This window comes from Ovis canadensis, chromosome 14, assembly GCF_042477335.2.
Source record: "Ovis canadensis isolate MfBH-ARS-UI-01 breed Bighorn chromosome 14, ARS-UI_OviCan_v2, whole genome shotgun sequence".
NCBI lineage: Eukaryota > Metazoa > Chordata > Mammalia > Artiodactyla > Bovidae > Ovis > Ovis canadensis.
This window is the reverse complement of record NC_091258.1, coordinates 58600820-58666698: the sequence shown is the minus strand read 5'-3', so window position 1 is coordinate 58666698 and position 65879 is coordinate 58600820. Positions and strand designations below refer to the sequence as shown.

Sequence of the window (65879 nt, the reverse complement as noted above, 5' to 3'; positions counted from 1 at the left end):
GGGGGCATGGGTCCAATCCCTTATCAGGAAACTAAGATCCAGCCTAATAAATGAATAAATTTTATGGTGCAGCCTAATAAATAAATAAATACAGCACTTGCTGAGTGCTTATAGAAAGAAAAGAAAAAGAATCTTAGCATGCTTGTCCTGTCAAAAAAAAAATGTTGGTTTTGTTGTGCTGTGGGTGTTTCTTCACATCACATACTAGACAGATCTTAAAGTGAGAAGACGATGCACGCTTGCTCGCAAAGAGACCAAAGGAGGAGGAACTAGAACGATTTCATTTTGCTCCACCGTCAGGCTTGTGAGGAAGGGAGCCCTCCAAACAGGACAGGTTTAATACGGCTAACTGTTGTTTTTTCTGTTTATGTATCAGGATGATGCATATTTTTTTGCTTTTTTATTTTAAAACACTTTAAAAAGTTTAAAAAGAAAACAGTTAAATTTTAAGCATGGCTAATTTTAATAGGAAAAAACTGGCCTTGCCCCTGCAAAGGTGAGTAAGGGAAGGGCAGTGGTAGGGGAGTTGGCTGCCCAAGCAGGGGAAGCGCGGCTGCTCAAGGGCCAGCCAGCCGTCGCTAACGGGAACCACACACACACACACACACACACACACACACACACATGAGTGGGCTTGCAGATATGCCTATAAGCCTGCTGGGCCCACCTCAACTCTTGCGTATTGAACAAATACTACCTGTTCTCAGAAAAGGGGGTAAAACTTAGTCTGGCTTGAGAAAGTCTGCCCTCAGAACACCTTAAAATGTCCCACTTGGGTGTTGTGCACGTGACAAGCAAATGTACATGGGTATACACAAATTTACATTTTCAATGCCATCTGTCTAAGCTTCCTGGGTCTGCTATAACGCAGTGCCATGAACTTGGTGGCTTACAACAACAGAGACGTATTATCTTGGAGTTCATTTCTTGGGTGCGGAAGCCCTAAGTGTTGGCAAGGCCGAGCTCTCCCCAGAGGCTCCAGGGGAGAATCCCTCCTTGCCTTCTCCAGCTTTCAGGGGCTCCCCGCAGTCCTTGGCTTGGAACTACGTTAACATAGTCTTTGATGCCGTCTTCACATGTGTGTCCATTGTGAGGACATTTATTGGACTTAGGGCCCACCCATATAATCCAAGGGGCTTCCTAAGTAGCTCTAGTGGTAAGGAACCCACCTGCCAATGCAAGAAACTTAAGAGACGTGGGTTCAATCCCTGGGTTGGAGGATTTCCCCTGGAGGAGGGCATGGCAACCCACTCCAGTATTCTTGCCTGGAGAACACCATGGACAGAGGAGCCTGGAGGGCTACAGCCCACAGGATTGAAAAGAGTAGGACACAACTTATGTAGGACACCACTTATGCACGCATGCACATATGATCCAAGATAATCTCATCTTGAGATCCTTAATTATATCTGCAAAGATTCTTTCTCCAAACAAGGTCACACTCACGGGGTCCGGGGGGGTAGGCTGTGGATATATCTTTTGGGGAGACTGCCATTCAACCCACCATATCACCCAAGAAAAAAGACTGCAAATATCCACTAAAAGGCATGTATTGAGTTGGCCAAAAAGTTCATTCAGGTTTTCTCCTAAGATGTTACAGAATACCCGAACAAACTTTTGACCAACCCAGTATAAGAATGACGATGACATCATTTGACATTATTCATAGTAGCCCCAAACCTGAAACCACCCAAATGTCCAACAACAATAGAATGATCAAATAAATTGTGATAGAGTCATGACATGGAATACTATACAAGAATGAAAATGAGCCAACTATAGGTACAAGCATCAGCATGGAGGCATTTCCATGGATATGATGTTCAATAAAATTTGTATCCTACTGTTGTGTGAAAATTGTATAAATCTTAATTATGTTGAATTGGTCCACGGTGACCTTCAGGTCTGCTGTATCTTTCTACTTTTCTATATATTCATTCTATTAATTTTTGAGCATTTGATATTGAAACTCCAACTAAAAATCTTAATTTATCTACTTAGAAAACTAATTGTAATATATGAAAATTGCTCAGTCATGTCCAACTCTTTGCAACCCCATGGACTATACAGTCCATGGAATTCTCCAGGCCAGAATACTGGAGTAGGTAGCCTTTCCATTCTCCAGGGGATCTTCCCAACCCAGGGATCAAACCCAGGTCTCCCACAGTGCAGGCAGATTCTTTATCAACTGAGCCACAAGGGAAGCCCAAGAATACTGGAGTGGGTAGCCTATCCCTCCTCCAGGGGATCTTCCCGACCCAGGAATCAAACCAGGGTCTCCTTAATTGCAGGCAAAGCTAATCCATGGTGCTACAGGTTGGAATAGTGCTGGCTTCTTTGGGGTAATGACTGGGAGGGCACAAGGGCACTCTGAGGTCTTGGAAGCATTCTATATTCTCATATGCATGGTGATGGTATACATGTGAAAAATGACTGATACCATACATATAAGACCTATACACATGAGAGACACAATGAGAAATAAGTTCTTTGTATTCAAGAAACATAGTGAAATCATTATCGTTATTGCTAACACACATTAAGAATTTACTCCATACTTGGTGAACCGTCTATCAAAAATGAGAAGTCATATAAATCAGTGGACATCAGATAAGAGATAAATCAAAACTTCCAGAATGACAAAGCAAACCCTCCACTTGGGGGAGGAGAATGGAGAAGGAAAAACAAAGACAAAATCCCCAGAAACACTCCCAGTGAGGAAAGAGAGGTCAGAAGTTGGATATTGCCACATCCTGAAGCCAGCAATAATTCTTTTTTTTTTTTTTTTCAGTCACACAGAGAGGAATGCAGGACTTTAGTTCCCCTGCCAGGGATTGAACCTGTGTCCCCTGCAGTGGAAGCATGGAGTCTTAACCACTGGACTGCCGTGGAAGTCCCTGGCTATTTGCCACATCCTGGAAATAGCACTTAGAAAATCAGAGAAGTTAGGAAAACAACATCTTTTTCTAATTCTGACTCATCCTACGAATTTCAGCATATCTGTTCAACCCCCTGTCACTCAGTTTTCCACTACTGTTAATCGACTCTAACTTAACACAGATGGGTACTGTGAAAATGAAAGAATGTACATAAAAGTGTACTGGACTGTAAAGTTCTATGTAAACGGGGAAGGAAAAATATTTCAAGAAGTCCGTCCTAAAGGAACTGCCAAGTTCCTTTAACCTCTAGGCAGCTTCTTTCTTGAAGTTGGGCTCACCTGTTTCACCACCAGTACAGAGATCTGCCCAGCTTACCTTAGCAATTGTGGAGGGTGCTTCACTGAGCAAACACTCCGCAGAGGGGAAATGACACACGTGCTGCTCTCAAGAAGTCCCCGGTGGAGACTAGGAGGCACCATCATCAATCAGGGAGCACCCTTCAGAAATATCATCACCAAGCATGGTGGGGGGGTGGGGGGGGTGGTGGGCAGGGGGGTTAGAATTTCTGCCTGAGAAGCCGATGGTTTGACCTGGGTCTCTGAAGCACTTTGAAAACAAGGGCCTCATCCTGGGAGATCCCCAAGGCTGGGTATGTCCTTCTCCAACGTCTACACCCAGGTGAACTACACTGCATGCCCAGGGTTCTTAAGAGTGTGGAATGCACTGCAGCAATTCTCAGCCTTGGCTGTGCATCCTCAGGGAACTTCACCAGTCCAGACCCCAGGACTGTTATAACCCGAATTCCTGGGGTGGGGGGAGGGTGGTGGTACCTCTCTATCAAAGGGTTTTTAAAGCTTCTGGGGGATTTCAACATGCAGCTGAGGTTGAGAAGCACTGAACTGGAGTGCCTCTCAAACTTCAGTGTGAACACAATTTGCCTGGCAGAATGCAGATTTTGATTTCAGTTCAGTTCAGTTCAGTCGCTCAGTCGTGTCCAACTCTCTGCGACCCCATGAATCGCAGCACGCCAGACCTCCCTGTCCATCATCAACTCCCGGAGTTCACTCAGACTCATGTCCATCGAGTCAGTGATGCCATCCAGCCATCTCATCCTCTGTCGTCCCCTTTTCCTCCTCCCCCCAATCCCTCCCACCATCAGAGTCTTTTCCTATGAGTCAACTCTTCACATGAGGTGGCCAAAGTACTGGAGTTTCAGCTTCAGCATCATTCCCTCCAAAGAAATCCCAGGGCTGATCTCCTTTAGAATGGACTGGTTGGATCTCCTTGCAATCCAAGGGACTCTCAAGAGTCTTCTCCAACACCACAGTTCAAAAGCATCAATTCTTCGGCGCTCAGCCTTCTTCACAGTTCAACTCTCACATCCATACATGATGACTGGGAAAAACCATAGCCTTGACTAGACGGACCTTTGTTGGCAAAATAATGTCTCTGCTTTTGAATATGCTATCTAGGTTGGTCATAACTTTTCTTTCAAGGAGTAAGTGTCTTTTAATTTCATGGCTGCAATCACCATCTGCAGTGATTTTGATTTAGTGGGTCTGAATTTGGGGCCTGAGCTGCTGACTTTCTATCAAGTTCTCAGATGCTGCTGGAAACTGTATCAAGCAGGCAGAAAGGAGCCTATCCAGGCGGCAGAAAGGAGCCGGAAAGCAGGCCCCCGCCTTCCCCAGTACCCCTTTCCATTCCCCAGGAACTGTGGTTCTTGCGCCATCTGGTGGTCAGAACTCCCCTAGCAGCACCTAGCAAGAGATTTGGAAACCTGCCTGCTGCTGCTGCTGCTACTGCGAAGTCGCTTCAATCGTGCCCGACTCTGTGCGACCCCACAGACGGCAGCCCATCAAGCTCCCCGGTCCCTGGGATTCTCCAGGCAAGAATACTGGAGTGGGTTGCCATTTCCTTCTCCAGTGCATGGAAGTGAAAAGTGAAAGTGAAGTCGCTCAGTCATGTCCGACTCTGCGACCCCATGGACTGCAGCCTACCAGGCTCCTCTGCCCATGGGATTTTTCCAACCTAACAGATAAAATTTCTGGAGTTCTGCAGATTCTTTCCTGGAGCCCAGCCACTGACATTTTCATTTCAGCCTTGAATACAAACCTGCCTAGACTACTCACCCTGGACTCCCGGCTTACAAAACTGAAGCAATAAACTGTTATTGTTTAAGCTGCTAAATTTGTGGTAATATGTTAACCGCAATACAAAAGTAATACAGAGAATTTTATAGGCTTTACAATAACAGGCCAAATGAGAAACCCAACCCCACAATTATGCACAATGCCTATTTTCTATTCCAGGCCAATGGATACGCTCTTTTCTTCTTTTTTTTAAATTTTATTTATTTATTTGGCTGCTCTGGGTCTTAGTTGTAGCATGTGGGATCTAGCTCCCTGACCAGGGATCAAACCTGCACTGGGAGCTCAGAGTCTTAGCCCCTGGACCACCAGGGAAGTCCCGAAATGCTCGTTTCTTTCTTTTTAAAATTTATTTTGTTTTTTATTTGTGAAAGAGTCACAAAGAGTCACACATGACTTGGCTACTGAACAACAATTTATCCGGAGGCACAGGGTCATAGTTGCAACATGTGGGATGTTTTACTTGGGACATACAGGATCTTTAGTTGTGGCATATGGGATCAGTTCCATGACCAGGGATTGAACCTGGGCCCCCTGCACTGGGAGCTCAGAGTCTTAGCCGCTGGACCATCAGGGAAGTTCCCAGATGGACTCGTTTTTAACCTCCAATACAATGCAGAAGAGGCAGAAAGGATTGTACTTCTCATTTATCATGGTTATACTTGCTGTCTTCTTTCTCCACGACTGCACACTTCTTTCCACCTTATGATGTGTATTGTCACTGACGCTCATGAAACTCTAGGATGGCCCAGGGGGCTAGTTTGCTCTCTGTGACAGATTGCATTTTTCCAAAGATGAATTCCATCCTAAGTGCACTTCTTATGATAAGATCTTGAGGCTCCTCCATCATGATATAGGATCTAAGCTCCCTCCCCCTGAAGCTAGCAGACTTGACTAGGGTGGGAGTGGTGCTAGGTGACTTTCGAGGCTAAGTCATAAAAGGTGATGTACCCGCCTGGCTTGTTCTCTGAGCATGCTCATCTTTGGAGCCCAGGCACCATGCTGTGAGGAAGCCCAAGCAGCCACCTGGAAGGGCCCCCTCTAGGTGTCCTGGCCACTGCCCCAGCTGACAGCCAGCACCAGTTGCAGATATGTCAGTAAGAGAGCCTTCAGAAGACTCCAGCTCCCCCGTGTTTTTTTTTTTGGCCATCACCAATGGCTTCCCAGGTGGTGCTAGTGGTAAAGAACCCGCCTACCAATGCAGGAGACTTAAGAGACTAGGGTTCGATCCCTGGGTCAGGAGGATCGCCTGGGGGAGGGCATGGCAACCCACTCCAATATTCTTGCCTGGAGAATCCCATGGGCAGAGGAGCCTGGCGGGCTACAGTCCATGGGGTTGCAAAGAGTCAGACACGACTGAAGCAACTTGGCGTGCACGCGTGGCAGTGAAAGCACAGAGTCCTACCCACTGGACCGCCAGGACTCCCTTCAGCTCCCTCTCTTCAAGTCACTCCAGACATGAACTGCTCCCACTGAGACCTGGGAGCAAAATTAGTGTTGCTTTAAATGACTGAACTTTAGCCTATTGTTACTGGGCAATAGGTAACTGAAACGCCCTCAGACTCTCACTCGAGGACAATATGCTGAATTTGACTGAATGTCAGGTTGGGGATGAGGACCCTTTGGCTTTGATTAACCATAGGTAAGTTACCTATTTTCCACTAGTTACTATTTTAATCGTGTTTAATTTTTAAAATATTTTTGTTTATTTGGCTGCACTGGGTCTTTGTTGTGGTGCTCAGGCCTCTCTCGTTGCAGTGCCTGGGGGCTTCTGTCTAGTCCCATTGTTCAGGCTTCTCTTGTTGCGGAGCATGGGCTCCAGAGCACGAGGGCCACCCCGCAGCATGTTGGGATCTTAGTTTCCCAACCAGGGGTAGAACCTGTGTCCCCTGCACTGGAAGGTGGATTCTTAACCACTAGACCACCAGATAAGTCCCTGAAGGGAAAGTCGCTGAGTCGTGTCCAACTCTTTGCCACCCCATGGACTATACGGTCCATGGAATTCTCTAGGCCAGAATACTGGAGGGGGTTTCCATTCTCCAGGGGATCTTCCCAACTCAGGGTTCGAACCCAGGTCTCCTGCACTGCAGGTGGATTCTTTACCAGCTGAGCCACAAAGGAAGTCCAAGAATACTGGAGTGGGTAGCCTATCCCTTCTCCAGGGGATCTTCCCAACCCAGGAATTGAACTGGGGTCTCCTGCATTGCAGGTGGATTCTTAACCAACTAAGCTATCAGGGAAGCTGTCAGAGAAGTCCCTGTTAGTTACTATTTTTAAAAGGCAGTCTCATGATAAATTAAGTTCAGTGCTTATAAACTATTAGGAAATCAGCCGTAAATTTTTTTCAGAGAAGTTGGCTTTTTTTTTTGAACTTACCTCTCTGCTATTTAATTCATTTAAAATGCTGTGGCCTCGTGTCGCTTTTCGGCACGTGGAGGGACAAATGGTCCCTCCACAGACCATAGCCAGGGCCAGCATTAGCCCAGGTGTGGACTCTCCTGGGGACTCACAGACCTGAACCTGAATCTGGAGCTGAGGGGAGCTGAGGAGGGGGCTGCTCTGATACCTCACCTCTTGGTCGCCACCCAGAGAGGAACCTGACACCTCCCTAGCCTCCCCCCAGTTCATCTTGTCTTAGCTTGGAATCAGGTCGGGTGCAAGCAAGAAGCCCTGCCTGGTTGGCCAGCCCCCACCCACCCCCAACCCCCGACCGCACGCTGCGGCGACGGTTCTCCGCGCCCCAGGGCTCAGCCAGCCTGGGGCATCTTTCCTGGCTGCGTTTTACAAATGATACTGCAATGATCTTTCAAAATGAAAAGTAGCAAATTAAAGTGATTTTATTGTTTCCTTAAAAAAAAAATAAAAAGCTGTGTTCTTAAATATTCCTCAAGAATAGTCTAGACCCCGAGGGAAGCATAGTTTTAGATATGTTTCTGCAGGTATTTCCCCACTTTTGGGAGGCAGGCTTTCTTCAAGGGCCTCCAATGACCCCCACCTCCTGTTACTGGTGCATTTGTATAATCTCCTTCTTTGAGTGTGGGCCTGATGTCATGACTTGCTTACCAAGAGAATATGGCAAAGCTGACGGAATGATTAGGTTACAAAAAACTGTGACTTCTTTCTTACTAGCAGACTCTCCAATGGCCCCCTTGGCTTGCGTACCCTGATGACGCATGCTGCTGGGGTGGGGAAGAGGAGGACCTGGGGGCAGCCTCTGGTCAACCCCTGTGAGGAAAGACATGAACTTGCAAGTGTCTCCTTCCCGGTTGTGCCAGCCACCTGGTGCCTCACCTTGACTGCAGCCTTGAGAGGGACCCTGAGGAGGGGCCCCAGCTAAGCCCTTGCCTGGAGGCCTGACCCACAGAAACTGGGAGATAATAGGTGTGTGTTGCTCTAAGCTGCTAAGTTGAGGGATAACTTGTTATGCAGCCACTGGTTACAAATAGCCGCTCACATGTCATTTCTTTATCGGGATCCCCAGTCACGTGCAAGCTGCACGTGTGCCTGTGCTGCCTCGCCTCCCCCCGCGAAACACACACAACAGGGTTCTCAGCCCAGTGTGCCAGCCTGTGTTCAAGTGAAGGCAGTATTTCTGTCCCACACTGGCTTCTGGCCTCTTTCTTGGTACCGGTATCTGTGTTTGCTGAGCCTCAGTTCAGTTTAGCCCAATCACTCAGTGGTGTCTGACTCTTTGCGACCTCATGGACTGCAGCATGCCAGGTTTCCCTGTCCATCACCAACTGCTGGAGCTTGCTCAAACTCATGTCTATCGAGTCGGTGTTGCCATCCAATCATCTCATCGTCTTTCGTCCCCTTCTTCTCCTGACTTGAATATTTCCCAGCATCAAGGTCTTTTCTAATGAGTCAGTTCTTTGCATCAGGTGGCCAAAGTATTGGAGTTTCAGCTTCAGCATCAGTCCTTCCAATGAACATTCAGGACTGATTTCCTTTAGGATTGATTGGTTTGATCTCTGGTTTGCTGAGCCTAACTTGGAGCAACTGACTGGGTGCACCACCCCTCCAAATCTCCTCCCCGGGGCCTGGGTCAGATTCTGTCTCAAACGGGTAAGGCCTCAGACACAGGCTCCACCCTGAATACTGCAAACCAAGTCGTCTCCCTCTGGACCAGGAAGAGCTCAGGCTCTGCAAAGCCTGTGGTTTCCTCAGGATACGCTGACTCTTCCTGTGGCAGGAAGAACCACTTCCTCTGAGTCATGAACTTTCTCTCTTTTGAGTTCCTGCCTCTTCTTCTCTGGCAGTTCTGAACTGGGGTCCTCAGGCCAGATGTCACTTTTGCTTCTCAATGTTGCTATCTGAGGAGAGGTCTTACCCAGTACAATTGATAGAGGAATTGATGTAGGAGATAGATGAGCTCCAGGTTAGACATTTACAATTGGCCTCCTATTTACATTTCATGGGGCACCAGGAAGTGGGCTTCGGGCTGGATACTTAACAACTGTTTGCATTTCTTGAGCCAAGAGATAGGTGGGCTCCAGTTAAGGCATTTACAATTAGCCTCCTGTTTGCCCTCTGAAATGGAAGTAACAACAGAAACAGAGTAAATAACCAGTGTTTGTCTCTTGTAAACACCTTAAGGGAATAGTCATGGCAATAGACAAGATAACAGTCATGGCAGGACAAAGAGGGGCAAAACGCTGTTTGAGTAAAGGATTAAGGGATCTCTGCTCCCCCCTCTTTTGGGAAAAGGGAGACACTACACATGCACGGAAAGGCTACTTGTGGGTCAAACATCAGGGAACAATTCCAGGCCATAATGAGTCTTGTTCCTCCCAGAAGCCTTCACTTCGAGATCCATGTTGGCTGAGGGGTGTGTGCCCACTCCAGGGACACGTCAGTTGTGGAAAGTAATTGCCCTGAAGGAGGAAGCACTGTCCTATATAAATGACGTAACCACCTCTTTACAGAGCTCCACCTCACTAGGGGGGACTCCCTCACTCTCTCTCTCTGGGTGTGTATCTCGGCCTTGCTTCTATGTCAGCTAAACAAACTGCTTCTCTATGTGCTCTCCTACTTGTTGTTTTGCTATATATCTAATAATAACCTTTGCATTTACAGGGCTGCCCCGGTGGCTCAGCTGTAAAGAATATGCCTGCAATACAGGAGTCACAGGAGACACTGATTTCTGGGTTGGGAAGATCCCCTGGAGGAGAGCACGGCCACCCACTCCAGTATTCTTGCCTAGAGAATCCCATGGACACAGGAGCCTGGAGGGCTACAGTTTATATTGTCACAAAGAGCTGGACACGACTGAAATGACTGGGCACACATGCACGCATCAGCATTTACCGTTTCTGCCTCCATTATAAATGTATTTTTCACTAGGGGCAAAGGTCTAGGGCATAATAGCTTCTAGCCTCTAGCCCTTGCAGGTCTGGTGGCTAAGATTCCTGGTTCTCATTCAGGCTACCCAGGTTCGATTCCCGGGCAGGGAATTAAGATCTTGCTTCATGCCACTGCTCACTGTTGGCTCGCCAAGATCACAGCTCTTTTATCTTTTTTAATTCAATTTTAATTTTATATTGGAGTATGTTGTTGCTGTTCAGTCACTAAGTCATGTCCAACTCTTTGGGACCCCAAGGACTACAGCACGCTAGGCTTCTCTGTCCTTCACTATCTCCTTGAGTTTGCTCAAACTCGTGTCCACTGAGTCAATGATGCCATCCAACCATCTCACCCTCTCTTGCCCCCTTCTTCTGCTCTCAGTGTTTCCCAGCATCAGTGTCTCTTCCCATCAGGTGGCCAAAGTATTGGAGCTTCAGCATCTGTCCTTCTGATGAAAATTCAGGGTCGAGTTCCTTTAGAACTGACTAGTCCCTTGCTGTCCAAGGGACTCTCAAGAGTCTTCTCTATGCTACAATTCAAAAGTATCAATTCTTCAGTGCTCAGCCTTCTTCATGGTCCAACTCTCACATCTGTACATGATTACTGGAAAAACCATAACTTTGGCTATTGGAGTATATTATAGATGATTTACAATGTTGTATTAGTTTCAGCTGCACAGCAAAGTGATTCAGATATGCATATAACCATTCTGTTTCAGATTCTTTTCCATATAGGTTATTATAGAATATTGAGTAGAGTTCCGAGCTATACAGTAGGTTCTTGTTGATTATCTATTTTATATATAGTCATGTGTATGTGTTAATCCCAATATCCTAATTTATTCCTTCTTTGACTGAAGACTTTTTTGGCCCTGCCCGTGGCATGTGGGATCTTAGTTCCCCAATAAGGGATGGAAACCATGCCCTCTGCAGTGGAAGAGCATGGAGTCTTAGTCTCTGTACGGCCAGGGAATTCCCTGACTGAGGAATAGTTGGAGCAGGCCAGAGGGCAGGAGGAGCAGAAGTGGGTTTCTGCGCTGAGTTTTACTGGGAAAAGAACAACTTGCAGCAAAGCATGCAGCTGGGGCCACTGGAGTATTTCTGCCTGATTGCCCCTCGCCCTCTCTCTGGGCCTACATCTATGTGCTTGTAGTGTGTGACAACACAAGTGGTTTTCCCTACCTTCATACCCCCGATCTTTCCTTTTGTCATCACACATCACATTTTCCATTTGGATTCTGTAAACCAGAATCAAGCACTGCAGACCCAGAAACACAGATTTGCTTTGGTTCTCAACTACTAGAGGAAAGAATAACTTCCCAGGACTTTTGGGTTCACATGTGTGATGGTTTTAAGAATCAGACATAGAAAGTGTTTTCTGTATTCTGGAGCTAGGCATACTTTAGTTACCAACTAGTTACCATCCCACATTATGAAAAAGGATTCAGCAAGACTAGGTAGGTAACCACACTGACACAGTATTGCAGACAGTTGCAGTCAGAGCTGGGGTGTCTTCCCTGCTAGAGGCTCTTACCTGAAGAGAGAGGATGCCAGCAGCTTGCTCATCTTCTGAGAAGTTTCAGTGCTTGTTGCTCCACAGGGAAATACTCTGAGCTTCCCTGTGAGAAATAAGAGAAAAGGGAGGCATGCAGTACATAGGTCTTTGAGAGGCAATAAAGCATCACAGGCAATGGAAAATAATGGTTTCAGGGGAGGACATGTTGAAGGACCTGAGTGCTCATTTTTTTCACCCATTCAACAAATATTTATTGAGTATTACTATGTTTCAGACACTGTCTGAGGCAGTGGAGCTACAGAGGAGGAGAAGACATACAGAGCCCTCATCACAAATCAGGATCCATTCCAGATGCCACAAAGACCTAACCATAAGGCACAGAAACCATAAGATACCATAAGTATGGACGAGCATTTTTAAAAATTAATCTCAGCTTTGGGGTAGTCTTTGTATGATGTCATAAAAATTTTAAATGTTCATGTTTTCAAAAAGAGTGAAATAATGCTATCTGAAGCAACATGGATGGGCCTAGAGATGATCACACTAAGTGAAGCAAGTCAGATAAGAAAGACAAATACCATATAATATCACTTAAATGTGGAATCTAAAATATCATACAAATGAACGTGTCTATGAAACAGGAAGAGATTCACAGATACAGAGATCAGATGCGTAGTTGCCCAGGGGGCAGGTGGGGGGAGGGATAGAGTGGGAGTTTGGGGTTAGCAGATGCAGGCAGATATAGAGGATGGATAAACAACAAGGTCCTACTGTATAGCACAGGGAACTATATTCAATATCCTGTGATATATGATAATGGAAAAGAATATAGGTATAGACTTATCTGAATCACTTTCCAGTACAGTAGAAATTAGCACATTATAAATCAACTGTACTTCAATAAAAATTTTAAAAAGTCTCCCAGTTCAAAGCTCCTAAGATTAAAAACCTAAGTGAAACACCTGGATGTTCTATTCACTCTGATAAGCTTTGGAGCCACCCAGATGGCCATTTGGTGTCTCCTCAATCCCTTGCCTGAAATTTAGTCTATGGCTTTGGCAAAATGAGAAAGAAAAACCAGATCAGTTCCTCAACTGGCATCAGTGAGAAATTTTTACTCCTTCCCTGCAACAAATGGTATCCATTTGCCTCACCTGCCAAAAACAGGTGGTAAAGGTGCGCATGGAAGAGAGTCACATTGGGCAGGACTTCTTTCTCCACTGGCAATTTGATTTTATTAACCCCCTTATCTTATGTTTATAAATATGTCTTTATCATTATGCACAGGTCTCTCATTGGATCAAAGCTTTCCCATGTAAAAGGACCACCATTACTTCTATTGATAAATTTTTGTTAGAATGGTATTTCCCCACCTGGGAATTTCTCCTGCCCTGTCTGTTGAGTGTGCAGGTAGACTATTAAATCTAAAATTGAATAAGAAAAAAAATTTTAATTGAAGAAAATAAAAAGCTGCAAAACTCTTAGAGGAACCTGCCTTCCATAGCCCAACATGTTTCCTGGCTTTGATAACTGATCCTCACCAACAAGGCCACATCAACCCTTGCTCTGAGATGATTACTGGAAGATCCATGAGCATTCTGTACACATACCACTTTGGTCAGTTCAGACTTTCCTAACTATTAAAATGAACTCATTAAGTTATCCATTTACTGATACATGTCACCAAATTAATGATGCTTTTCCACCTGTCCTCCCATCTAAACTAGCCCACACATAGAAAGATTTGATTCTCTGGAAACGGCACTATCAAAGATTAACCTTGAGGAACTTCTCTTGGTGGTCCAGTGGCTAAGACTCTGTGCTCCAGATGCAGGGGAGCCAGATTCAATCCCTGGTCAAGGAACTATTACTAGATCCCACGTGCTGCAACTAAGACCCAGCACAGCCAAATAAAAAATACTTAAAAAAACAACAAAAACCCAAAGGTTATTCTTAAATGTCATTGAAAGGGTTCATATCTGCGTTTTAATTCCCCTACTTGCAAACAACAGCACTGTAAATCAGACACTTTACCCCTACAGTTTTCTTGGAATATCCTCTGTCCACAGTCACTCTTGTAAACTCCAAGAGAGCTCAGATTTATTTGTAATTAATAATAGGCTTTATGTTTTTTAGAATAGTTTTAGATTTACGGGAAAAAATGAGCAGGTAGTACAGGAGATTTCTCTATACTTCTTCCCTGCACACATAACATCTTACATTATATGGTATGCTTGTTACAGTGAATGAGCCATTATTGATACGCTATTACTAACTGAAGCCCATGGTTTATTCAGATTTCCTGTTTCTAATCCAATGCACTTTTTGTGTCTCAGACTCCTATCCAGAATACCATATTACATTTAGCGGTCATGTCTCCCTAGGCTCTTCTTAGCCGTGACAATAACTCACTTCTGTTGTTTTTGATGACCTTAACAGTTTTGAGTAGTACTGGTCAAGTGTAGTGTAGGGTGTGCCTCTGTGAGAATTGATCTTGTGATTTTCTCATGATTAGACTGAGTTGATGGGATTTGGGGAAGAAGAACATAGAGGTAAAGGGTCATTTTCCCCACATCATACCAAAGGTACTGTGGTATTATATAATAAGAAATACATTTGGTCTTGTCTCTGGTTCCTGTAAAAAGCTTCCAGAGCCCTCGGAATTTCCTGAGTAATGGAATTATCTTTGTTATTCATCAGTTCACTTCAGTCCAGTTGCTCAGTCATGTTTGACTCTTTGTGACCCTATGGACTGCAGCACGCCAGGCCTCCCTGTCCATCACCAACTCCTGGAGTTTGCTCAAACTCATGTCCATTTAGTCGGTGATGCCATCCAACTATCTCATCCTCTGTCGTCCCCTTCTCCTTCCACCTTCAGTCTTTCCCAGCATCAGGGTCTTTCCAAATGAGTCAGCCCTTAGCATCAGGTGGCCAAAGTATTGGAGTTTCAGCTTCAGCATCAGTCCTTCCAATGAATATTCAGGACTAATTTCCTTTAGAATGGACTGGTTAGATCTCCTTGCTGTCCAAGGGATTCTCAAGAGTCTTCTCCAACACCACAGTTCAAAAGCATCAATTCTTCGGCACTCAGCTTTCTTTATAGTCCAACTCTCACATCCATACATGACTACTGGAAAAACCATAGCCTTGACTAGGCAGACTTTTGTTGGCAAAGTAGTGTCTCTGCTTTTTAATATGCCGTCTAGGTTGGTCATAACTTTCCTTCCAAGGAGTAAGCGTCTTTTAATTTCATGGCTGCAGTCACCATCTGCAGTGATTTTGGAGCTAAGGAGACACTTTTGAGCACACCTGAGTTTCTGCTAACAAGGTGACTTAAGGTAAGTTCCCTACAAAGGCTTAGGATGGTACTGATCACCAGAAAGATAAGTGGTTTAAGGCTGGAAATTTCAGCTTCATCCATCAACCTCTGGGAAGGAAAAATGAGGGGAAATTGTGGTGGCTTGGAGAGTACAGAATAAATTCTGTAAAAACTCTTGAACAACAATATTTGATGAAATTCCAGGTTGGTGAACTCATCCACATGCCAGGAAGGTGTCACATTCCAATTTCATAGGAACAGAAGCTCCTGCACTTGGGACACTTCCAGACCTCTGTGTATCTCTTCATCTGACTGTTCATCTGTAGCCTTTCTAATAGCCTTTGTAATAAACTGGGACATGTAAGTAAGTTTCCCAGGTGCCACTAGTGGTAAAGAACCCACCTGTTAATGCAGGACACATGAGAAATGTGGGTTCAATCCCTGGTTCAGGAAGATCCCCTGGAGGAGGGCATGGCAACCTACTCTAGTATTCTTGCCTGAAGAATCCCATGGACAGAGGAGACTGGCGGTCTACAGTCTATGCGTCCAAAGAGTCAGACACAACTGAAGCAACTTGGGACACATCAGTAAATGTGTGAGTTCCATGAGCCATTCTAACAGACGCTCAAATCCAAGTAGGGAGTTGTAACTTCTGATTTATACTCAGCTGGTTAGAAGCACAGGGGATAATTTGGACACACAAATTGGTGTCTGAAGTGGGGGCATTCTTGTGAGTCTGAACACTTAACCTGTGGGATTTGATGCTATCTCCAGGTAGACAGTGTCAGAATTGAGCTAAATGTGTAGAGCACCCAATCAGTCTGTTGAGAACTGGGAAATGGCTTGGTGGTGTTGGAAAACACACATCAGAACTCAAAGTGCATGCTATCAACTATCCCGGCTTTGCCCAACCTCGGCAACTTGTAAGACTGATAATGAAATAAATCATGATAAACCTAAAAAACAAATTCATGAGTAGAATACACATTCTTTTCAAGCTTCCAAACAACCAAGATAGATCACATCCTGGGCCATAAAAGAGAGCTTAAAAATTTTAAAGACTCAAATTTAAAAAGAAATCATGCAATGTATGCCCTCAGACCACAACAGAATTTAACTAGAAGTCATCAACAGAAACATAGTTGGAAAATCCTGAAATAATTAGAGATTAAACAATGCAATTTTAAATAACATGCAGATAAGAAAGTATATCTCGAGAAACTAAAATGTATTTTGAACTAAATGAAAATAGAAATATATCAAAATTTGTGGGATGCATTGAAGGCAGTGCTTAAAATTTTATAACATTTAATTTATACATTAGAAAAAAACAAATACTTAAAAGTCAGTTTAGCTTTCACTCTAGGGGTAAAAAAAAAAAAACAAACAAAACAAATCAAAAGCAAAGAAAGCAGAAGAATGGGACCTCCCTGGTGGTCCAGTGGTTAAGAATCTATCTACCAATGCAGGGGATACAGGTTTGATCCCTGGTTCAGGAAGATCCCACACACCATGTAGCAGCTCAACTTGTGTACCACAACTATGGAGCCCACGGGTCTGCATGCCTGGAGCCTGTGCTCCACAACAAGAGACATCTGCACTCCACAATGAAGACCCAGTGAAGCCAAATAAACAAATTGAATAATTTTTTTTTAATAGGAAGGAAGTTCAAGAAGGGGAGGATATGGGTATACCTATGGCTGATTAATGTTGTATGGCAGAAAGCAACACAACATTGTAAAGCGATTATCTTCCAATTAAATATATTTTTAAAAAAAGAAATGACTGTGTCTGGCTTTAAAAAAAAAGCAAAGTAAGCAGAAAAAAACAAAAACAAAAACAAAAAAATCACCAGAGCAGAAATCAGTGAAATTGAAAGCAAAATTAATAGACAAAATCGACAAAACTAAAAGCTGACTCTTTTGAAAAGATTGACAAAATTGATAGCCAGGCAAACTTTATTAGTCTGCTCATGTTGCCATACCAAAATAACACAGAGTGAGTGACTGTACCAAAATAACAACAGAGTGAGTGACTGTACCAAAATAACACAGAGTGAGTGACCTAAAGAACAGAAATTTATTTTCTCAGTTCAGAACAGAGTTTGTTTTCTCAGAACTAAGAGAAAGTTATTTTCTTTTAGTTTTGGAGGCTAAAAGTCCAAGATCAAGGTGCCATCAGAGTTGGTTTCTGGTGAGACTTCCTTTCCTGACTTGTACATGGCTTCCTCCTTGCTGTTTTCTCACATGGTATTTCTTCCATGTGCTTGTGGAAAGAAAGTTATCTCTGGTGTCTCTTTCTCTTCTAATAAGAACACTGATCCTATCAGGCTAGTGCTCCACCTATATGACCTCATTTAATCTTAATTATCTCCCTAACAGCCCTATCTCTCAATACAGTCACTTTGGGGTCTAGAGCTTCAACATATAAATTTTGGGTGCAGGGGGACACCATTCTGTTCATCAAAATAAACAAACTAAAAAAAAAAAAAAGACACAGATTACTAATTCAGAAATGAAGGAGAGACTATTCACTACGGATCCCATGGTCATTACAAGGATCATAAGGTAATATTATGAACAACTCTGTGCCCATGAAAATTTGACAACCTATATGAAAGGGACCAGTTGCTTGAAAGACATAATCTTTTAAAACTTTCAAAACTCACACAATGGGCTGTGTAACTTAGATAACTCAATTAGATCTACATCTATTAAAGAAATTGAATCAAGAATTAATAACCTTTCAGACTTCCATAGTAGTCCAGTGGTTAGGAACCTGCCTGCCAGTGCAAGAGACACAGGTTTGATCCCTGGTCTGGGAAGATTCCACATGCCTTGGAGCGACTAAGCCCATGCTCCACAACATAAGAAGCCATTGCAATGAGAAGCCCTTGCACCACAATTAGAGAGTAGCACTCCTCCTCACTGCAACTAGAGAAAGCCTGAGCCACAACAAAGACTCAGCACAATCAAAAATATATACACTAAATAAATTTTTTTAAAGTAATAATCTTTCAAATCAGACAACAACAAAAATAAAAAGCAAATCTAGATGCACTCACTGCTGAATTCTACCAAACATTTAAGGAAGAAATTATACCAGTTCTCTAAAATTTCTTCCATTAGATAGAGGTAGAGGGAATATCTCTTAACTCATCCTAAGGGTTAGCTTTCCCTTAATGTCGAAACCAGACAAAGACATTACAAAACCAATTATAGACCAATACTATGAAAACAGATATAAAACTTCTCAAAAAATTATCAAATGGGATGCAACAATATATAAAAAGAATTATATGCATGGTCAAGTGGTCATACACTGCTGGTTCACTACTGGAAAATTAATATAATCAATCTCATCAACAGGTTAAAGGAGAAAAATCACATGATCATATCAATAGATGCAAAAAATGCATTTGATAAAAATATAACACCCATTCAGGATTTTTAAAAAAATCTCAGCATCTAGGAACAGAGAGGAATTTCCTTAATTTGATAAATAACATCTTAAACATTGCTTTATCTTAATGTCAAAACTTATAGCTAGGGCTTCCCTGGTGGTCCAGCGATTAAGAATCTGCCTTGCAATGCAGATGTCAGCAGGCATTGGTTCGATCCCTGGTCCAGGCAGATCCCACATGCTACAGGGCACCTAAGCCTGTGTGCCACAACTCCTGAAACCCACGTGCCCTAGAGTCTGTGCTCTGCAACAAGAGAAGCCACCACAATGAGGGCATATGCACCACAATTAGAAAGTAGCCTCCACTCTCCAAAACTGGAGAAAGCCCTTGTGCAGCAATGAAAACCCAGCACAGCCAAAAATAAATAAATGAAAAAAAAAATTTTTTTTAACTTAGCAAACAACACCCCCCCCCCCCAAACCCTATAGCTAACAACTTACTTAATGTTGAGAAAATAGATTCCTTCCCACTAAGACAGGAATAAGGCAAGGATATCCCCTCACATCAATCCTAGCAAGGCACATGGTTAATACACAAAACATACAAAAATAAATTGCTTTCCTATAAACTTCATGGGGTTGCAAAGAGTCAGACACGACTGAGCAACTGAACTGAACTGAAACTAGAAATGAACAATTGGAATTTTAAATGAAAATGAATACCATTTTTATTAGCACCAAGAAAAATGAAATAGATATCAATCTAGCAAAATATGTACAAGATCTACATGAGGAAAACTGCAGAACTCTGATGAAAGAAATCAAAGAAGAAATAAACAAATGTAGGGCCATGCCATGTTCATGGCTAGGAAGACTCAATTTTGTCAAGATGTCAGTTCTTCCCAACTTGATATATAGATTTAAAATTGCACATCTCAGATTGGGACATTAACTCACTGTCTTTTAATTGATATCACACACCTCAGCTCAGGACTTAATGAAACTCAGGTTCTGTATATCTCATCCTAGAAAGAATTCAGTGAGAGACAAAGTGATAGGTAAAAAGTGGATTTATTTAGAGAGATACACATTCCAAAGACAGAATGCAGTCATCTCAAAAGGTGAGAATGGCTTTGGGAGGAACACAGTCCATAGACAGAGCGTGAGCCATCTCAGAAAGCAAGAGGCCCTCAAATGTGGGGTGATTAGTTAGTGCATAAAGGCTGGGTAATTTCATAGGCTAATGAGAGGAAATGAGTTGACATGACCGACCAATGGACATGAGTTTGAGAAAGCTCCAGAAGTTGGTGATGAACAGTGAAGCCTGGTGTGCTGCAGTCCAAGGGGTCGCAAAGAGTTGGACATGACAGAGCGACTGAATTGAATGAGTGAGAGGATTATTCCACCTCTCTGGAAATAATCCTTTCTGGGAGAAGGGGTAAAGATTTCCAGGATTTGGGCCACCACCCACTTTTTGATCTTTTACAGTCAGTCTTGGAACTGTCACAATGTTGTTGCTCAGTCGCCAAGTCATGTTTGACACTTTGTGACCCCACGGACTGCAGCATTCCAGGATTCCCTGTTCTTCACTATCTCCACAAGTTTGCTAAAACTCACGTCCATTGAGTTGGTGATGCCATCCAACCATCTCATCTTCTGTCACCCCCTTTTCCTCCTGCCCTCAATCTTTCCCAGCATCAGGGTCTTTTCTAATGAGTTGGCTCTTCACATCAGGTGGCCAAAGTATTGAAGCTTCAGCTTCAGCATCAGTCCTTCCAATAAATATTCAGGGACTTCCCTTAGGATTGACTGATTTGATCTTGTTGTCCAAGGGACTCTCAGCAATCTTCTCCACACCACAATTCAAAAGTATTAGTTCTTCAGTGCTCAGCCTTCTTTATGGTCCAACTCTCATATCCGTACATGACTACTGGAAAAACAAAGCTTCAACTCCATGGACCTTTGTTGGCAAAGTGATGTCTCTGTTTTTTAATACGCTGTCTAGGTTTGGTATAGCTTTTCTTCCAAGGAGCAAGCGTCTTTTAATTTCAAGGCTGCAGTCACCATTTGCAGTGATTTTGGAGCCCAAGAGTATAAAATCTGTCACTGTTTCCACTTTCCCCCCATCTATTTGCTGTGAAGTGATAGGACCAGATGCCATAATCTTAGTTTTTTGAATGTTGAGTTTTAAGCCAGGTTTTCAGTCTCCTCTTTTACCCTCATCAAGAGACTCTTTAGTTCCTCTTTATTTTCTGCCATTAGGGTTGCATCATCTGCATATCCGAGATTATTGATATTTCTCCTGGCAATCTTGATTCCAGGTTGGGATTCATCCAGCCTGGCATTTTGCATGATGTACTCTGAATATAAGTTAAATAAGAAGGGTGATAATGTACAGCCTTGATGAACTCCTTTCTCAATATTGGCTCAGTCCATTGTTCCATGTCCAGTTCCAACTGTTGTTTCTTGACCTGCATGCCGGTTTCTCAGGTTTCTAATTTCTTTAAAAATGTTCTAGTTTGTTGGGATCCACATAAAGGTTTTAGCATAGTCAATGAAGCAGAATTAGATGTTTTCTGGCATTCCCTTGCTTTTTCCATGATGTAGTGGGTGTTGGCATTTTGATCTCTTGTTCCTCTGCCTTTTCTAAATCCAGCTTGGACATCTGGAAGTTCTCGCTTCATGTACTGCTGAAGCCTAGTTTGAAAGATTTTTAGTATACCTTTGCTAACATGTGCAATGAGTGCAGTTATATGGTTTGGACATTCTTTGGCATTGCCTTTCTATGGGATGGAAATGAAAACTGACTTTTCCAGTATTGTGGCCACTGCTGAGTTTTTAAAATTTGCTGACTTAGTGAGTGCAGCACTTTGATAGCATCATCTTTTAGGATCTGAAACAGCTCACTGGAATTCTATCACCTCTATTAGCTTTGTCTGCAGTCATGCTTTCTAAGGCCCACTTGACTTCACACTCTAGGATGTCTGGCTCTGTGTTGAGTGACCACACCGTCATGGTTATCCAGGTAATTAAGATTTTTTTTTTGTATATTTCTCTGTGTATTCTCGCTACCTCTTCTTAATCTCTTCTCAGTTGTGGATGTGTCTGGTGGTGAAAGTAAAGTCCAATGCTGTAAAGAACAATATTGCATAGGAACCTGGAATGTTAAGTCCAGGAATCCAGGTAAATTGAGCATGGTCAAGCAGGAGGTTGCAAGAGTGAACATTGGCATTTTAGGAATCAGTGAACTAAAATGGATGGAAATGGATGGAAATGGATGAATTTAATTCAGATGACCATATATCGACTACTCAGGGCAAGAATCCCTTAAAAGAAATGGAGCAGCCTTCATAATCAACCAGAGTCTAAAATGCAGTACCTGGGTGCAATCTCAAAAATGACAGAATGATCTTGGTTCGTTTCCAAGGCAAACCATTCAACATCATAGTAATCCAAGTCTATGCCCCACAATTAATGCCAAAGAAGCTGAAGTTGAATGGTTCTATGAAGACCTACAACACCTTCTAGAATTAACACCAAAAAAAGACGTCCTTTTCATGATAGTGGATTGGAATGCAAATGTAGGAAGTCTAGAGACACCTGGAATAACAAGCAAGTTTCACTTTGGGGTACAAAATGAAGGAAGGCAAAGTCTAACAGAATTTTGCCAAGAGAACACACTGATCATAGCAAACACCCTCTTCTAATATCACAAGAGATGACTTTACACATGGACATCACCAGATGGTCAATACCAAAATCAGATTGATTATATTCTTTGCAGCCAAAGATGGAGAAGCTCTATATAGTCAGCAAAAACAATACCTGGAACTGACTGTGGCTCAGATTATCAGCTCCTTATTGCAAAATTCAGGCTTAAATGGAAGGATTTAAGGCCATTCACGTATGACCTAGATCAAGTCCCTTATGATTATATAATGGAGGTGACAGGCATATTCAAGGGATTAGATCTGGTAGATAGAGTGCCTGAAGAAATATGGAGAGGTTCATAACATTGTACAGGACATGGCAACCAAAACCATCCCCAAGAAAAAGAAATGCAACGAGGCAAAATGGTTGTCTAAGGGGACTTTACAAATAGCTGAGAAAAGAAAGAGAAAGGAAAGGCAATACAGAAAGGGAAAGACATATCCAACTGAATGCAGAGTTCCAGAGAATGGCAAGGAGAGATTAGAAAGCCTTCTTTAGTGAACAATGCAAAAAAATACAGGAAAACAATAGAATGGGAAAGACTAGAAATCAAGGTATAGTTTGCTGACCAAGAACTTGAGTTTTTAACGAATTCCTAGGTGATACTGACATTACCATTTTGAGAAGCACTGAATCGAAGCAACTTTAAATATTAATGTTGTAGGAAGGGGGACCCCTTCCAGGGCCCGAAACTGGGCTCTTGTCTAACACTCGGAAATGAACTGTCCGAGGAGACACATGTGCTGACAAAGCAAGAGATTTTACTGGGACAGGGCACCAGGGTGGACAGCAGTAGGGTAAGAGAACCCAGGAGAACTGCTCAGCCACGTGGCTCAGTCTCGGGTTTTATGGTGATGGGATTAGTTTCCGGGTGGTCTTTGGCCAATCATTCTAATTCAGTCTTTCCTGGTGGCACACGCATTGTTCAGCCAAGATGGATGCTAGCGAGAGGGATTCTGGGAAGTGGATGGACACGTGGTGTCTCCTTTAGACCTTTCCTGAACTCTGCCGGTTGGTGGTGGCTTATTAGTTCCATATTCCTTATCAGGATCTCTTGTCATAAAACAACTCATGCAAATAGTTACTATGGTGCCTGGCCAGGGTGGGTGGTTTCAGTCAGTGTGCTTCCCCTAACAACTCCCCTCTGAGAGACTTCATACTCAAGATACTTCTTGGGAATTGGGGCAGAGGTCTGTTTCTTCTATAACTTCTTCTGTGCATGGGCGTAGGCCTGCCTAGCAGAGCAGAAGTCTCTCTCTACCTGATCTAAGTCAAGGCATTTTTTTTTTTTTTTGCCTGAAACCAGCATTCACCCTTGTAATAACAGCAGTTTAGTTTGAAACTGTTGGCCCCTCTCAGAGATGAAATAGATAGGGGCCAAACAGGAGACCTAACAGGATGGTCATCTCTGGTCTCCAGAAACAGAAGGCAATATTTGGGTTGAGGGTTGCAGGGTTTGTGACCCTTTATGATTGGTTGGTGGTGAGGCAACAGAGCTGTGCTTCAGGAATCTTGTGTTAGTCTGAAGTTACCATCCTCCACCTGGGTGGGGCCTCAAAGACATTGTTATTCATATTTCTTTGAGTAGGAACCAGGACTCTGTCTGGAGGCCGTACCAACCTTTGATTGTTTCTCCTGCTTCTGTATCCCCTCCCTTCCCTGGTTAGCAATTGTTTGAATCCACACTTTGGAACTCCAGGAAGGTCAGGGAGGCTGAATGAAGCCTATATCCTACAGACAAGAAATGGAGAACACAGAACAGATCTCTACTCCAGAGCCCCATAGAGTTCTACTCAGTTTTAATTTAGGGAACTAGGCAACCATGACTGTGATAACTTCCTGTCAAAATGGAGCATAGGACTGCCTCAGCTTGGAGTATAGACACTGAATTGGAAGTATTTCTGAGTTCCAAGTTCTAGATCTGAGTCTTGTATGATTAAAATCTCAATCCCTTGGTCTGCCATTTTGGTGTAACAGACCCAACTAGAAGTAGCTGGAGGAGTGATAACTGGTATTTAGTAGACAAAATAAATCTCATTTCTTTTTAGGAGAATAGGCCTGAAACCCAGTCTGGACCTGGCACTTGAGGGAGACTTGTAGCCAGGTAGCCAGTTGTTGCCTAGTTTCATAAAAAGCAAGGTTACTAGCTTCCAGCAGACATTGTTTTGAGAATGGTGGCATCCAAGCCTGATACAACTCAGAAAACTCAAGTGTTTAGCAATACAAGGTCTAATCTGAAAGTACACCCATAGCATCACCTAGTTATTTCCCAGGATATCTGAACCATAGCTACTCTATTTTGACTTTTAATTGTAAACTTTTCCTTAATAGTCAAAGCAGATTTCACCGTTAATGACGTCAGTGTTTCTCTAGGTATGAGAAGATACAAGAATTGGGACTCATAAAGTCTTCTCCTGAAAAGATATAACTATCTGGTCTGTTATGCCAGTTTTTCCCAGAGCACAGAGTGCCTTATTCTTGATTTTCACCCTGAAGTCCTTTCAGGGGCGTTGAAAGTCAGCAGTTGCAGCGGCCATGAGTTAATCTTTGTAGATGCAGATGGCGAGCGTCAGTCTTCAGTTGGCAGGGCTCCTTTTTACTCATAAACTTGACCATGATTTTGAGGGGGGCCTTTCATGACCATTTTATCCCATGGTTCTGAGAGTGTCCATTCTCAGGTTTGACAAAGATTTTGTTGACAGGCCACTCAATGTGCTGTTACTGGACTAGGCCATAAAACAGTATCCAAAAATTCTCTGGACCACCTGTCTTACTAGCCTCTTGGTCCAGGAAAATATTCCCTCTTGTTGCTTCTTCCCATATCTAGAGTTACACTGTTACCATCATCATCTCATATGGGACTATATATTATTCTATTAGAGGCCTCACACACACATTTGATGGTGTAAGAAACAGTAATTTTGTAAAGCAGGTGAAATACAAATAACATAGCCAGCAGTATTAGTAAAGTCACAAGAAAGACTTAAGTTAGGAAATTATATATTGGCATCGTCTATAATGCACATAGCCCCGTTTTCTTGTGTTACTAGACTGATTGTCCTTAGTATGATTTAATTGTTTCCAAACACAAGCTGGAATCAAGATTGCCGGGAGAAAAATCAATAACCTCAGATATGCAGATGACACCACCCTTATGGCAGAAAGTGAAGAGGAACTAAAAAGCCTCTTGATGAAAGTAAAAGAGGAGAGTGAAAAAGTTGGCTTAAAGCTCAACATTCAGAAAATGAAGATCATGGCATCTGGTCCCATCACTCCACAGGAAATAGATGGAGAAACAGTGGAAACAGTGTCAGACTTTATTTCTGGGGGCTCCAAAATCACTGCAGATGGTGACTGCAGCCATAAAATTAAAAGACGCTTACTCCTTGGAAGAAAAGTTATGGCCAACCTAGATAGCATATTCAAAAGCAGAGACATTACTTTGCCGACTAAGGTCCGTCTAGTCAAGGCTATGGTTCCTCCAGTAGTCATGTATGGATATGAGAGTTGGACTATGAAGAAAGCTGAGCGCCGAAGAATTGATGCTTTTGAACTGTGGTGCTGGAGAAGACTCTTGAGAGTCCCTTGGACTGCAAGGAGATCCAACCAGTCCATCCTGAAAGAGATCAACCCTGGGATTTCTTTTTAAGGAATAATGCTAAAGCTGAAACTCCAGTACTTTGGCCACCTCATGTGAAGAGTTGACTCATTGGAAAATACTTTGATGCTGGGAGGGATTGGGGGCAGGAGAAGGGGACAACCGAGGATGGGATGGCTGGATGGCATCACTGACTTGATGGATGTGAGTCTGAGTGAACTCCGGGAGTTGGTGATGGACAGGGATGCCTGGCGTGCTGCGATTCATGGGGTCGCAAAGAGTCAGACACGACTGAGTGACTGAACTGAACAGAACTGAACTGAACACAGAGGAGACTTTAAACCTAAATTACCATAGCCTGGTGTTATCCATATAAATCCATCCCATAACTGTGGGAGATGTTTTCCTCCTTTGGTGAAACTTTTCTTGTTGCTCTGATTGAGCTTGAGTAATAGAAAAAAGCTCAAATTTATGGCCAGAGTCAGAGCAGGCATTATTAATTGGCCCAGTGAAGGGATCTCATCTAGCAATATCACAGTAATCTGAATATGACTATAATTTTTTTTTAAGTAAAATTTCTCAGGGCCAACCAGTTAGAGTCTTGTAGTAGAGAAATTTAACAAGGTAACTCAGAACTAGACACAGGTAATTGGCCAGAAACCCAACAATTGAATTGATTTCTAAAACTAGCATAGAATCAGGCCTATGATAGAAAAGCATTTGATTTATATGCAAAGGTCTAAGAAGTCAAGAAAACATAAAAGATCATACGAATCAGGTCCAGCATCTTGGGCAAGCTGTCTACCTCTGATGTCGTTGTCTTATCCTGGTGTAATGTAGTTTCTCCTGCTTGAGCATCATTTTAAGGTGAGATCAGGTCAGCTGTCTTCTCTATAGACCAATCCAGTGTAGGGGCCTTTGGAAGTGGAATTAATCTAAGAGTTAATTTCCCTTCAGTTTTATTGTGCATGAGCTAGTTAAGAGTACCTGGTAAAAAAATCCTTCCATTCAGGTTGGAGACAGTCCCTTAAATTATGTCTTTTTCCAGTCCTGGTTGCAGGTCATGAGGCATCTGCTCTTCATCCAAAGAGAGATTACTGAGATAAGCTTCAGAAACAAACTTAGGGTGTTCTTTAAGAATTCAATTAAATTTTACATTAATATCACATAACAGCAAAGAACTATCTAAGAGATGAGTCTTACTAGATGCAGACCTCCATTAACAAACTGGGATTTAACATTTTTTGAAATATCTTTTTCCCCCTAGAGTTACCCTCATTTTTATCAAATATAACCAAATTAAGGCTAGTTTGTTTGCAAAACAGGTCTGTTCTCACTAATTTTGGTCTGATGATTTATATAACCATAATTGATTATAGACTTTTTATTTTGCTGAAACATTTATAGAGTCTCAGACTGACCTTTTAAAATAAAACAGGGCTGGGAAACTCACACCAAAGGCTTATCACAGATTTTGCCTAACAAATCTAGGTGAATTCTTCCCTTTTTAAGGTCTCAAAAACTTCTTGAGATTTTTGAACCCATGGAGATAACCTTCCTAACTCATCTGATAAACTTACTGGAAACCTAAGAATTTCCAATTTTTAGAGGAGCCAGAGAGAGAATATAATTGTTTTGTTTATAACATTTAATTTTACCAAAGTATTGTCATAATTAGTTTGAGAGGAAGGTTTTCCCTACTCCCTGAAAACATAAGATTCAAACCCATAATTTTTCAGATAGAAACCATAAAAGTTATAAGCATATTCACTGGTTCATTCAGTCCTTCTCTTAACTTTTGTGTAGTCATCAGGTTTTCCATTAGAATACTAGGACATATCAGAATGTTAAGAACTCCATATAATTTCTAGGATATCTGTATTAGTAATTTTACCATACACTATAACATGAGTGGATTTATTACTCATTTGATAATCTTTTTCATGTAATTTAACCAACCAAATAAACAAAGTTTAATATCTCTCTTTGGGATGTTTCAGGGGCCCTCTGAAGCACCCTAAAGTTAGCTAGAGGTCAAAGGAACTTCAAAAGAATTCGATTTAGGAAGTTTTATCAGAAAGATCCATTAAAGGCGTTTAGAACATTTGGTCAGATTTAGTCAATGTTGATGGTGTATCATTTAGCTCATGGATATGTCACAATGGATGTAAATACCAAGGCTCAAGGTCTAGCGAAAGTCAGCTCCACCATCTTGGACTTAATTGGCTCTAACCAGTTTTCTTATGGCTGTGTCATTCCTAACAAAATCAATTTTGTAATCCATTTTAGAAAATCCTGATCATGCATAACTCTTTTTGGTATTTTTCATACCTTTTTTTTTTTTTTTTTACTGCAAACACACTTCCTACTTTCCTTTAGCAACTAAGAACTACTTTTATATTAGCATTTTATAGATTGGTGAGCATAAATACCAGTGATAATTTCTAAAACCCTTGCTTTCTTAGAACATTTTAGGATGGCACCAAACATTATTCATTTATAGTCCCAAATCTCTTTAGTTTCTCTGTAAAAGGAAATCAGTGTTTAGTAGTAAATGTTTCAAAATCTTATTTTATTTGGAAATGACCTAACTATTCAATAGACTTCCAACACTTAGCACACCCCTTAGAAATTTAAGTTATGCCAATCTGGAGAGACTATTTTAGACAGATATTTCTAAAGAATAATTATTAATAGAGTTTATATAAAAGCTCATATCTCATTTACATTTTATAGAAGTTTCTTCACTCGAGGTAATTTCCTTGTTGACAAACCTGTAACAGATATAATATTTAACTTATATTAAACCTAGTACAATGAAAATATCTACTTAATGTTAATTACTCTAAGATAATGTCTATATTAGATAGGTCAACAAACAAACATTAATATCAGGTATTTAATACTGAATATTTCCCAGTTCACATGAACCTCGAATTTATTGTTTAATTTAGAATTATTGATTTGTAAGCGCTTACCTTTTCTTAAGCCAAATAGAGCTCATTTACAAATTAACCTCAAAAATATTACCCAGAGACAAAGACATACCAAGACATATTTAGATAGAAACAGTGCAGGATCTAGCTTCACTTTCTATGTTTAGTCATGAATTAGATATTACAATATAAAATTTACTAGTTTATAAAAAGTTTGAAATAAATAAAAAATTTAAAGTCTTTTCCCCCTTTTCCTGTCTCAGGAGTTAGAGATGGTCTAAATAAGTGTTCCTGAGAGCCCTGGTTTAATCAAGTTCTAACAAAGCAGGTCTAAACCAAATGGTGACCAGACAAAGCAAAATGGCCATCAAAAATCACAACACAGAACAGAGTTAAAACATACACATATAAACCTGGCAGTCCTCATCAGACACTCCCTTAAATACAAGAATACAGTCTCTCAGAAAATCTCCTATAGAGACACAGAACTTCAGATCCAAGTACTAACAGCAAAGATTTCAAAGGGAGGAAAGGAAGCCAGGTTGAAAAGAAGGGGGAGGAGGCAGGAGAGGGTGAAAGGGGTGGCCTTACAGATGTCTCCTGCCACCTACAGATACCCAGGCATTATGGGACTTTACCTTGGGCCTCCAGAGAAGGGAGGACTAGAACTCGGCCCTACCAGAAATCAGACCAGACCAGAACTAGAATTCGAGTTCTCTGCCAAGAGGAGGTGATCAGTCTCCAATCCTCAGCTCAGGCTGAGGGCCCTTCCTGCTTCCAGGACCGGGGGACTAGAAAGGATAGGAAGGGTTAAGGAGAGGAAAGAGAGAGGGAAGGGGAGAGAGGTCAATTAAGTCTCTTGTTCCTTACCCGGTCGGGGCACTCTGGCCAGTTGTCCACGTCAGGAGGAGACCAGGGACAAAAGTTGCAGCCACTGGGTCTGGTCCATTGGCAGGCAAGCTGGCCCCTGAGTACCCCGAGTGGTCAGGATGTCAGTCGCAAATCCCACCTGAGTCGCTGTTTGTTGTAGGAAGGGGGACCCCTTCCAGGGCCCGAAACTGGGCTCTTGTCTAACACTCAGAAATGAATTGTCCGAGGAGACACATGTGCTGACAAAGCAAGAGATTTTATTGGGACAGGGGACCCAAGTGGACAGCAGTAGAGTAAGGGAACCCAGGAGAACTGCTCAGCCGCGTGGCTCGCAGTCTCGGGTGTTATGGTGATGGGATTAGTTTCCGGGTGGTCTTTGGCCAATCATTCTAATTCAGTCTTTCCCGGTGGCGCACGCATAGCTCAGCCAAGATGGATGCTAGCTGAGAGGGATTCTGGGAAGTGGACGGACTCACGGTGTCTCCTTTAGACCTTTCCTGACTCTTCCGGTTGGTGGTGGCTTATTAGTTCCGTATTCCTTATCAGGATCTCCTGTCATAAAACAACTCATGCAAATAGTTACTATGGTGCCTGGCCAGAGTGGGCGGTTTCAATCGGTGTGCTTCCCCTAACATTAGTACACAAAGAACCCGTATATTAGATATTATCTTCGTTATTTAAAGTGAATCTAGGTCCCAGGGATCCTGCGGGATCAAGAGACCGGCCTACACCCACACAGGCACGTGTGGGTCTCATATTACAGACTTCTGAGGGCAGGCTGCACTTGGTCCCAGACAGTTCCAGAGGTCTGGAGACGGCCCCTTCAGGAGGAAAAGCTCGCGGTGTCTCCCGGCCAAAGTCAACGACTAGCCGCAAGGTCCGCTCTCGGCCCCAGCCCGCCTCCCTCCCGCTCCTCCCTGCGGCCCCTGACCCGCCCTGCCGGATGCAGGGAAACACTGTCCAGGAGGCTATGCCGTGCGTCACCGGCTGGCGCTGGGCCAATGGCAGCCCGGAAGAGTGTCCTTTCTTCCGGTCGGGGAGGTGGGGGCCGGAATTTCCTGCGTTTCTGCCCAGCTAGTCATTTCACCGGGCTGGGTCGGTGCGCCCCAAGGCCTGGGTCCGGGGCTGGGGGTGGGGCTGGGCGGGTACCGCTTCCCAGGCGGTTTTCGGAACGAAAGTGGGAAGGACTGGGAGGCCAGGACCCTTCTCTGCGCCTTTGAACTATTAGTGACCCCCAGGAACGCGGTGTCCGTCAGGGTCCTGCCGCGCCGCGCGCTCTCCACGGCACCCGGCCCCGGGCGTACTTGACCCCGAGGAGACTGAAGTCCCACCTCGCCCGGGGCCAGGGGCCGTGGCGCTACGCTGAGCCCGCGACACCCGCCTCGGTGACCCGTCTCTGAGGGCTCCTGCGTCCAGGGGCTGCAATGGCTGCGGCGGCGCTGATGGACACGGCGCAGGTTAGTGGATGGGCTTCAGGCCCGCAGCCGCTCAGCCCTTCATCCTCACGTACTCGCAGTCGGGGGATCAAAGATGGGCATTGCTTTACGACTTGACGTCTTTTTCATCGCTCTGCTTTTGAGTCTGGGGTCCTGAGGGTTTGAGAGGGAGCGAGTGGTCACTTCCAGCCTCGGGTCCTGAATCCAGGGCAGGGATCATAGAGAGCGGGTCCCATATCTGAACTCTAGTGGATGAGGTGGAAACGGTTTCCTAGGCAATAGGAACCAGCGGTGTGCAAGTACAGAATGGAGCTGGGAGTGTTCAGAGAGCAGGTGGGCAGAAGTCAGCCTGGAATGAACGGCTGAGAAGCCTGGCGTCTATTCTGAGAGTGTTCGGAGCCACAGAAGCCACAGAGCAGAGGAGGAAGGTGATGTAACTTACATCCTAACAGGGTCACCTGGATGCCAAGTGGAAAACTGACTGTGGGCTGAGGGTGAAGGTGGGGAGAGCAATCAGTAGCTGCTGCAATACTGCTGGCCAGGTGAGGAGGGCAGGCAATTGCAGGTAGAAGCGATTGGATTCTAGGTAGGTCTTCTAAGTGAGGCTGACCAGATTTTCTGAGGTGGAAACTGAGAAAGAAAAGCAGCGACTCGATGGATTTGGATTTTAGCAGCTGGAAGGATAGATGAACCATCAACTGAGAAGGGAACTTGTTTGTAGGAGGAGTTTTCACTGGAAATAGCAGAAGTTACATTTGGGCCATGTTCTGATGTTCCAGGGACCCCTGAGTGGAGTTGACCCCTGAAGCTTGAGCAGCTAGACACAGAGTTATGGTGTTTGGGGGAGGCTTAGTTTAGGTTAAGAGACACTGAATATATAAAGGGACATTGGCAGACTATGCATAAAATAGAACTCTGACCCACCTGCAACAACCTGGCCAGGAAACAAACCCCCTTATCATACAATAAACAACCCAGGAAGCCATTTTGCTGTAAGTTAGACTTGCAGGAACCCAGATTGCTATCTCTAGTGACAATCCAGGAAGTTAAACAATAATGTCTATAACAGTTGGCCTCAAATAACCAGGACTTAATAACTGACAACTGCTCTCGTTTTTGTTCCAACTTAAGACCAACCAGAAATAGCCAAATATGCACCTCTAACTGATCACCTAGAATGCTCTGCTTTTAGTTAGTTTGCCTACAGCTTTCCCAGGCCAACAGGGCATACCTGAAGCCTTCCATTATTTTTTCCACTTATAAAGCTTTCCCATTCCTCTGCCTGCCTTTGAGTCTCTGCCAACATAGGTGGTTGGGAGATGGGGACTGACACATATGCACTATTGATACTATGTATAAAATTGATAACTAATGAGAATCTACTGTATAGCACTGGAAACTCTACTCAGTGCTCTGTAGTGACCTAAATGGAAAGGAAATCCAAATAAGAGGGGATATATGTATACATATAGCTGATTTACTTTGTTGTATGGTAGAAACTAAACATTGAAAAGCAACTGTATGCCAATAAAATTATTTTTAATAAAAATATTTAAAAATAAAGGGAACACACATGAATTTAAAAAAAAATCAAAACTTTAAGTCGCTAACTTCCTTTCTATAACAAACTCAGAATAAATAGCCTTTTGCTTTTCTTGTTTGGTTGGTCTTTATTTTCACAATGAGAAACACCAGGGACTTCCCTGGCAGTTCAGTGGTTAGGATTCCAGGCTTTCACTGCAGGGGGCATGGATTTGATTCCTGGTCCGGGAACTAAGATCCCACAAGCTGCACTGAGTGGTTAGTTGCTCAGTCATGTCTGATTCTTTTGCGACCCCCATGAACCGTAGCCCGCCAGACTCCTCTGTCCCGGGGATTTTTTTCCAGACAAGAATACTGGAGTGGGTTGCCATTTCCTCCTCCAGGGGCTCTTCCCAACCCAGAGATTGAGCCCATGTCTCCTGTGTCTCCTGCATTGTAGGCTAATTCTTTACTGCTGAGCCATTGGCAAAACCCCTGTGGAAAAAAAAAAAAGAAACATCCAAAATGTGGCATCTGGTGTATGGACAAGGGTGTAACTGTGTGTCTGATTTAGGAGGGTGGCAGTGACCTTAGGGGGAAGGAGGAAGGAAAGTGGAGCCTGAGAACTGGGCATCTTGCTTCGGTACTTTGGCTGGCTTGTTTGGCATCATAGAGGGAGAGTTAGTGTTTGTGGTAGTAGCTGGGTGGGGAGAGGGGGTCTGTATGTAAGGAAAAGTGTATCTGGCAGCTGGCCAAATTTTCCTGGGGGCGTAGATATGAAAGGAAGTCTGAGGCTTGATGATGATGGAAGTAGTTTTTCAGTGAGGCCTGGGCTGGTGCTCATATGGCCATCTGCATTTTCACCAGGCCTTTGTGGACCCTTGAGGGAGCCATGGGATTTTCAGTCAGGCTGGAGAACCAAGGGGCAAATGGGGCAAGCTGGGAGAGCTGTTGGCAAGAGGACCAGAGAGGTTGGCTTTGAATAAGTGATTGGTGAAGGGACAGAATGTGCCATACAGAGAAGCGAGGGGGTCTGCTGTAGTCCCGGGTAGCTTGGATTGAAGCCAGGATCATGGCCAGGTCAGGAGGCCTTCACCTCAAGGGTGGATGTTGTCCTTGGCATTGGGAATCATAGAAGGTCTGGGGCAGGTTGGGATTGTGGTTGTATTTGCCTAGAATTCTCTGGATGTTGTCAGGGAGGGTGAAATTTCTCCCTCTTCCTCTTGTTTGAGTTCTCGTGGCTGCACTAATAAAAATAATTAGCATAAGGCACATTAACAGGAGAAAAATACATTTTAATGTAAGTGAAGTCAGAAATGGGACCTAAAAAGTGGCCAACGTCAGCATCTTTTACTTATTAGACAAACAATACCTTTGTGAGTAATCAACTGGACAAAGGAACTTAGATTTTGGGTGCCCAATTATGAAGAATCTCAACAAAGTTTGGGCTTCAGGTAGTAAATTAAAGAAGTAACAAGGTTTATTTACATAGGTTTCTTGGTCCAAATTCTCTCCCTTTGGCAATAAAGGTGTGCTTTACCTCTAGATACAGGGGGTGCACTTTTAAATAGTTTTCTTTCTTTCTTTTTTAAAAAAATATCTTGGCCCAGTTTATTCTATGTATTTATTTATTTTTTTAACTTTTTGGCCATGCGTGACATGTGGGATCTTAGTTCCCTGACCAGGGGTCGAACCTGCGCCCCCTGTAGTGGAAGTGCAGAGTCTTAACTGTTGGACCTCCAGGGAGTGCACTTTTTACATAGAAATTAATTTTCTGTTTTCAGGGAGACAGAAATGTGGGTCACAGTGTCCCTCTTGTGTTGGCTATTTCTTCAGTAACTTTAATTCAAAATAATCAATGGGCCATTGAGGCACATTTTGGGGAGGCTTACGCTAGACCCTTGGAGGAGGCAATGGCACCCCATTCCAGTACTCTTGCCTGGAAAATCCCATGGACAGAGGAGCCTGGTAGGCTGCAGTCCATGGGGTAGTAAAGAGTCGGACATGACTGGGCGACTTCACTTTCACTTTTCATTTCATGCATTGGAAAAGGAAATGGCAACCCACTCCAGTGTTCTTGCCTGGAGAATCCCAGGGACAGCGGAGTCTGGCGGGCTGCCGTCGATGGGGTCGCACAAAGTCGGACACGACTGAAGTGACTTAACAGCTTAGCAGCAGCATGCTAGACCCCAGTAGTTCCCTCCTCTGGATCTTCCTGTGTGGAAACAGAACAGGTAAGAGGAGTCCTCCAGCTTATTGAGGGCTTCCCATGTGATGCTAATGTTAAAGAATCCGCCTGCCAATGTAGGAGACATAAGAGAGGTGGGTTCAGTTGCTGGATGGGGAGGAGCCACTGGAGTAGAAAATGGCACTCCACACCAGTATTCTTGCCTTGAGAATTCCATGGACAGAGGAGACTGGCAGCCCATGGGATCACAAAGAGCTGGACACGACTGTCTGAGCACTGGTTCATTGAAGCAGATTTTTAGTTCTGAGAAGAGATCAGTTCAGGAAAACAATTATACCTCATTTCAGGAGGCAGTGATGCAGATGAGCTCCAGAAGCTAGGCCTATGGTACAAGCGATCAGGTAGTTAATGAGACATTTCTAGGAAAACAAAAGAAAACAAAAGGTTAATGTTTGGAGTCAATTATAAACCAGTTTCTGACGTCAGGATGCAGTCAAGAAGATTTCTAGCTGTCAGGGTCGAAGCATCTTTTGCAGTTTGAAATGTCTCTGATGTCACCAGGTGTTCTTTCTAAGTGGCTCATACAGCAGCAAGCATGAGGATTGTTTAAATATGAGCTGTTGTGGCAGTTTCTCTGAAATTTCTATCAAGTCGTCTAGCTTCAATTTTCAAGGCATCAGGAAAAGGGCAATTTTAGTTCTCAGTGATTCCAAGTCAAAAGGGTGGGAGAAAATTGGAAACATTAAAGAGTTGTAGCCAGATATTGGATGGAATTAGAACACTTCAGGATCTAGTCCAGATTTCAGGTAAACAACAAAACCTCAATGAAACTAACAGTACTAAAATCATACATACAAGGGTTCAATTTAGAACCAGGGTTTAATCCCTGGTCAGGGAATTAAGATCCTGTAAACTAATGGTGCAGCTAAAAAGAAAAATAATGAAATAAAGTCAAGTTCTTTCAAACTGTTTGGTTGTATTTGAGTCTGTGTGTATTTCTCAAATATGACTTTCCAGTCAAAGGCCTTGATAAGATAACCAATATTTCTAATTGTGTTCTATTTTAAGGAGAACAGAGTCTTATTGAACTTTTCCAAATGTAACTATATTTTGAAAAAAATGAGAATACTCATGAGAGTTTCTGAATTCTGGAGCAATCAGGTGGGGAGAAAAAAATGTTTCATTTTTGCTTACAAAGGTATGCTGTGCCATGTTTAGTCACTTAGTCATGTCTGACTCTTTGCGACCTGGACTGTAGCCAGCCAGGCTCCTCTTTCTGTGGGTATTCTCCTGGCAAAAATACTGGAGTGGGTTGCCATTTCCTTCTCCAGGGGATCTTCCCAACCCAGGGAGGAACCCAGGTCTCCCACATTGCAGGAGGATTCTTTACCATCTGAGCCACTAGGGAAGCCCAAGAATACTGGAGTGGGTAGCCTATCCCTTCTCCAGGGGAAATTTCTGACCCAGGAATAGAACCAGGATCTTCTGCACTGCAGGTGGATTCTTTACCAGCTGAGCTACCAAGAAGTCCAATTCACCAAACTGCTGTAAATCTTTTTAAAAGAATTCCTTGCATTTGGAAAATAAAATATTAAAAAATCAATAATATTGTATTTTAAACAGTCATAAAAAAATTATAATCATATCCATCAGTGTGTAATTAATTCTTGTTCCGCTTTGTGTCTAGTTCTTCCATTAGTTCTGTTGACTTTGCCTGATGATTAAATGTGAGGGTAACAGTGATATTCCAAGGAGTTTGTGAGAATTTTGTTAAGGCTTGAATGATTTGCCCAGTGAGGTGGGTGCCTTGATCACTGGAGATTATGTAATGTGTACCCCAAAAAGAAAATACACTATAAAAAATTGTTTCTTTGCCCCTGTGATGTCATTAGTCTTGTAGCAAGGGAAGGCTTCAACCCATCTGGAAAGCATACGTGTAATAATAACATTCTGATAAACCATACTTAGTGGCTGTTGAATGATGTCCAGCTGCAAGTGCTCAAAGGGTCCAGAGAGAAGAGGTCTGAGGCATCTGGGGCAAAAATAGTTTTTCCCAGGGTTATGGACCTGAAAGGTCAGACATCACTGATAGGCTGGTTTTTTGTTTTATAGAATTCTCCCTGCCAATGTCTATTTAAGTGCACCTTAAATGCATGATGGTGAGTGAAGGAGTACAGGGGGAGAAATGAGATTTGCCAGGGAGCTGGGGAGAACTAAGTAGCCATCTTGGTTTGCCCATAGCCCTGACTGTTTGTTTAGTTTGCAACTGTTGTTTACCTATTTTAATTTCTCTTATTCGGTAGCATACTGTTGCCTTGGTACAAGGATATCAGGATGGCAAAAGTCTGGCAAGAAGGGGTCAGGATTTTTGCAGAAGCAGAATGGATTTTGTTCACATGTGTCATAGTCTTTAAAAATTCTGTTGCTACTGCCTTCACTTGAAGGTCAGTTTGGGCATTTCTCTGATACTTGGGTTCAATTCCTTTAGTCTGAGCCTCCATCTTGATGACAGATAACATTTTATGCCAGGACATATATGACTTCAGGAATTTCACCTAATTTCTGGAACACTTAGAACACATACCTATATAGACACAACATAAAGAAGATGATAACAGTTTCCACATAATTTAATGTATCAAATATAGCTGATTAGTTTAGTATCTTTTTATAAGGAGAAAGAATAAATCTTTGAGGTATTTTTGAGGGCCCCCAAGCTATCTCACCTCTCAAAGTCCTAAATCAAAAAGATTTCATTTACAATTTGATTTGAGGGAAGTTTGTCAAAAATATTTTTTTAAATTAGACTTTGTCAAATAGATCTTCATAGCAATGCTTCGTTATCCATTCAGTGAAACTAATAATTAAAACCTTTGGCAAATATAGATGGTTATGTAGTTCTGAGCAAAATTTAGCTCTTTTAATAGCAGTAGGACTAGATTTACTCAATGAATCAAAGAACTGATAAAGACAACAGAAAGTAAGTAATTATTTTGACAAGACAGAGGATCTTTGGTGTTTTCCTAAGTATATTATTTAAAGGTAAAGAAAAGCCTTTCATAATCTCTTATTATCAAAAACAGACCAACAGGAAAACAAAAACTTTGTTCTTTTAATAGAAAACCAAATTCCAATTTTTACTGCTTTACTTGGATATTAAAACTTACTTGCTTAACTAAATCAATTCCAATCTTATTCAATCATGACCACATACAAAATTCCTTTCTAAAGACTCCTTTATGCACAATCCTACAGAATTTAATTTTAGTTTATCCCTTGTTTTCTTTCCCATTTAGAACAAACAAGCTTTAGGACAAAATTACTTTCATTTTCCTTAACAAAAACATCTCCACACCTTATTTTTTCTCTTCCCAAAACACATTCTGTTTCTATTATTGTATCTGGCAGCTTTAACCACATATTTAATTGGAATCCTCAATCCTTTGAAATCTTATTTTTTTAGTGAAAATAAAGAAGTAAACAGTTGTAAACTTTATTAACATTTTGTGGCTTGGCAAATTTATAAGTACATTGTATAATTTCTAGAAACATGTTATTTCATAGTACAGTCTTTCAATAAAGCGCAAGATATATTCACCAGAGCCAAAAATACTTAATCTCTCTGTAATGAGAGGCCAAAAGTACATATAAACTTAGACATTAGCAATTAATGTTTCAGTACTTTATCTTACTTGGAAATGATCTAGGCATCCAACAAATTCCCATCACTTAATTTAACATAGCAAAACATAGGATATAACTTACCAAATGGATTTATGGAGTTATTTAAGTGGACATACTGTAACACAATTATTGTTTAAAAATCTACCTAAAAACTGATCACATTTACATCTATTTTATGTATTTATTTTTATTTATTTTTCCTGCCAAGTTGCATGGTTTACAGGATCTTAGTTCCCTGATCAAGGATCAGCCTGGGCCATGGCAACAAATCCTAATGATGGGGCCGCCAGGGAATTCCCTAATTTATTTGTTTTTAACAATCATACTTAGATTACTCATAAAAATTTCATGAGACTTTAATCATTATCCTAAGTTTGTTTGTTTCTTTGGTGACAAACTTTGCAACAGAGACAATGAGCCCATTTGACTAATAAACCCAGGTAGAAAAAAAGTTGTTTATCTACATTACATTTAATGTTAAATCTGAGATATTAATTTAATCAACAAGTTTAAAAGTAGCTCTTATTTACTAAAGATTATCCTAAGTATATGAACTCGAAAGATTTTTTTATTATGTATTTGAGAATTTTTATATAAGTGCTTATTTTTATAAGCCAATTAAATAAAGGTCTTTTACAAATTAATCTTGGCAGTGCCATCAGAGGTGGCATACACATATGGACTTACAGACAGACACAGCCAGGGAACTCGTAGCTCTCATTTTAAAACTTTAATCATGAATCAAGTACAACATAAAACTTAAGCATGTGTGCTCAGCCTATCAGTCATGTCTGACTCTGCAACTCCACGTACTGGGGCCTGCCAGGTTCCTCTGTCCATGGAATTTTCCAGGCAAGAATACTGAAAAGGGTTACCATTTCTTACTCCAGGGGATCTTCTCAATCCAGGGATCAAACCCAAGAGACTCTTGAGTCTCCTGCATTGGCAGGTGAATTCTTTACCACTGCACCACTGGGGAAGCATATAAAATTTGCTAGTTTATAAGTAACAGTTGGAATAAGTTAGATTATTTGCTCGGATTTTGTCCTTCGAGGAGAAGACAAATAAGATATGTATTTGCCCTTGGCAAACAATTTTAAGGAGGCTGTGACTTAGAGTTTCAACAAGAGAGGCTTTTTAGCAGTTGGTGTTTTAAAAAGTCTCTCTCTTTTCAATTTCAAGTTTTACTGATTGAGCTAATCCAGGCTCAGGCTCAGTGGGCTGTGTTTACATTCAAAAGACATGATAAGGTTTATAACTTGAAGAGACAGAAAAAGAAAATATGCTTTCTCCTAGGAGTTTTGGAGTATCTTTGTCTATTATCATATGCCTTAGGGTAATTATTAGGGGCCCTGCATTTCAGACCCAGAGCTCAACTGATATCTCTCTGCCTACCTGCCTGTGGGCATTGCTGTGGGCTGACACAGCAGTCATAGAAGTGTCTGAGATCTCCTCTGTGTTGGGGAGCTGGGGAGGAGGGTGAACAGTGAACAGAGAGGGAGTCCTGAGGAAAAAAGCTGATCATGGAATGAACTGTCCCCATCATCATGGCAGGGCTATGTGACCTTTGAGGACGTGACCATTTACTTCTCCCCAGAGGAGTGGGGACTCCTTGATGAGGCTCAGAGACTCCTGTACTGTGATGTGATGCTGGAGAACTTTGCACTGATCGCCTCCCTTGGTAAGGCTTTTACACCCACCCAGGTGTCCTGAGCTCATCTCTGCCCATTCCCTTTTCCCAAGAGGTGGTTCTTTCCTTCCCACAGCTGGGCTGTGGGCACTGCTTCCTCCCCTCCCCCTGCCTTTGTTTTTTGGGCTATGCTGGGTCTTCGTTGAAATGTGCAGGCTTCTCTAGTTGCAGTGAGTGGATTTCTCTAGTTGTGGTGTGCAGTATGTGGGTTCTTAGTTCCCCGACTAAGAATTGAACCCAAGTCCCCTGCATTGGGAAGTAGATTCTTAACCACTGGATCACCAGGGAAGTCCCCCCACCTCTTCAGGTATATGTGCTATGGGTCCAGGGCTGAGCTGTGTGCAGGGTCCCATGCTCTCCTCAAGCAGCCTCAACACCTACTGTCTCGAAGCCTGGTGGGGAAGGGTCCTAGAAGGAGGAGTCTTGCAGTCAGCCCAGCAGATCCCATCTGACTCAGCCACTGATCTCATGGGTGATTGTTCAGATCTCTGACAGTTCTGTTTGGCTCCTTTGCTCTAGCTAACATTGCCTAAGGCCTGACTGCCAGGAATTCTAGGCACTGATGTGGTCACTGTTTGCCATGACCACTGGGATGTTCCTGCCAGATCTCCCTTGTGTGTTCCTTTTGTAATTATGTTTCTTTTCCTGTGTTCTATTGTGGGATAATTCACCTGGGCCATTACCTGCCCCATCTTCCCCCTAGGACTTGCATCTTTCAGGTCTCACATAGTTGCCCAGCTGGAGATGGGGGCAGAGCCCTGGGTGCCTGACCGAGTGGATATGACTTCAGCCATGGCAAGAGGGATGTATAGAGGGCTTGGCTCAGGTAAGTGTGGGTGGGGGAGCATGTGACATCACTACTGTCTTCAAATCATACCTGCTGCTTGTGTTCATCATTCTTTTGGTGCCAAGCCAATGGGCTTATATCTCTTCTACCTTGCCTTTCTTATTTCTGGTATGTTGACCACTGGTCATTTCTTCTCTGATTGGAGCCTCTGTCTGTGCCCCTCACTGTTTCCACAGCTCCCTCTGCAGCACTCTTCAGCATGGGTCTGCATTTCATATGTCATGAGACGTGCACATTCCTCTGATAGTTCTTGAACACTAGTCAGCCAGTTGCAATCAGGATTTCCCAGAACTGGACATACCCTTCTGCACAGCCCTCACAGGTTATCAGTAGCTGGAGCCCCCAAGAAAAGCCTTTGTTAAGAACAGAGCTGAAGACCTGCCTTTCCATCTGACACTGTGCCCATCTTTGTGTCCTGGCTCCTGGTATCAGTTCAGTTCAGTTCAGTCACTCAGTCGTGTCCGACTCTTTGCGACCCCATGAATTGCAGCATGCCACGCCTCCCTGTCCATCACCAACTCCCGGAGTTCACTCAAACCCACGTCCATCAAGTCGGTGATGCCATCCAGCCATCTCATCCTCTGTTGTCCCCTTCTCCTCCTGTCCCCAATCCCTCCCAGCATCAGAGTCTTTTCCAATGAGTCAACTCTTCTCATGAGGTGGCCAAAGTACTGGAGTTTCAGCTTCAGCATCATTCCTTCCAAAGAACACCCAGGGCTGATCTCCTTCAGAAAGGACTGGTTGGATCTTCTTGCATTCCAAGGGACTCTCAAGAGTCTTCTCCAACACCACAGTTCAAAAGCATCAATTCTTTGGTGCTCAGCTTTCTTCACAGTCCAACTCTCACATCCATACATAACCACTGGAAAAACCATAGCCTTGACTAAACTGACCTTTGTTGACAAAGTAATGTCTCTGCTTTTGAATATGCTATCTAGGTTGGCCATAACTTTTCTTCCAAGGAGTAAGCGTCTTTTAATTTCATGGCTGCAGTCACCATCTGCAGTGATTTTGGAGCCCCCCAAAATAAAGTCTGACACTGTTTCCACTGTTTCCCCATCTATTTCCCATGAAGTGATGGGACTAGTGCCATGATCTTTGTTTTCTGAATGTTGAGCTTTAAGCCAACTTTTTCACTCTCCTCTTTCAATTTCATCAAGAGGCTTTTTAGCTTCTCTTCACTTTCTGCCATAAGGGTGGTGTCATCTGCATATCTGAGTTTATTGATATTTCTCCTGGCAATCTTGATTCCAGCTTGTGCTTCTCCCAGCCCAGCGTTTCTCATGATGTACTCTGCATAGAAGTTAAATAAGCAGGGTGACAATATACAGCTTTGACGTACTCCTTTTCCTACTTGGAACCAGTCTGTTGTTCCATGTCCAGTTCTAACTGTTGCTTCCTGACCTGCATACAGGTGTCTCAAGAGGCAGGTCAGGTGGTCTGGTATTCCCATCTCTCTCAATATTTTCCACAGTTTATTGTGACCCACACAGTCAAAGGCTTTGGCATTGTCAATAAAGCAGAAATAGATGTTTTTCTGGAACTCTCTTGCTTTTTCCATGATCCAGCGGATGTTGGCAATTTGATCTCTGGTTCCTCTGCCTTTTCTAAAACCAGCTTGAACATCTGGAAGTTCACAGTTCATGTACTGTTGAAGCCTGGCTTGGAGAATATTCAGCATTACCTTACTAGCGTGTGAGATGAGTGCATTTGTGCAGTAGTTTGAGCATTCTTTGGCATTGCCTTTCTTTGGGATTGGAATGAAAATTGACCTTTTCCAGTCCTGTGGCCACTGCTGAGTTTTCCAAATTTGCTGGCATATTGAGTGCAGCACTTTCACAGCATCATCCAGGATTTGAAATAGCTCAACTGGAATTCCATCACCTCCACTGGCTTTGTTCATAGTGATGCTTTCTAAGGCCCACTTGACTTCACATTCCAGGATGTCTGGCTCTAGGTGAGTGATCTCACCATCGTGATTATCTTGGTCGTGAAGACTTTTTTGTACAGTTCTTCTGTGTATTCTTGCCAACTCTTCTTAATATCTTGTGCTTCTGTTAGGTCCATATAATTTCTGTCCTTTATCAAGCCCATCTTTGCATGAAATGTTCCCTTGGTATCTCGAATTTTCTTGAAGAGATCTCTAGTCTTTCCCATTCTGTTGTTTTCCTCTATTTCTTTGCATTGATCACTGAGGAAGGCTTTCTTATCTCTTCTTGCTATTCTTTGGAACTCTGAATTCAGATGCTTATATCTTTCCTTTTCTCCTTTGCTTTTTGCTTCTCTTCTTTTCACAGCTATTCGTAAGGCCTCCCCAGACAGCCATTTTGCTTTTTTGTGTTTCTTTTCCATGGGGATGGTCTTGATCCCTGTCTCCTGTACAGTGTCGCTAACCTCCGTCCATAGTTCATCAGGCACTCTATCTATCAGATCTAGTCCCTTAACTCTATTTCTCACTTCTACTGTATAATCATAAGGGATTTGATTTAGGTCATACCTGAATGGTCTAGTGGTTTTCTCTACTTTCTACAATTCAAGTCTGAATTTGGCAATAAGGAGTTTATGATCTAAGCCACAGTCAGCTCCCAGTCTTGTTTTTGCTGACTGTATAAAGCTTCTCCATTTTTGGCTACAAAGAATATAATCAGTCTGATTTTGGTATTGATCATCTGGTGATATCCATGTGTAGAGTCTTCTCTTGTGTTGTTGGAAGAGGATGTTTGCTATGACCAATGTGTTCTCTTGGCAAAACTCTATTAGCCTTTGCCCTGCATCATTCTGTATTCCAAGGCCAAATCTGCCAGTTACTCCAGGTGTTTCTTGACTTCCTACTTTTGCATTCCAGTCTCCTATAATGAAAAGGACATCTTTTTTGAGTGCTAGTTCTAAAAGGTCTCATAGGTCTTCATAGAACCGTTCAACTTCAGCTTCTTCAGTGTTACTGGTTGGGGCATAGACTTGGATTACTGTGATATTGAATGGTTTGCCTTGGAGATGAACAGAGATCATTCTGTCGTTTTTGAGATTGCATCCAAGTACTGCATTTCGGACTCTTTTGTTGACCATGATGGCTACTCCATTTCTTCTAAGGGATTCCTGCCCACAGTAGTAGATATAATGGTCATCTGAATTAAATTCACCCATTCCGGTCCGTTTTAGTTTGCTGATTCCTAGAATGTCAACGTTCACTCTTGCCATCTCCTATTTGACCACTTCCAATTTGCCTTGATTCATGGACCTGACATTCCAGGTTCCTATGCAATATTCCTCTTTATAGCATTGGACTTTGCTTCTATCACCAGTCACATCCACAACTGGGCATTGTTTTTGCTTTGGCTCCATCCCTTCATTCTTTCTGGAGTTAATTTCTCCACTGATGTCCAGTATCATATTGGGCACCTACTGACCTGGGAAGTTCCTCTTTCAGTATCCTATTATTTTGCCTTTTCATCCTGTTCATGGGGTTCTCAAGGCAAGAATACTGAAGTGGTTTGCCATTCCCTTCTCCAGTGGACCACATTCTGTCAGACCTATCCACCATGACCCACCCGTCTTGGGTGGCCCCATGGCGCATGGCTCTTTTTCATTGAGTTAAACAAGGCTGTGGTACTAGTGTGATTAGATTGACTAGTTTTTCTGTAATTATGGTTTCAGTGTGTCTGCCTTCTGATGCCCTCTTGCAACACCTACTGTTTTAGTTGGGTTTCTCTTACCTTGGACGTGGGGTATCTCTTCATGGCTGCTCCAGCAAAGCGCAGCCACTGCTCCTTATCTTGGATGAGGGGTATCTCCTCACCACTGCCCGTCCTGACCTTGAATGTGGAGTAGCTCCTCTAGGCACTCCTGCACCCACGCAGCCACCGCTCCTTGGATGTGGGGTTGCTCCTCTCAGCCGCCGCCCTTGACCTTGGGCTTCTGGTATGGCCTCCCTTATTTCATGAGCTTACCAGGCACAGTACTGCTGGGAAGACCATTCCTTATCTTGACCTTAGGCCTCTAATCTTGCCAACAGTCCCATTGACTCATTCCTGTGTCAGACTTGCATTTGTAATTGGATTGTTTCCTTCCATGAAAATTAACATGAATATCACCAGCATTTCTCTACTTTCAGATTTTTACTTTGGAACAGAGGGTGAGAAATCACCTGCTGAGCTCAGTGTTTCTGTAGAAGTGTCACAGAACATGAAATCCAAGGCAGTTCCATCCACCCCGAAGGGCTACCCCTGTAACCTGTGTGGCCTACACTTGAAAGACATTCTATATCTGGCTGAACATCAGGCAACACATTCCAAGAAGAAACCACACATGCGTGAGGCACATAGGAAAGAGCTCAAGTTCAATGCTGACTTTCACCAGCCACAGATGCAGCAGAATGTGGACAAGTCTGTTGGAAGGAATGAAGGCAGGGCCTTGCTTGTGAAGAGCTTCAGATATGACACATCAAAGAAATCTTTCACATTCAAGGAGGATGGGAAGGCCTCTGTGGCCAGATGTGGTTTTCGGCAGCATCAGGTCACTACCAGTGTGGGGGAGCCAGAGCAGAGCTCTGAAAGTGTGGCGGATTTTCCTACTGTGCAACTCCATAAGAAGTACAGTAAATCTGAGAATGCTCTCAGTGACAAACTTTCGCTTGTTCAGCAGAGAACCCACACTGGAGAAAGGTCTTATGAGTGCAACAAATGTGGGATATTCTTCAGCTATGCTGCTGGCCTCTTTCAACACCAGAGAGATCATAATCGAGGAAAGCCTTATGAGTGTGACGAATGTGGGAAATTCTTCAGCCAGCACTCCAGTCTCATCAAACATCAGAGAGTTCACACTGGTGAAAGTCCTCACATGTGCAGCGAGTGTGGCAAATTCTTTAGTCGAAGTTCTAATCTTATTCAACATAAGAGGGTTCACACTGGAGAAAAGCCTTATGAGTGCAGTGAGTGTGGGAAGTTCTTCAGGCAACGCTCGAACCTTATTCATCATAAGAGGGTTCATACTGGTAAAAGTGCTCATGAGTGCAGTGAGTGTGGAAAATCCTTCAACTGCAACTCCAGCCTAATTAAACACTGGAGAGTTCACACTGGAGAAAAACCTTACAAGTGCAATGAATGTGGGAAATTCTTCAGCCGCTTTGATGGACTTGTTCAACATCAGATAGTTCATTCAGGTGAACGACCGTACAGATGCAACGTATGTGGGAAAGCCTTCCGCCGGAGCTCTGACCTCATGAATCATCAGCGAGTCCACACTGGTGAAAGGCCTTATGAGTGCGGTGAATGTGGGAAAACCTTCAGACGAAGTTCTAATCTGAGGCAGCACCGGAAAGTTCATAAACCAGATAAGCCATATAAATGCAATGAATGTGGAAAAGCCTTCAGCCAAAGGTCTACTCTCATCCAGCATCAGAAAATTCACGCTAGAGAAAAGAGTACAGAGGATGTTCTCCCTCCTTCTTCAGCACAACAGCACCTCCTAGAGATGAACTCTGAGAGTGGTCTATATGAAGGAGCTGTCAGCCAGAAGTTAAACCTTGTTCATCCAAATATCTACACTGGAGCGATTCCCAATGGATGCTAAACAAATTGGAGGCTTTCTGGAGAAAGGCTACATTTTCTGATCCCAAATTTTGTCAGAGTTTTTGTCACTGCTAGTGTCTGTGGTAAAAGTCATCTCAGCTCTACCCACTGGCAGGCCTCCAGAGTGTGTGCCAGCCACTTCCTGTTCTCAGGGAAGACAGGCCTCTGTTTCCTCTTTCAAGAGGGAATTGTGAGTAGCCTGAGGCCATAGGAAGATGTTTTCCCTTCCGCTGTGACTGCTTTAGCTGTGATTATGACCCATCTTTGCCATGAAGACCTGATCTGGGTCCTATTGGCAGCTTACAGAGGTTTCCCTTTTCCAAAGACATTGTTGATCTTATATGATGCTCATGATGGATTCATCCAGTTTCTACATTATCCATCCTTGACTTTACATTGCTCTTGTTTGGGTGATAGGGGCCTTATTGATAAAATCACCTTTAATCTTCTGTATTCTGATAACTGTGTGGAGTGGGTTGAGAACAGAATGAAGGTCTTCCAAACCGAACAAGTCTCCAAATTTATTGCCTCAGTGAAGAGTGGGATGACAGAGTACAGTTCTCAGTCCAGAGTTGGCCTCATTTGTGTTGTTACCTGAGGTCTCCTAGGGAAGATTGTAGGTCTTGGTGGGCCTAATGTTGTGACCTGAAGGGCATGAATTTTTTTAGATCAGAGATTACCTTGAGGAAGGGGAGGTTGAGCAATTGCCAGTGCATCTGGAAACAGCCTGATTTAGGCCCCCTTTTCCCCAAGGATGCCTCCTATTCCTTAGCACTGTCTAGTAGACGTTGTTTACCTGGCATCTGCCAAGGAGTCATATGCCTTTGATGTCTAAAATCCAGTATAAGTCACCTACTGTAAGACTTACTGGGTCCAATTGGCAGATTAGAGGGAATGTATCTGTTATAAAAGTACATCCACAAATGTTCCCTTAAATGTAACAATGCAGGATTCAGGACTTTCAGAAATTCTCAGGACCTCCAAACCTCTGTCCTATGACTAAGGCCACTGGTAGAGGAAATCAGCTAAAGGTTTTGTGGATTATTGCAGGCTGTCTGCATTATTCATGTCAAAACCAGTGTTGTGTTGGCAGAGAAATGGGGACTAAGAGAAGGTATATCTTGTAAGCCAGGGAGGAGGCATTTGCGACCTAGCCAACCATTTTTGGTGTCAACACATGAGGAGAGAGGGAGTAGAGTCAAATTTAAGAGTCAAATCTTAAATTTTCTAAAATGAGTGGGAGAGTGTCGGGAGCCGCATTAGGCATTATGACAAAATGGAGGCATGGCCCTAAACTCCCTCCCTTTTTTCTGTAGGCACGGACCTGGAATGAAGGAGTTAGGCTTTGTGATTCTGACTTGTTTTTTCCTTTTCTTGGCTGAGCGGACTAAAGAGAATCTTAAGATGTTTATTGTTTTTGAGAGGAGCATGAGAAGGCATAAAGCCTTCTGCAGCTGTGCTCAAAGAATAATTCATAAAGTTAACCACTGACATTTGTTCAAGGACTTTTACAAAAGACTGTTCCAGGGTGAGCACACAGGCCACAGCTTGAGGCCATGGGAGGGATTGCTATCTGAAGCCCATTTGTGAGGAAAGTGTTTATGGCAAAGGAGTTTGCTGAATTTAGGGCTTAGGAATAATAAAAATAGAAGCTAAAGATTTAAGGATCAATGTAACGTTAGCATATTTTACCATAGCTTATTGAAATTAGGGACTTTAGAGATATTTATAGCTAGAAGCCCTTTCAAAGAAATAGTGAGCTTAGGATACTAGGGGCAAACAGGACTTAGAAAGATAAGAAATAAACCAAGGAATGTGGTATGCAGCCTAGACATTAGCATGAGTTACAGTGTATTCACAAGGACACATGAGAAAAAGTAGATAAGAGAATCGCTGAGGAAGGAACTCCTTTTGAGGAGCAACAATGATTTTTGGAGAAAAATAAATCTGGGTCAATGAGAACTAAAAATATCAAACCTCTGACCTAATGCTTTTGTAAAAGTATAAAAGAGAATCATAAGCTTGAAATAAACAGGCAGTCCAAGAAAACAGAGGCTGCCTCGGTTTCTCGCCAACACTGCTCACCCCTTCAGGTTGAATTTCTGGCTGCTAGAGCTGGACTCCGGAGCCCGAAGAGGGACACTGAAAGGTAAGTAATTTGAGATTGTAACGTGGGGCAGTTAGGATTGTACCTGTGGGTGGCCGGCACCCCTCTGCAGTTTAGGCAGGGTGAGGAGGGTACAGAATGAATAAGAATATTCTCTAGGAGAATGGGTTTCTCTACATCTAAGAATAGACAAATGTTTATTGAAATATTACTTCACATGCTAGCCCATAGAGAGAGGCATTAAAGAAAGCACAGGAAGACTGTCTAAATTTCTACATTTATACTTTGCATGGGCCAGAAAGGGTTCCTGTATATGTTTTTGCTCTGTGGAATATGATTAGAAATGTCTTGGACCCCCGTCATGAGGCTGTTAGACAACCTATGGGGGAGGCTATAGTGGTTGGTGGTGGGTCTCCTTCTGCGCAGATCATATTTTCTGCCATTGATGAATAAAAGGAGGGAGACTGTGCTCTACCTCCTGAGGAAGGAGAGGGCTTACAGGACGCTGTGGCCGGGTGCCCTGGCGAGCCCTCTCCCACTCTACACAAACCTTTAAAAACTTATCCACTACTTTCTGATTTAAGGCAATCTCCGTTTACGCCTCCCAGGCCCAGGAGTTCCCCACTTTGTCTCGAAAGCCTCCCAAAGCGTTGCCTAAGGCTGAGGAAGATAAAACATTTTTTGAACAAAGGAGCTTTTAAAGCAGATGCGTGCAAAAACCCCCGCAGGGGGGCCTCACCCAGGCTAGGAAAGAAGCAGACCGATAAGGGGACTTGGCAACAATATTAACCCCTTGTGCCCATTACTCTGATTCCAATACCTGAGGTCATTGTAGGACTTGTGCTGGGGTATAGCTCGCTTTGTTTTCAAGGAATTTCGGTGATATCTGGTGTAGTAGATTCTGATTATATTGGGGAAATTAAAGTTTTGATCTCACCGCCTACCAAAACTGTGCAAATTAATAAAGGTCAAAGAGTAACACAGCTTTTGCTTTTACCTTATTATCAGACAGGAAAAAACTTGACTTCTCAAGCTAGGGTCCCCAAAGGATTTGGATCTAATGATCCAGCCTTTTGGGTGCAGGAAACTACAGCTTCAAGGCCTTTGAAAGATCTTTTAATTCAAGGGAATAAAATGTCAGGGCTGTTAGATTCTGGAGCAGACATCTCTTGCATTGCTGGAAAAGATTGGCCCTCGTCCTGGCCGACACACTTGACCAGTGCCGGCCTAGTAGGAATAGGGTCAGTGCCCTCAGTTGCTAAGAGCTCACAAATTTTAACTTGGTCATATGAGAAGGGGGCACAAGGCACCTTTTGTCTATATGTGATTCCTTCACTACCTTTTTCTTTATGGGGGAGAGATCTATTACCTCAGATGGGACTGCTTTTATATAGCCCAGATAAAAAGGTTACTAGTCAAATGCTGCAAATGAGGTATAATCTCCATTAGAGATGATTCCTAACAAAAATACAGAAGGTCTAGGATATTCAAATTTATCTTCGAGGCTGTTGCTCTTGCTGCCGACCCTATTACCTGGAAATCTGATGATCTGGTATGGGTGGAACAATGGCCCTTAACAGCTAAAAAGCTACAGGCAGCTGAGGATTTAGTTGTGGAACAACTGGCAGCTGGCCATACAGAGCCTTCTAATAGCCCCTGGAATACTCCTATTTTTGTTAAGAAGAAATCAAGAAAATGGAGAATTGTTACAAGATTTGAGAGCTATAAACATAACTATGGAAGACATGGGTGCCCTCCAGCCGGGCCTCCCTTCCCCAGTGGCTATGCCTTTCAGTATAAAGTAATAGTTCTACGGGATTGTTTCTTTACCATTCCCCTGGCTGATCAAGATTGTAAGCGGTTTGCCTTCAGTCTCCCTTCAGCTAATTTTAAACAGCCCTATAGAAGGTTTCAATGGAAGGTTTTGCCTCAGGGAATGAAAAATAGCCCCACCTTGTGTCAGAAATTTGTAGACCAAGCTGTGCAAAATGTTAGAAGAAAGTATAAGGATCTATATTTGATACATTATATGGATGATATTTTGGCAGCTCATAAAGACAGAGCCTTGTAGCAACAAATCTTATCTACATTGAGGCCTTGGAAAACTGGAGTTTGAAGATAGCTCCAGATAGTTCAGTTCAATTCAGTCACTCAGTCGTGTCCGACTCTTTGTGACCCCATGAATCACAGCACGCCAGGCCTCCTTGTCCATCACCAACTCCCAGAGTTCACTCAGACTCACATCCATCGAGTCAGTGATGCCATCCAGCCATCTTATCCTCTGTCGTCCCCTTCTTCTGCCCCCAATCTCTCCCAGCATCTCTCATTTCCAATGAGTCAGCTTTTCACATGAAGTGGCCAAAGTACTGGAGTTTCGGCTTTAGCATCGTTCCTTCTAAAGAAATCCCAGGGCTGATCTTCAGAATGGACTGGTTGGATCTCCTTGCAGTCCAAGGGGCTCTCAAGAGTCTTATCCAACACCACAGTTCAAAAGCATCAATTCTTTGGCGCTCTGCCTTCTTCACAGTCCAACTCACATCCATACATGACCACAGGAAAAACCACAGCCTTGACTAGACGGACCTTAGTTGGCAAAGTAATGTCTCTGCTTTTGAATATGCTATCTAGGTTGGTCATAACTTTCCTTCCAAGGAGTAAGCGTCTTAATTTCTCCAGATAAGATACAAGTAAATCCTCCTTTTTCTTATTTAGGGAGGGTATTAAATACCCACACCGTGAGTCATGCCCCTTTGCAGCTGCAGAGAGATCGTTTACTAACTTTAAATGATTTCCAAAAATTATTAGGAGGTATTGATTGGTACGCCCACATTCAAGACTGGCTACTGCAGATTTAAAGCCTTTGTTTAATTGCTTAAGGGGCGGTCATAATCCCAGTTCTAAGAAAGAATTGACTAGTGAGGCAGAGTCGGCTTTTGTTAAAGCTTATGAGGCTTTAAATGATCAGTTAATTAGGGTTAATATTACCAGAGGATGGGATTTAATTATTCTCACCACAGAACATACGCCCACAGGATGCTTCTGGCAAGAAGGCCCATTGGAATGGCTCCATCTACCAGTGACCAACCCCCCCCCCGCCCCCCCGGAAATAGTTTTGTCTTATCCCAGCTTGGTGGCACAATTAATTATGAAAGGTAGAAAAGGAAGTTTGGAACTTTTTGGAAAAGAAGTATGGAACTTTTTGGAAAAGAAGTAGCAAATATAGTGATTCCATTCAATAAGGATCAACTGCAGTTTCTTTTACAAAACAGTGATGATTGACAAGTTGCCCTGTTAGATTTCAGGGGTCAAATTTTTTTTCATTTGCCCTCAAGCCCCCTTTTTACATTTTTTGAAAACACATCCAGTGATTTTTCTGAAGAAATTTTGTATTCAACCTTTGGAAGGGGGAATTTTAGTTTTCACAGATGGTTCCTCTAATGGTAAAGGAAACCATTAATAGGAAATCCCATGTTCAGGTTAACTGAAGAGACATCTGCCCAGAGGGCTGAGTTACAAACAGTTATTTGGGCTTTTCAACATTTAAGAGACCACACCTTCAATCTTTTGACTGACTCCCCATATATTGTAGGGTTGTTTCCTCATATTGAGATTGCTAATATTCCGGAAAATAAAACTACCATCTTCTCCTTGTTATCTGATTTACAGAAAGAGATTAAATACAGAGTTAAGAAATATTTTGTGGGACATATTAGAGCCCATTCTGGCTTGCCCAGCCCTTTGCATGAAGGCAATGCTTTGGCAGATGCATTAACTAAAGTAATTGCTTTAAACTTACATGAAAAGCTTGACAAGGCCAAAAATTCTCACAAAATTCACCATCAAAATGCAGCTGGGTTAAGGTATGAATTTCATATCCCTAGGGAAACAGCTAGACAAATAGTTAAATTATGTCCAAATTGCCCACTATTTAATCCGTCTCCACCATTAGGAGTAAATCCCCGAGGCCTTAGGCCTAATGCTCTCTGGCAAATGGACATAACTCATATCCCAGCCTTTGGAAAACTGTCCTTTGTACATGTTACATGGATACCTTTTCTCATGTTATTATAGCCTCTACTAGATCAAGTGAAGCAGCAAAAGATGTAATTCAACGCTTGTTTCAGTGCTTTTCCCAAATAAGACTCCCTGAACAGATAAAAACAGATAATGCCCCAGCTTATACTTCTGCTGCTTTTAAGAGATTTGTCAACAATTTTCCATAGTACATTCAACAGGAATACCTTATAATCCCCAAGGCCAAGCCATAGTGGAAAGGGCACACCAGACTTTAAAAAATCAGATAGCTAAATTAAAACAGGGAGAATTTACGTATTCCTCTCCACATCATGTTTTACACCATGCTTTGTAATTAATCATTTAAATGTGGACACACAGCGGCAGACTGCAATGATGAGACACTTGACTCCTGAAGGGGCTATGAATCGGCCCCTGGTTAAGTGGAAAGACCTCCTTACCGGAGAGTGGAAAGGGCCAGATGTGCTGTTAACTTGTGGGAGAGGGTATGCTTGTGTTTTTCCACAGAATTCCACTTCTCCTGTCTGGATTCCTGACAGACTGATTCGACATGTCCAGTCCCATGAGATCTCCAAGATTGCAAAGACCCCTGAGGTCACTGAGATCCCCGGAGTCCTGGAGTCCGGGAGCGAGGGAAGATGGGGAGATCAAAAGCTCATCGAAAAAGGGCTTTCTGAGCTGTGCACTGCCCCCTCTGGACTCTGATGAACAAGGACTGCAGGCCTGGTAAAACATAAGCAGAACTTCTGGCTTTCCTCGTTGAAAAGAATGCTTGTATGCCATAAGGTTATCTATTCCCATTGTTGCCACCAGACATTTTCTGACTGAATGGGGGTGCCCCTATCTTTTGAATAAATGATGGGACTTATAGGTCCACATGGAATAATTCATTTCTCCCTATGCCTTTAGTGATCACTAGGTGGCATGTTAATGGATGGGTTCCTCCTTCAGTGAGCTTCGACGGAACGGGTCCCATGCAACCTGAGTTATGGAAAGCATTGGCTGCTATGGCACCTGTGATTTTACATAGACCTTTAAATGAACAAAGATATATTGTACAGGCCTGCGTACATTCTCCCTATGCCTATTTGTTGGCCGGAAATCAGAGTGATTTGGAAGTTTCTGAAGGAGTAACTGTTTACAATGTTATATGTGTGAATTGTTTTATATCAAATTGTGTTGATGGAAATGATTATAATAATTATAACGCTGTGATGATTGTAAAGCAACTACCATATTTGATGGTTCCTGTAAAATTAGAGGGACAATGGTTTAATGATTATGCATTGAAAGTTTTATATGAATTTAATGGCTTAATTTTCAGCCTAAGAGATTCATTGCACCTCTGGTTGTGGAAAGAACTGCTTTGATTGCCATAATTGCTTCAGTTATGGTTTCTGCTGTTGCCCTGTCAAAAGAAGTGCATATGGCCTCGTTTGTCGATCAGCTGTCCAAAAATGTCTCCGTAGCTCTTACTATGCAGGAAATTATAGATAAGAAAATAGAAAATAAGGTCAATGCTTTGGAAGGAGTTCTGCTTATGGGGCAAGAAATTACAAACTTAAAAATTAAATTATCTTTAAGGTGCCATGCTGAATTTAAATGGATGTGCATTACCCCTCTACAAGTGAATGAGTCCATGCATTCTTGGGAACGCATAAAGAATCCTATTTTAGGCATCTGGAATCATTCAGATTTTAGCATTGATATTTCTAAATTACATCAGGATATTCAGAATATGAAGCAAGCAGAGTCTGACTTTTCCTCTCAGTTCAGTTCAGTTCAGTCACTCAGTCGTGTCCGACTCTTTGCAACCCCATGAACTGCAGCACACCAGGCCTCCCTGTCCATCACCATCTCCGGAGTTCACTCAAACTCACGTCCATCGAGTCAGTGATGCCATCCAGCCATCTCATCCTCTGTTGTCCCGTTCTCCTCCTGCCCCCATCCCTCCCAGCATCAGAGTCTTTTCCAATGAGTCAACTCTTGCATTATGTGGCCAAAGTACTGGCGTTTCAGCTTTAGCATCATTCCTTCCAAAGAACACCCAGGGCTGATCTCCTTCAGAATGGACTGGTTGGATCTCCTTGCAGTCCAAGGGACTCTCAAGAGTCTTCTCCAACACCACAGTTCAAAAGCATCAATTCTTCGGCACTCAGCTTTCTTAACAGTCCACTCACAGTCCTCCATACATGAACTGGGAAAACCATAGCCTTGACTAGATGGACCTTTGTTACCAAAGTAATGTCTCTGCTTTTGAATAGACAAAAGCAGGTTGGTTCTAGGTTGGTCATAACTTTCCTTCCAAGAAATAAGCGTTTTAATTTCATGGCTGCTATCACTATCTGCAGTGATTTTGAAGCCCAAAAAAATAAAGTCTGACACTGTTTCCACTGGTTACCCACCTATTTCCCATGAAGTGATGGGACTAGAGACATGATCTTAGTTTTCTGAATGTTGAGCTTTAAGCCAACTTTTTCACTCTCCTCTTTCAATTTCATCAAGAGGCTTTTTAGCTCCTCTTCACTTTCTGCCATAAGGGTGGTATCATCTGCATATCTGAGGTTATTGATATTTCTCCTGGCAATCTTGATTCCAGCTTGTGCTTCTTCCAGCCCAGCATTTCTCATGATGTACTCTGCATATAAGTTAAATAAGCAGGGGACAATATACAGCTTTGACTTACTCCCTTTCCTATTTGGAACCAGTCTCTTGTTCCATGTCCAGTTCTAATTATTGCTTCCTGACCTGCATATAGGTTTCTCAAGAGGCAGGTCAGGTAGTCTGGTATTCACATCTTTTTCAGAATTTTCCACAGTTTATTGTGATCCACACAGTCAAAGGCTTTGGCATTGTCAATAAAGCAGAAATAGATGTTTTTCTGGAACTCTCTTGCTTTTTCCATGATCCAGCAGATGTTGGCAATTGATCTCTGGTTCCTCTGCCTTTTCTAAAACCAGCTTGAACATCTGGAAGTTCATGGTTCATATATTGCTGAAGCCTGGCTTGGAGAATTTTGAGCATTACTTTACTAGCGTGTGAGATGAGTGCAATTGTGTGGTAGTTTGAGCATTCTTTGGCATTGCCTTTCTTTGGGATTGGAATGAAAACTGACCTTTTCCAGTCCTGTGGCCACTGCTGAGTTTTCCAAATTTGCTGGCATATTGAGTGCAGCACTTTCACAACATCATCTTTCAGGATTTGAAATAGCTCAACTGTACTTCCATCACCTCCACTAGTTTTGTTCATAGTGATGCTTTCTAAGGCCCACTTGACTTCACATTCCAGGATGTCTGGCTCTACCATAGTGATTATCTTGGTCATGAAGATTTTTTTGTACAGTTCTTCTGTGTATTCTTGCCACCTCCTCTTAATATCTTGTGCTTCTGTTAGGTCCATATCATTTCTGTCCTTTATCAAGCCCATCTTTGCATGAAATGTTCCCTTGATATCTCTAACTTTCTTGATGAGATCTCTAGGAATGGGAAAAACTGGCAACAGAGAAAGTGTGTGTGCAAGGGCGCGAGGATATGACAACAAAAGGCAAAGGGCGAGGTCCAACGGCCCAACCCAGGCTGAACTCTCTGAACTTCAGGCCTTTCCTGACCAGGTTACAGCCATTTGCTACCAAACGGGCCCCTTGAGGTGTGGAGACTGACTGGACAGGACAGCAGAAGCTCACTTCGCAGCCAGCATCTGTAAGCTGCCAGCCTTTCCCCTTCGTCCCTGTCTCCAGGGGTGTAGGCTGGAGCCACTCTGATCCTCCCAGCACAGGTAGCCCCTGGTAGCAGGAGGGCGAGAGCCGTTAAGCTTCTGGGGCAGCTGCCGTCCACTCAGGTAGCCCTGGAGGCCGCAGAGGGTGGGGGGCTGAGGTGGGGAGGAGAGACCAGAGCAGCAGGGGCATAAGACCCCTCAGCGCCTTCCTTTCAGGCCGCTGCTATAAAAGACATGTTTTTCCTTCCTCTCCTCCTCATACAGTAGTTCAGAGCTCCTGACACTACCTCCTCCCTGGCCATATCCAGCTCCTCTCCATGCCCTGGTGCCTGGGAAAGGTATGAGCCAGCAGCATTACCATCTGGGCACTGAAGCTTTCTGAGGTGAAACCTGGGATGCTGCTTTCCACAGCATCTTTTCCTGGTAACCATGTTCTCTTTTCCTGCCTTCAAATTTGGTAAAACAGCATATAAGCCTTATACTTATTTTCTAGGTGGTATAGATGATAGCAGCAGCCCAGAATATGAACCCAGACCATCTGATTCTAGAGCTCCTTAATTTAACCACCTGGGCTGTGGTACCTCATCATGCCAGCATCACTTAAAATTAAAAAAATTAGTCTTTATGGTACTTATTGCAAAATTCAGGCTTAAATTGAGGACACTAGGGAAAACCACTAGGCCATTCAGGTATGACCTAAATCAAATCCCTTTATACAGTGGAGGTGACAAATAGATTCAGGGGATTAGATCTGGTAGACAGAGTGCCTGAAAAACTCCGGACAGAAGTTCACAACATTGTACAAGAGGCAGTGACCAAAATCATCCCAAAGAAAAAGAAATGCAACAAGGCAAAATGGTTGTCTGAGGAGGCCTTACAGACAGCTGAGAAAACAAGAGAAGCAAAAGGCAAAGGAAAAGGGGGAAAATATACTCAACTAATGCAGAGTTCCAGAGAATAGCCAGGAAAGATAAGAAAGCCTTCTTAAGCAACCAATGCAAAGAAATAGAGGAAAACAGCAGAATGAGAACACTAGAGACCCCTTTAGGAAAATTGGTGATATCAAAGGAAGATTTTATGCAAATATAAGCATGATAAAGGACAGAAACCACAAGGACCTAACAGAAGCAGAAGAGATTAAGAAGTGTCAAGAATATACAGAAGAACTATACAAAAAATATCTTCATGACCCAGATAACCATGATAGTATGATGTCTCACCTAGAGCCAGACATCTTGGAATGTGAAGTCAAATGAGCTTTAAGGATTACTAACTACTAACAAAGCCAGTGGAGGTAAATGGAATTTCAGCTGAGCTATTTCAAATCCTAAAAGATGATGCTGTGAAAGTGCTGCACTCAATATGCCAGCAAATTTGGAAAATTCAGCAGTGGCCTCAGTACTGGAAAAGGTCAGTTTTCATTCCAATTTCAAAGAAAGGCAATGCCAAAGAATGTTCAAACTGCTGCACATTTGCGCTCATTTTACATGATAGCAAGGTAATGCTCAAAATCCTTCAAGCTAGGCTTTAATGTATGTGAACCAAGAAGTTCCAAATGACCAAGCTGGATTTAGAAAAGGCAAAGGAACCAGAGATCAAATTACCAACATCCAATGGGTCATAGAAAAAGCAAGGGGATTTCAGGAAAACATCTATTCCTGCTTCATTGACTATGCTAAAACCTTTGATTGTGTGGATCACAACAAACTGGAAAATTCTTAGAGATGAGAATGCCTGACCACCTTACCTGTCTCCTGACAAACCTGTATGCAGGTCAAGAAGCAACAGTTGAAACCAGACATGGAACAATGGACTGGTTCAAAATTGGGAAAGGAGCACATCAAGGCTGTATGTTGTCACCCTGCTTATTTAACTTACATGCAGAGAACACCATGCAAAATGCTGGGCTGGATGAAGCTCAAGCTGGAATCAAGATTCCCAGGAGAAATATCAATAACCTCAGATATGCAGATGACACCACTCTAATGGAAGAAAGCAAAAAAGAACTAAAGAGCCTCTTGATGAAAGTGAAAGAGGAGAGTGAAAAAGCTGGCTTAAAACTCAACATTCAAAAAACCAAGATCATGGCATCTGGTCTCATCACTTCATGACAAATAGATGGGGTAAAAATAGAAACAGGAGAGACTTTATTTTGGGGGGCTCCAAAATCACTGCAGATGATGACTGCAGCCATGAAATTAAAAGATGCTCCTTCGAAGAAAAGCTATGACAAACCTAGATAGCATATTAAAAAGCAGAGACATCATTTTGCCAACAAACATCTGTGTAGTCAAAGCTATGGTAGTCATGTACGGATGTGAGAATTGTACCATAAAGAAGGTTTAGCACTGAAGAATTGATGCTTTTGAATTGTGGTGCTGGGAAAGATTCTTGAGAGTCCCTTGGACAGCCAGGAGATCAAACCAGTCAATCCTAAAGGAAATCAACCCTGAATATTCATTGGAAATACTGATGCTGAAGCTGAATCTCCAATATTTTGGCCACCTGATGAGAAGAGCTGACTCATTTGAGAAAACCCTGATGCTGGGAAAGACTGAAGGCGGGAGGAGAAGGGGATGACAGAGAATGAGATGGTGGGATGGCATCACTGACTCAATGGACACGAGTTTGAGTAAACTCCAGGAGTTGGTGATGGACAGGGAGGCCTGGCATGTTGCAGTCCATGTGGTTGCAGAGTTGGAAGCCACTGAGCATGAACACGTGCAAACATATGATCTCATATATTCTTCTTTTAGGTTGTAATTAGCTGACCTTTACTACAAACATTGCTGAGAGAAAAGTTTTGCTGTTGTTCAATTGCTAAATCAAGTCTGACTCTTTGTGACCCCATGGACTGCAGCACACCACACTTCCCTGTCTTTTACTATCTCCCAGAGTTTGCTCAAATTTATGTACACTGAGTCAAAGATTCTATCCAACCATCTCATCCTCTGTTGCCCCCTTCTCCTCCTGTCCTCAATCGTTTACAGCATTTGCCATTTCCTTCTCCAGGGGATCTTCCAGACCTAGGGATCAAACTTGGGTCTCCCATATTGCAGGCAGGTTCTTTACCATCTGAGCCACGAGGAAATCCCAAGTTTGCTGAGAGTTCTGATTTCAAATGGGTGTCAGAGTTTGTCCAGTGCTTCTTAGGCATCTATGGATCTGATCATTTGATTTTTCTTTTTTAGCCTGTTGATGTGATGGATTGTAATACTTGATTTTCATCTTGCTGCTGGACTGGTTGTTGCCATCTCTCCTGTCACAACCTCTGCTGCGGCTGCTCTGCTGCCACCTTCTTTGCTCTGTCACCTGCTCCATGGTCCAGTCTACCCACTTTTGGGTGCACAGATGGATGGATCGCTCAGATGTCCTGGTATGCTGGGCAGAAGCATTTTTTCCCCCTCCATTTTAGAGATCTGATGAGTTGTAAATCAAAGAGGAGAGAAAAAAAGAACAGCTCTCACTATCATGATGCTGATGTCACTCCTTTAAATGTTGAACCAGCCTTCCGTGACTGGGCTAAATCCCACTTGGTCATGATGTGTAATACTTTATATGCATGTTAAGTCATTTCAGTCGTGTCCAGCTCTTTGCGACAGCTTGGAGTGTAGCCCTCCAGGCTCCTCTGTCCATGGGACTCTCCAAGAAAGGGTACTGGGGTGGGTTGCCATGTGGTCCTCCAAGGGATTTCCCCGATCCAGGAATCGAACCTGCATCTCATGTCTTCTGCATTGTCAGGTGCTTCTGCACTAGCACCACCTGGGACGTCCAGTACTTTGTATACATTGTTGAATGTGGTTTGCTTATAGTTTGTTGAGGATTTTTAGGTCTATGTTCATGAGACATTGTTCTGAAATTTTCTTGTCATAGGTGTCTGATTTTGGTGTTAGGGATGCTGGCATCAGAGAGTGGGTTGAGGAAGTTTTTTCTCTGCTTCTCTGCTTTTACAATCTCTAAAATAGATTGTAGAGAATTGATATAATTTCTTCCTTAAATGTCTCGTAGAATTCCAAGTGAGCCCATTTGGGCTTCAGGCTCTGTGTTTTGGAAAGTAACTAACTATTGAATTCATTTCCTGAAGAGATTTAGGCTTATTCAAATGGTCTGTTTCTTCTTGTGTGAAGTTTGGCAAACTGTGTCTCTTGAATAATTGGTCCATTTCATCTAGCTTATCAAATTTGTGGGCATAGATTTGTTTATGGTATTCATTTATTATCCTTTTAGTGACCATGTAATCTTAACAATGTTTCCTCTTTCATTTCTGGTATGTCTCTGGGGAGGCCTCCTTCTGAATGGGTCTCCATAGAATTGTTAACTTTTCAGACTTGTCCACATTGAGCTTCCAGAAGCTTGTCAGTGATAATTCAGGTTTTCCTTCTCTGGCACTGGTTCCCACAGTGGTTTCTGCTCCCAAATCTTTGTTCTGGTAAGCTGTGACTCCTAGGATTCACCTGTCTCTCCAGTCTTACGGGTAACGGTTTGCCCTGTGTGCTCACTTCTTTCCCAGATTGAAAAAGAGTTGTTGATTGTTCAGTCTGTTTAGCTCTTTCCTTGCTAGGGCAGAGTGTCAACCCCCAAGCTCCTTAAATGTGGAACTTGAAGTCTCTTTGTCTTCTTCTTCTTCTTTTATCTAATATTCCATAGTCTGGCCATCCAGGTTATTTTATTTTGCTGCACCAAATGGCTTGTAGAATCTTAGTTCCCCAACCATAGATCAAACCTGGGCCATCAGCAGTAAAAGTGCAGAATCCCAAACATCCAACCACGACAGAATTTCCTTGTCTTCATTTTTGGAAGGAGTTTCTGAAGAATTGCTTGTTAATTCTAAGTTTTATCTGCTCTTTATCTGTCCTTATCTGCTCCCACATCCCTAATAAGTCCTTCAGCTTTAACATATAGTCTTTGTCTTTCCTTCTGTATTGTAAATTCCTTTGGGGCAAGAGATGTCTTTAAACTCTGTATCATTTGGCCCTAGCAGAATGTTTAGTATAGAATCATCACTGGATAAATGTTTAACAAAACATATAACAGCTGAGGAAAATGTTGGTGTTTTTCTTTTTCTCCCAGCTTTAGATAGCTCTTATAATAGATAAATTGTCTTAGACAAGAAATATTTCAAGAAATAAGTCTAATGGAGACAGCAGGATTATACAGTCAGCCAGATCTGGGTGTCATTGTTCAGTTGCTCAGTCATGTCCAACTCTTTGTGACCCCATGGACTGCAGCACGTCAGGCTTCCCTGTGAAATTATTGCTATTGGGATTTTCTATTTTAGGCCTTTAGAGTAATGCCAGAAACCAATTATATATTTTTCCAAACTGGTCTTTTCCAGTTATTTCCTGAAAGAAGGAACTTTTCTTGGAGCATGGAAACATTTCCAGTATAATATGTGGTATCCTAAATCTAAAACTGCAATGCTTACAGAGTGGCTGTGAGAGCCTAGATGCCACATCCATCCTCTCTGGTAGAGTTATGAATGTGTGGGGATGAATTGCCTAAGTCTAAATGAAAGAGAAAGACACAGCTGAGACATTTGATTATCTTTAAAAGGCCAGAATTTTTAAGTGTGTTTCGCTGAAATACGCTTCAGTGTGATTTCACGCTTCAGTGAAATCAGAGGGATGGGAGAGGAGCACAGAGGAAAGAGGCAAGAGAGTCTCACCACTCTCTCTCTTCTCCGAGCTTCAGTTCCTCATGGGTTGCCATCCCTCGCATTTAGAATATTTAGATTTCAGGGACTTCCCTGGTAGTCCAGTGGTTAAGACTTGGCACTACCAGTGTAGGGGACGCAGGCTGGATCCCTGATCTGGGAACTAAGATTCTACATGCCATGCAGAGTGGCCAAACTTTTTAAATTTTTCAATAAAATATGGAGATTTCAGATTCAGCATGTGCAGTTGTAGAGTATGGCTACAGCACATCTTATTTTTAGTATATAGATATATTTATTTATATATATTTCATATATAAACTTAATATTATAGTCTTGTTCTTATTAATTGAACCTTTGCTCACTTATCTTTGCTCTTTAACCCAACTGCGGAGGAAAAATTCCCTTGTATGTCTGGTGATGTGTTGAGCCTGATTTGACTTTTCAGAGTTCTGTAGTTCAGCAAATAGGATGCAGTATAGCCACACCATATATTTACATGTGTGTGTGTGTGTGTCTGTGTGTGTGTGTGTGTTTATAGGGGCTTCCCTGATAGCTCAGTTGGTAAAGAATCTGCCTGCAATGCAGGATACCCTGGTTTGATTCCTGGGTTGGGAAGATTCACTGGAGAAAGGATAAGGCTACCCACTCCAGTACTCTTGGGCTTCCCTTATGGCTCAGCTGGTAAAGAATCCGCTTGCAATGGGGGAAACCTGGGTTTAATCCCTGTGTTTATATAAAAGCAGTCATATAATATATATATAAAATACAGATATATATAATATATATAGATATAATATGACTGGTTTTATATAAACTTTTAAAAATATATATGACTGGCTTTATATATATATATATATGTATATATATATATATATAGGCTTCCTTGGTGGCTCAATGGTAAAGAATCTACCTGCAATGCAGGACCACAGGAGACGTGGGTTCGATCCTTGGGTCAGGAAGATTATAATATATATATACACACACATATATAGTCTGAGAAAGAAAAGGGCATATTGAGGCAAATGGGTAAGGCAAAGGTGGGGGCAGCTTTAAGCTGTAAGGGGATACTGTCCATCCAAGACCAGAGGAAAACTAGCCTGTAGCTTGAACTGGCCAGGCTAACAATTGAAACCAGGTATGAATGACATGGTTGATACTTACTGATCTCTTTCTTCTCTCTACAGTGGAACTTCGCAAGGCCAGTGTGTTGACTTCTGACCAGTCTCATCCAAAACCACACCCTTTTGCACATACATAAGCACATACTCTGCGGTATTGGGCCTCCAGCTTACTCTAGGAGGACAAAGGGCAGGTTAAATTTGTTTGACATAACTAGAAGGGGCTGAGCCTCTTCCCAGAAGAGCAAAGTCCATTCATGGTAACTACCATCACTCACCATTTGCTTCTGGCTGCTGAGACATTGTTTCTTTCAGCAGAAGAAAATGAGTGGGTTGGTGATCCAATACTTCTATCTCCAGAGAAACATGGGTGGGTGATGAAAGTGCCCTGAGGTGAGATTGCTGCTTGCTGTGGCCATTTCAGAGCTACATTTGCTCTGAAAGATACCAGCAAAGGTATTGACATTTGTGTTTCCTTAGTGGTATTCATGCCTCCACATCAGAGGGAGTGTTCTGGGTGGGGCCCAGGTATTCTGAGTGAAGGTAAGAATAGAAGTAGCTTCCTAAAAGTATATGGTGTTGTCCCATTAGACTGTGGTCTGACCACAAGCACCCAGCCAGTCTGAATGGTGGCGGGAACATAAATATCCAGAAGCACAGGTCTGGTGCTGCCTTCTCCCATCGTATAACTTGTGCTCTGAACTATGTGCCCCAAGTACTCTTGACAGTAGCCCTTCCAATCACAGATATGATGCTGGCCCATCAGACAGCAAAAGATGTGCTGTGTCCAGATGGGCACGAGGTGACTGGTGGAAGGCAGGAACAGCAGTGTCTTCTGGCATGTGTTTCTTCTCAGTGGTGCAGGCTTCTCCTGGAGTAACAGATTTGCTCTGACTGGGTGGGCCCAAGTATTCAGATCAGATGCAAAAAGAGAAGATGCTAAACACTGGGATGGTGTTGGCCCTTCCTGTTGCAAAACATGTGCTCTGTCCAGGTGGGAACCAGGAGTTCTCACTGTAGGTAGGGACATAATGACCTCTAAGCATAGGTGAGGTGCTCACCCTTTCAATGGCTATAGACTATAGGCACAAAAAGCAGTGTCTGAGCACAGTTATGGTTCTATATCCTTATCTGCAACAGCTGTACCCTGGTTGGATGGGTCCCAGGCAATCTGAACACATGGAAGGACAGAAGTGTCTTCTGGCACATGCTCCTTCTCAGTGATGCCATCTCATCCTATGGTAGCAGGTGGCTGGGCTGACTCTAGGCGTTCTTATTATAGGCAGGAAGGAAAGTGTCTCCCAAGACAGATTTGCTCTCAGTAGTGCTGGCTTCTCCAATTGTAACAGGAGTGTAGTAGGCTGACAGGAGCCTGGTGCTCAGGTCTAAGCCTTCTTCCCCCAAATTAGCTGTGGTTCTAGGTGTCCCACTTGGCCTTGCTCCAAAGCTGAGTGTTTCAGACATGGAACTGGGGCCTGGGACATTCACAATGACCCCAAAGCTGCCACTATCCACAGGTGCCGAAAATCCCTTAAATGTAAATGGGTCCCAAAGGATGTTGGCAAAAAGTGAGCCACAGTCCTCAGTACTGTGCATTCTGGTGGCAGCTCCAGAGCAAGAAAGGGTGAAATGAGGTGAAGTGGCACCAAAGACTGGCTTGGTGCCCACAGGGATGCCAGAGTTGGAACACAGGGTGTCAAACTCCCCAAAGCTGAGTTGTGCTACTTTGGGGTTCCAGGGATGCAGTAGATGCTTAGTGGGAGGATTAACTGGGGGCAGCCAGGTTTCTCAAAGAGACAGAGCTCTTAAAGCTGTCAAGAGGAGGCAAGAAGATAATAGATTGGGAATTGGTTATAGTATCCACATCAATTTCTTCAGAGTCAAAGACAGGCTTGGATGCCATGTCTGAAGAGGTGCTGGTTATTGGATTGAGGTGACTGCAGAATCAGTGGTAGGTGGGCCAGAAAAGACAAGGGACACTGGGGAGAGTGACCCCTTCTGCTGCCCGTATAGATCCCCAGCTAAATGATGGTTCCTGCCCCAAAGGGAAGGTTGAAATTTCAGGGAGGGATGCAGACCATAAAAGTAGGTGGGCAAGTGATGACTGGCCTTTGCAGGGCATATCTGCTCCATACTGGGACAGACCTGGTAAAGTGCCAGGGAGCTCACACAGGATCCTGATGGGACCTGAAAATGAAAGCTTGGGAAGGTGGAGTAGTGTCCATGTCAGTTACACCAAAGTCCAAAGGCCCCTAAGAGGTCTAGGCTGCAGATGGGCTGACGGATAGAGGAAGTGATTGCAGAAGCAGTGATGGGCTGGCTGACAAAGCCTGGGACGCTCATGAAATGGATTTGAAGAGAAGTCTGTAAAGAGGGAGGAGAATCCACCCACCTAGGTGAAGTGATTCATTTCTATAGAAAGTAAGCTTTGAGGAGAGAAGGGAGGTGCCAGGAGGTATGGTGAGACCAGAAGTTCCTGTGGAACTATGACTGAGGGACTGGGTTGCTTGTAGCATCTATTCAGTCTCGTTAGTACATGGAACCCCGAATATGGGTTGGAATCTGAAGTGAGAAACAGCAGCAACAGCAAAAG

At 43.0% G+C, this 65879-nt stretch overlaps 1 protein-coding gene and 2 long non-coding RNA genes across 6 annotated transcripts; 2 read left to right on the top strand and 1 right to left on the bottom strand.

Moving 5' to 3' along the window:
- Positions 1 to 7833: 7833 nt before the first annotated feature.
- LOC138418829 (uncharacterized) lies at positions 7834 to 29767 on the bottom strand. Its single transcript, XR_011248739.1, has 5 exons — positions 29724 to 29767; positions 28645 to 28691; positions 26723 to 26833; positions 11906 to 11990; positions 7834 to 9559 (listed from the first exon to the last, which is right to left on the bottom strand). It is a non-coding gene; the product is annotated as an uncharacterized lncRNA (long non-coding RNA).
- Positions 29768 to 30749: 982 nt separating this feature from the next.
- Positions 30750 to 48705, top strand: ZNF792 (zinc finger protein 792). 4 transcript variants are annotated; one of them, XM_069550453.1, is made up of 5 exons: positions 30750 to 31180; positions 34733 to 34914; positions 40107 to 40233; positions 40946 to 41068; positions 45201 to 48705. In XM_069550453.1, exons 3-5 carry the CDS (start codon positions 40200 to 40202, stop codon positions 46655 to 46657), a joined length of 1614 nt encoding a protein of 537 aa, XP_069406554.1. In that variant the 5' UTR covers positions 30750 to 31180; positions 34733 to 34914; positions 40107 to 40199; the 3' UTR covers positions 46658 to 48705. The 4 variants fall into 4 exon arrangements, with proteins under 4 accessions (XP_069406554.1, XP_069406553.1, XP_069406555.1 ...); XM_069550454.1 differs by having other exon boundaries at positions 30774 to 31180; positions 40962 to 41068; XM_069550451.1 differs by lacking the exon at positions 34733 to 34914 and adding an exon at positions 31435 to 31587 and having other exon boundaries at positions 30774 to 31180.
- Positions 48706 to 56776: 8071 nt separating this feature from the next.
- On the top strand, positions 56777 to 63858 carry LOC138418824 (uncharacterized). The gene is made up of 3 exons (XR_011248734.1): positions 56777 to 56935; positions 59704 to 59888; positions 63353 to 63858. It is a non-coding gene; the product is annotated as an uncharacterized lncRNA (long non-coding RNA).
- The last annotated feature ends 2021 nt before the right edge of the window (positions 63859 to 65879 follow it).

Coding starts and splice junctions, on each gene's coding strand:
- ZNF792 (XM_069550451.1), top strand. CDS start 31,148: ATGGCTGCGGCGGCGCTGATGGACACGGCGCAG. Junction 31,588..40,106: donor CCACAGAGCAGAGGAGGAAG/GTGATGTAACTT, acceptor TCATCATGGCAG/GGCTATGTGACCTTTGAGGA. Junction 40,234..40,945: donor TGCACTGATCGCCTCCCTTG/GTAAGGCTTTTA, acceptor TCTTCCCCCTAG/GACTTGCATCTTTCAGGTCT.